Source organism: Manis pentadactyla, chromosome X, assembly GCF_030020395.1.
Source record: "Manis pentadactyla isolate mManPen7 chromosome X, mManPen7.hap1, whole genome shotgun sequence".
NCBI lineage: Eukaryota > Metazoa > Chordata > Mammalia > Pholidota > Manidae > Manis > Manis pentadactyla.
This window is the reverse complement of record NC_080038.1, coordinates 84,340,235-84,412,323: the sequence shown is the minus strand read 5'-3', so window position 1 is coordinate 84,412,323 and position 72,089 is coordinate 84,340,235.

The following is a 72,089-nucleotide window of genomic DNA, read 5'->3' as shown; positions in this document are numbered from 1 at the left end:
CTCCTTCAACTAGGGTTGTATGACCAGATCCTCACTGGCCACTATTGATACAGGGGAGGGAAGGAGCAGAGTGCTGAGTCATACCACTCTTCTGTCACAGACTTTGGGTGAATGCTGTGCTCCTTGCTGAGTACCAGAGGAGAGGAAGGGACAGGTAGAGTAGTACAAACTTCTAACTACTAAAGTAATCCAGCCTCCCATCACCTCATTTAGCTTCATTGATACCTTGCATGAGGGGAAGTTCAGCTAGACACAAAGTCCCACTGACACCATGAAGTGGAAACATATGTGGAATGTTAACTAGTCCCATCTTTCATTGCTTACTTCAGGCTTATTGATACCAGATGGAGGTAGAGGTTCAGCTGCACTCTGGCCTCTCTTGACTCTAGAATTTGGAGTAATCACTATGCTAATGAGCCTTGCCTCAAACTACCTCATTTTTTTTCATCATTGTCAGTTAAATATGAACTTTCAGCTTCTCTGTCCCCACTGACACCAGGGGTAAGGGGAAAAGTAGAAGGCTTACTAACCCAACTAACACATCCATACTCAAGCTCATTGCTCTGTCAGGTTGGAGACTCAGCAACCTAATGGACCAGGCTTTACCAGGGTGGGGAGGGAAGGCCAAAGTGGATTGATATGTAGCACTGCTTCATACTACCTCATTAAGTTTCATTGCTGCCAAGTAGCAACATAGACTCAGCCTGCCACTAGACCCTGTTCACACTATCAAGGAAGTGGAATCAAACATTTCCCACCTCCACTATGTGTAGGATGGAAATACAAACCCCCAACCGCCACCTTGGCCACCCATACCACCTAGAAGGATAATTAGAACCTCCTATTTCATTAAGCAGGAGATTGAAGATAGCTTCCCACTCAGCCCTACAAACACCACTGAACCAGTGAATTAGAGTGTTGTAGGCTGCTTTTTTGGAAGATGTAAGTGGGCTAGAAGATCAACTTCCTTCTAAGCCTTGCTGAATTCACAGGGTAAGGGTGTAGTTTTTCAATTTGTGTTTGGTTGGGTTGCCAAGAAAAGGTTTTCTGTTGTAAGGTCACCCTTTTCCTGGTACTTTAGCTTGGGAAGAATAGCTTTTCCTTGTATTTTTATGTTCTTTGGCTATTGGCAATGTCAAGATGGAGTCTTCTACAACCCCCTGTCCTATATATAGGTTGCAATAAAGAAAACTGGGAAATAACTACCTCATTTCCAGGCCCGTAGATAGTCTGCCTTCTTTTTATATTTCAGAGTCTTCATATGCTTGTTTGTTGTTACATCCAATATTTTCTGTTGTAAGATGAGGACCTGGAAGAAATAGGGCTAATTCATCTTGGCTGAAACCAGAAGTCTCCTCATAGCTCTTAATTTTTCTTAGGCTCTCATTTTCCCTACCCATCCACACATTTTCTGATACAGCTTGGGCTATGTGGAGACCATATATCAGCTTTTTATGTCTCTCTCATTTTCATGATTGCCTCATTAAATTTCTGGTTGTTCTGACTCATAACCATGACCAAAATCTTAGCCAATAAACCTGCAGAATTTTCCTGTTCATCCCTACCAAGTTTGCCACATTTAGTTGACAGAACAATGGATTCATTCACATCTTAAATCAATTTCCCTTCACCCTCCACCCCACTTGGAGCAACCAGAGACAAAATGGGAAGACTACCATGTTCATCTACTAGAAGACAAGGGCTGATGGCAGCACCTGGTATGAAGGACACAGAACTCTATTGCTCCTATCCAGTGCTTTAGGAGAGTTTTCATACCATTCAGCAAAGGAAATATAATTCTACAGTAAGGAATATTTACACAAACATTGAAAAATATAATTTTCTTGGTCATTAACTTTTAATTTCCGTCAGGAAAATATTGAAACAAAAATAGGTGCAGAAAGAAGTGCTCTCAACATTAACAGTTCATAAGTGTTAAAGAACATAAATTCAACTGAATGAATTTGAAGATCTAATTGGCTTTATTCAATGATTCATGAATCAAATAGCATCCCATCAAGCAAGTAGGGAGATGGTACAAGTAGTTGTACAAAAGTGGGAGGTTTTTATAGGAAAAGGGTAGGGCAAGGAAGTTATTAGCAAAATAAATAAATAAAAATGATTGGTTTTGGCAAAGTCCACTTCCCTTAGGGTTAAGAACAGGGGTCTTATCATACAATGCCTCACTAGTACTAATCAGAAAATTCCAGACTGGTTGGTTTAAAATCCCACTACAGGAAGAGGATGAAAAGGCAATTAGTTTAGGTATTAAGTCTTGATGGGACTTAACAGAAATGACTGCATTTTGGGCTTGTTTCTTTCTAACACAAGAAAAGGTATAGTTTGACAAGTGGAAGTGAAAAGAAGATGGCTGGAGAGAAGGGTAGCATCACTAACGGTCTCATTTTGGAATACAGAATGAAGAGACACAGCCTATATTTTATAGAAAAAAAGCAGTGGAAGAACTTAAAATAATGATGAAATTATATTGAGATAATGGGAAAAAAGGTAGAGTGCATATTTATTGTTATGAATCATTGTCTATATTACTAGGACACTAATAAATGTTGCCTACAGTTTATATTTTAAATAGAAATATAAGCATACTGTTTAGAGATTGTGGGGTTATAGAGGAAATATTTTTACACTTCTACACAGAACTTTCTGAACAAATTTTAATGTAATTTGATCCTTGGTCTAAAAGCAAGCCCTAGAAGACAATTTTTTACTGTATAGAGAGTGAGAACTCCAGAGAGATTAACCTAACTCCTGAAGTATGTGTTTACATTTCAAGGGGGGATTAAGCCAATACCTTTGGAGGCATCTCTGGGTTTTAAAAGCTGGAGACAAGGGACTTACCTGGCTGTTAAAGAGATTTATTTACATACTAAAGGCCTCAACTATGGATATTTCCTATTATGTCTCCAAGAGACACTTTCAGAGGGAGAGGGAAAACAGACTCTTTGCTTTTTATAAGCACACAAAATTCATTTTTTTCTGTTCCCTTGTCTTTGGAGTGAACTCATCATTGGTAATAGGAGAGTTCTCCATCTGGCTCTCATTGCAGTCACTTTGCAGGGCTGTTGCACATGAGGTTCTGATGCTATAATGTTACTCTGGCTATTGATCTTACTGTGAATATATAAGTAAATATAATAAGAAATATGTGGTCAAACAAACCTCATATATACATCCAGGACAACATCAATATAAAGATGAATATTAAACACTTAACAAAGATCCGGTAACAACTTTCCTGTTTACATTCAATTCTCATGCCAACAGTATTTTTAATAATTGTTTTTATTGAATATGTTTGAAATAGCGTATATTTGTTACATATAAAATAATTTTTATATAAATAAGGTGCATAACATGTAACTTTAATGTTTATATATTATAATATTATCATTGTATCCCTATTTATCAAATCACTTATAGTGCAATATTGTTGTCTAAGTGCATTAGATCTCCATGGCTTATTTACTGCTCATTGCAGGTTTATACCCTTAAACAACATCAGTCATATCTCCTCATTTCCCACCCCCAATACTTTTGATGACTCCTCAAGAAAATCTAAAAATAAAACTAGTGGAGAATGTTTTAAATATAAGCCCTCTTTCCTGTATCATTCCAAAGTCACATGCATATATTAGTTTGACAAAATAAATGTAAGTGAACTACATTATAGAGTGAAAATAATTAGATGAGTATGGCATTTAGCTTCAGAAGAGTGTTGGGAAGAAAACTTTTCTTCTACTAACCTAGGTCCCAGTGGTGGTGAGATGGGCGGTGTAGATTAATTTACAACAATTAACAGGGAAAAAATTTATTTTCACATGCATTAAGGAACAGGAAACACTCAAAGAGAGTGCCTCACCAAACTGTTGTGGATAAGGGTTTATACATATCAGTTTTAAAGGAAGAGGTGATAGTTTAGGGCTTCAAAGGATTAAAGGTTTCATGAGGCTTTTTACACACTTCTTTGGAATGTCCAGGTACATGGTCAGTGGCATCCCTACATATGGACTTCTCTGGAAGGGGGAGAGGGATTTCATTACATTATTTGTAGTAGTGAGCATTTGGAATCTGCCTAAAGATTTTATTGACCACAGTAGGCAAGGTGTTAAAATATATTCTGCACACAGATGATGGATATTATGTGTTCAATAAAGAATTGTTGTAGATAAATATTAAAACATGGAAATATATCCATAATATATTTTTCAAAGGAATATTCAGATTATAATGGTATGATCTAAATGAAGTTGAGTCCTATGAGCCCAAGTGATTGGATTCGAATGCAGCAGATAGAAAAGAGCTCTAAGGAGCTGCACAAAGCAAAAGACTTTTATAGGCTGATTAAAGTAGGAATAAGGAAGTAATACCGGGCAAGAGAGTGGATTGGCTATTTCAAGGTTACTTTCCTTTAGGGGATGGCAGGAATCTTTCAGGCAGATTATCTAACTAGTGTTAATCAGGCAATTCCTGATTGATTTAAGATTCCATTTCTGAGAGCCAAAAGCTACATTTAATGGTGATATGGGACTTAACATTAGGGACTCCACTTTTGGCATGTTGTCTTGTTTTGAACAATTACCCCTTTTAGTTAGACTGTCAGCCTACTGAGAGATGTGATAAAAGAAAAAAAAAGAAATTAGCACTACTCCCAGTTAATGCTCTGGAATTCTCACAGTTTTTGCTGAATCTCCATGTGGTATTGATTGCTGATGGTGTTGGGTTCATGTTCTTTAAGTTGGTCATTCCCTTTGTTCTTTTTCTGATGTTCTATTCATAGAAAGATCATTTGCTTGGGTCTTTAGGAGCTGTGGGCATGCATTTAAAGCTTTTGAGAGAATATAGTGCACCAAAAGGACTACTCTAATTATTATAAGTGAGATAATTCCCAATGTCTGGAGCATACCTTGGAGGCATGGTCCCTATGATGAAAATAAATCAGAATCAAATAAGTCAAAGACCACATTAAAGGAGTCACTTTTTTAAGCCAGCTGGCTTGTTCACTGACTTTACATAGCTGAATCTCAATCTCCCCAGAAGTGTCAATCCAAGTGTAACAGGAAGTATTGCTATGGCTCAAACACCTCCTTGCTCAGCTAAAAGATAATCAAGGGCTTTCCTATTATCAAGAACAATTTAAGTCAGAAAGTCTATGGATTTTGTTGTTGGGTAGCTAATTGCCTTAGTATTAGATTCTGCAATGTCTTCAAGAGTGGAGAGGTTCTGATCATAGCCTCATTTGCACTTACTCCTAGCCAGGGGAGTAGGAATCTGCCAAAGGAAGTCAATTTTGAATGATGAATGCCTCCTAGTAATTCCTGTTTGAGTCTGTGGCTCAGGAACAGAACGGTGATAGCCATGGGGGCCAGTACAATTTAAGTTTGTAGACTACACAGGTGGTTTTATTCTGGTTATCCTTGCCTTGTATCCCTTTCTTTGTACAGAGCCTTGATGCAAGGTGCCCCAGGTTTGGAGTTGTTAAACAGAGACAGGGAAATGGACCCCCAGGGCTAGGGAGTCTGACATGATAGGTAGCTGGGTTTGTTGCAAAGAAACTGAGACTGAAAATCAAGGATAAGTTTGTGATATGCCTAACTATAGGATCAACAGCAGTGTGGCAAATCCAATACTCATTTGTTGGTTGGATTATCCCTCCTTTGTAATGGCCTAAGATTTTTGAATAATAGCATTATTTTTCTAGGTCAAAGCAATGCAAAATATGGACAAAATAATTATAAATATTTTCTTGGTATTAGAATTAGGAAAAGAATGATCAGGAGAGAAAGGAATGAAAAAAACATTCTTTATTGGCATATTGGGAAGAAGCAGTCTAACTTGATGTCAATTATTTATCTTGCAAGTCAATTAGATATTGAGGTCTTGTGCTTTTGCACCTGGCCAGATGTTAGGTGAATCCTTTGTCAGCTGTGAAATATGCACCCAATTTTCAACATCTTATAATTTGGAGCAGTATCAGTTGTCATAATAAATTGGTAGGATCCTTCCTATGAATTGCTCTTTGCAAAAGCATCAGGGTAAAACAATGACTGTAGATGACAAAAGGCTTAAAAATTCCCAAAGCTGATGATCAGATGAGTGTTCATTGTAATGAAATTGACAGGGATATTTGGTTTATGTGACATACATTTTAAGAAAATAACATTATGCCTGATAATATACTAGGAAATATCAATTTCTAGAAATTTCTACAATTTCTAAAACACTTCTGTTAATAACATGCATCCGTACAACTATAGCCTAAGAAGATTTAGCACTACTTATTGGAAATGCTTCCCATGTAGTTTAACATATCAAATAAGCCTAATACTTTAGCATCTTACTAGATGAGAGACACATCCTTTGAGATTTTCCACAGACTCTCTGGGGAATCTCCAAGTTAATTTGAGGTCCATTTAAAATTTGATTTGAGGAAATGTCAAAAGCTTTGAACATTTGATCAAATAGAATCACAGATCATTATGAAGCAATACCTATCCATTTATGAAAAGAGACAATTAAAGACTTAGAAAGCAAATTCAGAAAGTTACATTATTGTGAACAAAACTCAGCTCTTTTATATTGAGAAGACTGAGTTTTCTTAAGCAGTCCAAGACCTGTTAAGGACAATGTGAAGCACAATGAATTCTTTCAGTAAGACTCAAAATCTTTGCTTTCTGTGTAGATTATTCAATGGGGAAAAAATCTTTCATGATCTCTTATCTAAGGCAGACCAATAGTCCAAGAAAACTTTGTCATTTTAGAAAAGAAAAATAAATTCTAATTTTGCACCAGTGTCCTTTTGAAATTAAAACTAATTATTTAAAATTTTAAATAAATACATTCCTGTCTTAGCTTGACCACACATAAAATTCCTTTCCCAAGATTTCTTCTCCACATACCTTCTACAGCTTTGTTATATCCACTCAGACTCTGTCCTGTGTTTTTCTCTTTCTCATAGTGGAACAACCTGTCATTCTAATTTTCTTACCTACTTTTCATAAACTTTTGTTTCCATTCATCCTTATTATTTCTAAGTAGTTTCAATTGCATATATTAGAATTTTTAACCTTATGATCCATAACTCTTGTGAAACCAAGAAGTAAGCAGTTGTGGACTGTTACACTAGCATTGTGTGGACTGATAAATTTACAAATACATTTTATAATTACTATAAGTATATTCTCCCTCAAAGTAAATGTTTCAATGTGGCACAAAACATAACTACTAAAAGACCCAAATGTCTTCAGTTCATAAAAAGAAGGCAAAGGACATAAACTTATGTTCTGTAATCAATCTTTCTGTATTTTATCTTATGTGGAAATAATGTAGATGTTCAGTGAATGTCTGTCGTTTAACTTAATTTAGTATAACTTTAAGGTTACAAGTTACCAAAAAGATTTAGGAAACTATTTTTAAATAGACATACCATTAAGCATAATTATTGTTGAAAAATTCACTTACAAACTTTTAACTTTTATCTATTTAATTTACTTATTCTTAACAATTATGTTAGAATTATTCATGAAAATTTCTTGAGACATGAAACAGCTATCCATCTTAAATTACCTTATGTGCTAACAAATTCTATAAGTGATAATACGAGCTTACTTGACTTTTAGTAAACCTAGGTAGAATAAAACTTTCATGTCTGCATTATATTTAATGCTGCTAACTCTAAGAATATGCCTATTTTGATTAAACCAACAGATTTAAACTAGTTTTTATTTACCAAAGATTATCCTAGATAACGTGAACTTGAAAAGCCTTTGGGTTAGTTACTGTTTCTTTTTTTTATTATTATGGTATCATTAATATACAATCACATGAGCAACATTGTGGTTACTAGATTCTCCCCATTATCAAGTCCCCACCACATACCTCATTACAGTCACTGCCCATCCATCAGCATAGTAAGATGCTATTAGTCACACTATGTGTGCTGAACATAATGCCCCTTAATCCCCTTCTCCCTCCCTTCCCACCCACCCTCCCCAGTCCCTTTCTTGGATTCTGTGAGTCAGATGCTGTTTTGTTCCTTCAATTTTTGCTTTGTTGTTATACTCCACAGATGAGTGAAATCATTTGGTACTTATCTTCCTCCACCTGGCTTATTTCACTGAACATAATACCCTCCAGCTCCATCCATGTTGCTGAAAATGGTAGGATTGTTTTCCTCTTATGGCTGAATAATATTCCATTCTGTATATGTACCACCTACATATATTTTTAAAATTTTTATTAAGGTATTATTGATATACACTTTTATGAAAGTTTCACATGAAAAAACAAATGTGGTTACTACATTTACCCATATTATCAACTCCCAACCCATACCCCAATGCAGTCACTGTCTATCAGGGTAGTAAGATGCCTCAGATTCACTGTTTGCCTTCTCTGCCCTACACTGTTTTCCCCATGACCACCCACACAATGTGTACTAAACATAATTCCCCTCAAATCCCATCTTCCTCCCTCCCTCCCAACCCACCCTCCCACACCCCTCCCCTTTGGTAACCACTAGACCCTCCTTGGAGTCTGTGAGTCTGCTGATATTTTGTTCCTTCAGTTTGGCTTCGTTGCTGTACTCCACAAATGAGGGAAATAATTTGGCACTTGTCATTCTCCACATGGGTTATTTCACTAAGCATAATATCCTCCACCTCCATCCATGTTGTTGCAAATGGTAGGATTTGTTTCTTTCTTATGGCTGAATAGTATTCCATTGTGTATATTTACCACCTCTTCTTTATCCATTCATCTACTGATGGACACTTAGGTTGCTTTCATTTCTTGGCTATTGTAAATAGTGTTGCAATAAACATAGGGGTGCATATGTCTTTTTGAGTCTGAGAGGTTCTATTCTTTGGGTAAATTCCAAGGAGTGGAATTCCCGGATCAAATGGTATTTCTACTTTTAGTTTTTTGAGGAAACTCCATATTGCTTTCCACAATGGTTGAACTAACTTACATTCCCACCAGCAGTGTAAGAGGGTTCCCCTTTCTTCACATCCTCACCAGCATTTGTTGTTCTTAGTCTTTTCGATGCTGGCCATCCTTACTGGTGTGAGGTCATATCTCATTGTGGTTTTGATATGCATTTTCCTGATGATTACTAATGTGGAGCATCTTTTCATGTGTCTGTTGGCCATCTGAATTTCTTCTTTGGACAATTGTCTCTTCATATCCACTGCCCATTTTTTAATCAACTTATTTGCTTTTTTGGGTGTTGAGGCATGTGATTTCTCTATATATTTTGGATGTTAACCCCTTGTTGGATATGTCATTTACAAATATATTCTCCCATACTGTAGGATGTATTTTTGTTATGTTGACGGTGTCCTTTGTCATACAGAAACTTTTTAGTTTGATGTAGTCCCATGTGTTCATTTTTGCTTTTGTTTCTCTTGCTCGAGGAAATGTGTTCAGGAAGAAGTTGCTCATACTTATATTCAGGGGATTTTTGCATATGTTGTCTTCTAATAGTTTTATGGTTTCATAACTTATATTAAGGTCTTTGATCCATTTAGAGTTTACTATTCTGTATAGGGTTAAACAATAATCCAGTTTCATTCTCTTGCATGTACGTGTCCAGTTTTGCCAACACCAGTTGCTGAAGAGGCTGACATTTCCTATTGTATGTCCACGGCTCCTTTATCATACATTAATTGACCATATATGGTTTGGATTATATCAGGGCTTTCCAGTCTGTTCCATTGGTCTATGGGTCTGTTCTTGTGCCAGTACCAAATTGTGTTGATTACTGTGGCTTTGTAGTAGAGCTTGAAGTTGGGGAGCATAATCCCCCTGGCTTGATTCTTCCTTCCCAGGATTGTTTTGGCTATATGGGGTCTTTTGTGGTCCCATATGAATTTAAAATCATTTGATTTAGTTAATTGAAGAATGCTGTTGGTATTTTGATAGGGATTGCATTGAATCTATAGGTTGCTTTAGGTAGGATGGCCATTTTGACAATATTAAATCTTCCTATCCGTGAGCATGGGATATGTTTCCATTTATTGGTATCTTCTTTAATTTCTCTCATGAGTGTCTTGTACTTTTCAGAGTATAGGTCTTTCATTTCCTTGGTTAGGTTTATTCTTAGGTCTTTTATTCTTTTTGATGCAACTCTGAATGAAATTGTTTTCCTGATTTCTCTTTGTGCTAGTTCACCTTTAGTGTATAGGAATGCAACAGATTTCTGTGTATTAATTTTTCTATCTTGCAACTTTGATGAACTCAGATATTAGATCTAGTAGTTTTGGAGTGGATTCTTAAGGGGTTTTTTAATGTACAATATCATGTCATCTGCAAACAGGGACAGTTTAACTTCTTCCTTGCCAATCTGGATGCCATTTATTTCTTTGTGTTGTTTGATTGCTGTGGCTATGTTGAATAGAAGTAGGGAGAGTGGGCATCTTTCTCTTGTTCCCAATCTTAAAGGAAAATCTTTCAGCTTCTCAATGTTAAGTATAATGTTGGCTGTGGGCTTGTCATATATGGCCTTTATTATATTGAGGTAAATTCCCTCTATACCCATTTTGTTGAGAATTTTTATCATGAATGGATGTTGAATTTTGTCAAATGTTTTTTCAGCATCTGTGGAGATGATCATGTGGTTTTTATCCTTTTTGTTGATGTGGTGGATGATGTTGATGGATTTTCGAATGTTGTACCATCCTTGCATCCCTGGAATAAATCCACCTTGATCATGACGATGATCCTCGTGATGTATTTTTGAATTGGGTTTGCTAATATTTTGTAGAGTATTTTTGCATCTATGTTCATCAGATATATTGATCTGTAATTTTCTTTTTTTGCAGTATCTTTGCCTGGTTTTGTATTAGAGTGATTCTGACCCCATACAATGAGTTTGGAAGTATTCCCTCTTCTTCTCTTTGGAAAACTTAAAGAAAGATGGATATTAGGTCTTTACTAAATGTCTGATAAAATCCAGCAGTGAAGCTATCTCGTCCATGGGTTTTGTTCTTAGGTAGTGTTTTGATTACAAATTCAATTTGCTTTTCTAGTAAATGGTCTGCCCAGATTTTCTGTTTCTTTCTAGTTCAACTTTGGAAAGTTGTATTTTTCTAGAAAGTTGTCCATTACTTCTAGGTTATCCAGTTTGTTAGCATATAATATTTCATAGTATTCTCTAATAATTCTTTGTATTTCTGTGGTGTCAGTCATGATTTTTCCTTTCTCATTTCTGTTTCTGTTTATGTGTGTAGACTTTCTTTTTTTCTTGATAAGTCTGGCTAGAGCTTTATCTATTTTGTTTATTTTCTCAAAGAAACAGCTCTTGCTTTCATTGATTTTATTTTATTCTTCTGGATTTTATTTATTTATGCTCTAATATTTATTATGTCCCTCCTTCTACAGACTCTGAGCCTCATTTGTTCTTCTTTTTCTAATTTTGTTAACTGTGAGTTTAGAGTGATCATATGGGATTCTTCTTCTTTCCTGAGATAGGCCTGTATTGCAATATACTTTCTTCTTAGCACAGCCTTCACTGCATCCCACAGATTTTACGTTGTTGAATTATTGTTTTAATTTGTGTCCATATATTGCTTGATCTCTGTTTTTATTTGGTCATTGATCCTTTGGTTATTTAGGAGTGTGTTGTGCAGCCTCCATGTGTTTGTGGGATTTTTCTATTTTTTTGCATAATCTATTTCTAGTTTCATACCTTCTTCATCTGAGAAACTGATTGGTACAATTTCAATCTTTCTGAATCCACCAAGGTTCTTTTGTGGCCTAGTATATGATCTGTTCTTGAAAATGTTCTATGTGCACTTGAGAAGAATGTGTATTCTGCTGCTTTTAGGTGTAGGTTTCTGTAGATGTCTGTTAAGTCCATCTGTTCTAATGTGTTGTTTCATGCCTCTGTGTCCTTACTTATTTTCTGTTTGGTTAATTGGTCCTTCAGAGTGAGTGGAGTGTTGAAGTCTCCTGGAATGAATTCATTGCATTCTATTTCTGGTTTTAATTATGTTAATATTTGTTTCACATATGTAGGTGCTCCTGTGTTGGGTGCATATATATTTATAACGGTTGTATCCTCTTGTTGTATTGAACACTTTATCATTATATAAAGCCCTTCTTTGTCTCTTGTGACTTTCTTTCCTTTGAAGACTATTTTGTCTGATACAAGTACTGCAACTGCTGCTTTTTTTTCTCCCTATTAGTTGCATGAAATATCTTTTTCTGTCCCTTCACTTTTAGTCTGTGTATGTCTTCCGGTTTAAAGTGAGTGTCTTTTGGGCAGCATATAGATGGGTATTGTTTTTTGTCCATTCAGAGACTCTATGTCTTTTGATTGGTGCATTCATTTTGTTTACATTTAGGGTGATTCTCAATAGGTATGGGCTTATTTATCGCCATTGCAGGCTTTAGATTCTGGTTACCAAAGGTTCAAGGTTAACTTCCTTACTATGTAAGGGTCTAACTTAACTCATTTAAGATGCTATTACAAACACAATCTAAAGGTTCTTTTTTTCTCCTCCTTTTTCTTCCTCCTCAACACTTTATATAATAGGTATCATATTATGTACTCTTTGTCTATCCCCTGATTGACTTTGTGGACAGTTGATTTAATTTTGCATTTGCTTAATAATTAGCTGTTCTACTTTCTTTACTGTGGTTTTATTACCTCTGGTGACAGCTATTAAACATTAGGAACACTTCCATCTATAGCAGTCCCTCCTAAGTAGACTGTAGAGATGGTTTGTGGGAGGTAAATTCTCTCAGCTTTTGCTTATCTGGAAATTGTTTAATCCCTCTTTCAAATTTAAATGATAATCTTGCCGGATAATGTAATCTTGGTTCCAGGCCCTTCTGCTTCATTGCTTTAAATACATCATGCCACTCCCTTCTGGCCTGTAAGGTTTCTGCTGAGAAGTCTGATGTTAGCCTGATGGGCTTTCCTTTGTGTGTGATCTTATTTCTCTCTCTGGCTACTTTTAACAGTCTGTCTTTATGCTTGATCTTTGCCAATGTTATTACTGTATGTCTTGGTGTTGTCCTCCTTGGGTCTCTTGTGTTAGGAGATCTGTGGATCTCCATGGCCTGAGAGACTCTCTCCTTCCCCAGATTGGGTAAATTTTCAGCAATTACATCCTCAAAGACACTTTCTATCCCTTTCTCTCTCTTCTTCTTCTTCTGGTATCCCTATATTGCAAATATTGTTCTGTTTAGATTGGTCTCACATTTCTCTCAATATTCTTTCATTCTTAGAGATCCTTTTTTTCTCTCTGTGCCTCAGCTTCTTTGTATTCATCTTCTCTAGTTTCTATTTCATTTATCATCTCCTCCACTGTATCCAACCTGCTGTTAATACCCTCCATTGTGCTCTTCAATGATTGGATCGCTGACCAGAATTCATTCGTGAGTTCTTGGATATCTTTCCATACCTCCATTAGCATATTGATGATTTTTATTTTGAACTCCCTGTCAGGGAGAGTCATAGGTCCATGTCATTTAAATCTTTCTTTAGAGTTATATTAATTTTACTCTGGACCAGGTTCCTTTGGCATTTCATATTTGTATATGGCGCCCTCTAGTGTCCAGAAGCTCTACTCTCTGGAGCTGCTCATCCCCTGAAGCAATGTTTGGGGTCACAGGGGAGTGTTATTAGTGCCTGGGGGAAGGGAAGAGCTGTTTCCTGCTTCCCGGCTGCTATGTCTGTCTGCACTGCCTGAACCAGTGGGCCAAGCAGGCAGGTATAAGCTTTTGTCCCAGAGCAGCCGGATATGTATCCCTGCTTTCCACAAGCAGCTGGAATCTCAGTCTCTCCAGGAATTCTGCCTGTATTAGTTTTCCAACCCCGTGATCACGTGAGTATCATGAAAGTACCATGAAATGTAGGTTTGTGCTCCCAGAGCAGATCTTCGGAGCTAGGTATTCAGCAGTCCCAGGCTTTCTACTTCCTCCCTGCTCTGTTTCTCTTCCTACAGCCTGTGAGCTGGGGTGGGGAAAGGGTTTGGGTCCTGCCAGGCTTTGGCACATTACCCTGTTCTGTAAGGTCTGCTCTTTTTTCCAGGTGTATGCAATCTGGAGCAGTCCTCTTTCCTGTTTCTCTCTCAGGATTAGTTGCACCAACTATATTTTCGAATTGTATGTGATTTTAGGAGGAAGCCTCTGTCTCACCTCTCACACCACCATCTTTAATCAATACATAGAGCCAGGTATAAGATTTTTAACTAACATGGAAATCAAAAGATTCTTATATTCTAGATTTAGAGCTTTTGTCTTTGGAATGTTTTTATTTCTCTCTTTGTATGGTTTCATTTAGCTTAGGGAGCAGGCCTAAAAGAGTTCATATCAGGCTCTGAGTATGAGCTTCCAATTTGGTTAACTCCTGACCATAGAACTAATTTTTAAAAATCATTTTAAATATCTTGTCAGGTTTCAGCTCAGGCAAACAGTAAATATTCCTGGAAGTTCTGAACAACCCTTTGAATGCAAGAGATATCTAGAGAAAAGATGAAAAAGATATTACCCTTCCAAGATTCAGAGCCACTCTAAAAGGTGACCAAAATAAAGACTTAAATAATTTCCCTGAGAGCTGGCCAACAGTGGCTAGAACCCTAGCTGCAAATGGGGTGCAACCTACATTTCTATTAGCCATATTTTTAGAGACCCCAACCTAACAGTTAAGCTGCCTATAGAAGCAGGAATCAATAACCTGTGCACCCCAGGCAGATAGAAAGCTAAGCCAAGTTCTCAGGACACAAAATGAGACAAATAATAAGGCAATAGCTATCCCTGGTAGAGAAAGGATCAATTCTCATGGGTTCTCCAAAACCAAATTCACAACAGCCTGAATTTGGAAAAGAAGGAATAACATCAAATGTTACCTTCCTCTCTAAACTGAGCACTATAGACAGAGATCCAGGAGAGCTGACTCTGGTACAAATTCTCACCCTTTGTTGGCTTCTGCCAGTTTTTCAATGATCACATCTGCTGGCTCCATAATGAGTGGTGTTTAAAATAAATAGTGTAGTCCAGTATCTACAAGAATTAGTAAGGTTATCCATTAATTTTAATTTTAGTTTTCCCTTGGGTATTTAGGGGAATAACTAGTAGAAGTTTACTAGAAATTCCTTGGAGTTCTGTCAACCCTGGAAGGGGCCTGTATGGGCCCTGGTTTAAGGATAAATATGGTAGTATTCTAATTGATGTGGAAGAATCTAACAAATCTTTGAGAACAATTTTTTTCCAGTGTCCCACTTGATTGCAAATGAAATAAATACCAAATCTGGACCTGTGTTTTTCTGATGGACCCCGAGAGGGTGCAAGAAGTGAGGCCTAAGAGTTGTTAGGTTTCTGGCCTTGGAACTGTTGTAACTGTGAGGCCATGGACTTGTCAGGCTTTTGTTTATCATCTTTCAGTCTCTTCGGAGAAGAAAAACAATTCAGATAGAAGATTAATTGACTGCGTACCCAGGTAAAGAAGTATAGAGTAGAGTAGTAGGAGTCATATCAGTTTTATAGTCTTGTTTTAGGTACCTCTTTTGTTTTTAATTTTTCATTAAATTTTTACAATGAACTTTTCAAGGAAGGTATTTGGGGATCGTGAAACATTTTGGCACAGGAGTCTTAAGAGTTAGGTGGTGAGGAGAGTAACATCGTTTAAGTGTTCAGCCTGAACCCACCAATTTTGTGGCTTTGACTTCTGTTATTACCATTAATAATAGATCTATTATTCCTTTACCTCATGTGTGCATTAACAGAAGCCAACAGTAACTAAGAAAATGGAATTATAGTCACCAGCAGTAACCAAAGAAACACAGTAGCAGACAGACCAAGAAAAGGCCTTAGGTGTGCACCAACAAAAGCAGCAGTTCCCCCAAATGGAACTGTGGACTAAACCAGCAGAACCCATCAGGACTGAGACTAACCAAAGGCTAAGGACTCAAGTTCTTGGTGGAAATATCTGCCAGCTCAAGCTGACCCAGTAAAGGCCTGGAGTGGCACCATGGATTGATCCAGGGCTAAGGTCTAGTGCTCTATTAGTTGCCTGTCAATCTAGACTGACCCATAAATCCTGAACTGGAAAGTCAGTAGAATTGGGAGCTCAACACAAAGAGAATAGAGCTTGGATCTGAGAAGAGCTAACCATAACCTTCAGAAATGGCAAGAAAAATCTCAAATGGTTCAGTAGGAACCAATCCCTGTGTTCTTGTCCCCGAAGCCATCAGAAGTCCTCTTTTAATCCCATAACTTCCACAAAACATGTTAAAAAACAAAATTTAACTGAGTGAATTTTAAACACCTTACTGTGTTTATTCAACAACTCATGAATAGGGCAGCATCCAATCTAGCAGATTATGAAAAGCTCCAAGGAGCTGTATAAAATGAAAGACTTTTATAGGCAGAAGGAAACAGACACAATGAAACCAAAGAAGTGGTTGGCCATTGAAAGGTTATGGACTATTTAGGAAAGGAAGGAGTCTATCAGGTAGATTACCTAACTAGTGCTGATCAGGCAATTCCTGATTGACTGTTTTAAGATTCCGTTTCTAAAAGACCTGAAACTAATTAAATTGTTTCAGTTTGGAGACATAGGGCTTAGCATGGGTGACTCTATTTTGGGCCAGTTGTTTTTAACAATATAATTAATTAAAAGATATAAAGCATGTGAAATCAGTAAATTCAGAGAGACATTGGAAATACAGACCATAAAATTTGATGGAAAATATAGAGTAATTATTGTGGCTCACATAATAAGGTAAGCCAAGAATAGTTTGGATTTTATCCTAATGAAATGTCACTGAAATCACTGAAGAAAACAAGCATCAAGATAACATGTATTGTTTTACATTCTAGGAAGGTAACCATGGCTACAAGGGGAGGAGAACTGAGGAAAAGGGAAGACAGGAGGCAGGTAGCCCAGGAGAGATTGGAGAAAGGGAATGGAGAAGAGTTCTGTCGCAAGTTATTTCACAGGATTAGGTGAGTAATTTTCTGTGGAAGGAGAGGGAATGACAGAACAGGACTCCTGCCCATGCTCCTGCCATAGCAACTAAGTTAGGTTATCAATGTCCAAAGAAACATGCAGTAAAAGAACAACAGGTCTGGCCTGGGGTCAGAGGAGGAAACAGAGATAGTGAATTGAATTTGGGACATTAAGTTTGAAGAACTTGTCTGGTAGCCAAGAAGAGAGGTTCAAGAAGAAGCAAGTTATGTGAGCAAATCTGGAGCTTGGAAGATTTGGAGGGACTGGAGGTTTCGAGGGGAATGGAAGCTTTGTAGAGAGAAGAGGTTGCCCAGGACAGAGAGCACAGTGAGGACCGTAAAGTGTCCACAGTAGCTGCTGATGGGGCTCTATCATTTGAGGGATGTTCAGGAAAGGAAGGGCCATGAACATGAGGAGAAAGGGCCAGGATAGGAAGAGGATTTTCTAAAGAATAAGACAGTATTTCTAGGATTGTAAAATAGTTTCAGATGTTGCCAAGAGGTTGCCCTGATAAAACTGAGGGGTTCCATTAGATTTACAGTAAGAGAGTCACTGGTGACCTTCAGGAAAGTGATTCCAGTGGAAAGGGCCAGCCAAGAAAAATATTAATTGAAGATGTAAATGAGAATTAAGGGAATTTTATTTTCATAAGGAAAGATTGTTGAGCATATTTACACATCAGTGGGCAATACAGTATTAATACAGAGAGGACCCTGTGCTCTGGACACAGAGGCTTAGATGAGTTGCCCAGCTGGCAATACTTCATGCACAACAGCTGGGGAAGTGAAATGCCCCACCTGCACAAGAGGACAGAGGAGCTCAGCATTTGGTACTTCTCCAGATGCGGCCCTATGGGATTCTTCTGTGGGTGCATCTTTATCCCTATTTATTTCCCTGTAGTAAGACTTAACCATGAGTATAACAGCTCTCAGTGAATTCCTTGAGTCCTTCTAGCGACTTATTGAAACTCAGGGTGTCTTAGAAACTCCTTGAACTTGAAGTTGGGGTCAGGAGTGACAATGGTCCTGTGTGGACTGTGTTCTTTCAAACTGAACAGTTGGCTGAAACTCCTGCAGCATCATTGGGCTCAGGAAAATAGAGAAGATGAGAAGTAGATACTGTCAAGGATTTGAGCACGAGCTGAGCAGAGGAGGAAGGGCTTACGGGGCAACCCAGGGCCTGGGCTGAGGAGTGAGGGGCAGAGGCAGTGCGGTGGCATGCGCCCTGCGGCATCAGAGTGCACACTGCTGCTTTTGTTACTCAGCTTTTCTGGATTCCTGCTATACACACTCTGATGTTTCCCAAACCTGTTTCCAGTCTCCTTTGCATGACCTGAATCCTTTACATCCTGTCAGTTGGTCCCTATTTTGTTTAAGAGAGCCATAACCCAGCATTGATTTCTGTGACCGGCAAAGAAGAACCCTAAAATTATTTCTTGTTTCATCTATGACATAGTATTACATTTCACAAAGCTTTAAAGTTTAAAACATAACATTTCCACGTTCATTTCAGTCTAGGCATGCAAGCCTTTATCACACATTTTAACTGAAACCCTCCATGCTAAGTCTCAATAGGAAATTATATTGATATTTAGCAGTTTGGATTTAGGCATGCTGACTTTCCTCATTCCTTGAAAGTGTACACAGACACACTTTTATTTCCCCTCATGCTTTGTTATAGAACATCTGTGTCTTACTACTCCACCCCCAGCCCTGGTATTATTCATTTCAAAAGTATTACCTTTGCAACAAGTAGGGACACACTATTTTAAATTTTAGGGTACTAAGAAGATAATATTCCTTATTTTTGGGTTATAACTTCCAAACCATATTTAGATTGTTGTTTTTCCTTAGTTATATGCAGAAGTAATTGATCCTTAAATTTAAGAAGACTCGGGACTCGAGTCAGAAGCAAAGGAACAGACAGTAGGTATTGTTGGCTTGAAAAAAGCATTTACTGGAATGCGTTCTTCAACATGCAAATGTGCAGAACCACTGTGGATGGACAGCTGTGCTTTGAAACATTTGTGACAAAAGAACTCAGATGAAAATGTATTTGTTAAAGGAGAAAAAGTCATCAACATACCTTCATCATTGGGTATGATAATGCAAGCTCATAATACAGGTCTGAGCAAAAGAGAACCAGCTTGTAAAAAATGGTGTTTTTTTTTCTCCATTATCTGCTTTCTGCAGTTGTCAGCATAGCTTCCTCTTTGCCTTATAATTTTACCAGCAGCACAACTTATAAATGATGAATACTCAGAAGACTTTATAGCCAATTTAGGGTTAGTGTCCCAGGACTGAACCTTACTTTGGGATTTAACACTATGTACTAAAGCAGTAAGGGAGCTGTGAGGGCAAAACAAAAGTGAAGTTTAGCAACAGTGAAAAGCCAATAAAAAGAAACAACCACGACATTGTCTCAAATGACTTGATACTTTTTTAAATACAATAATCTCTTTTTAAAAATTATGAGACTGAGTTGCAATTTATTTAGCATTTGTGTAATAAATATATATGTGAATATAAACACAGATGGGATATCATGAAGCAGAGACAGTATATGACAGTGTTATGATTTTAAAGCTAGAAAACATCCATTCTTGATGTCAAGAAATTAAATGAAATTAGAAATAGTGGTTTTCCTTAAAATTGAAGAAAAAAAGAAACTGTAAAAGACAATCTCTTTCTTTTGTCTGGAATGCCTACTACTTCATCTTTTCCTATTGAATTATTACATGAAATTAAGTTCCCGTTCAAATGCTATTGCTTTGATAAAGTCTTGTTTACAGTGTAGTTGCTATTATGACCAATATACATTCTCCTAAAACTATCTGTAGGTTGGTTACTTCTTAAAAGTAGGCCATGTCTTACTTGTCATCTTATTATCTGTAAGCTTAGATTTGCCATCATAAAGATACTCCTAGATATATGGGAAATGTTAAATACTGAATGGAAAAATTACAATCTAATAGTTCAATCTGTCATTTCAAGACTAAGCCAAGCAAAAAAAACAAATGTAGAAGCACCTATATTAAGTGTAAAAACTAACACCAAATGGGTTAAGTGTTTAAGTGTAAAAATAAACCATAAACACTGAAAAATATATGAATGTTGATATAACAGTTATATGCTTAGGACTTCTTAAACATGCTATGAAGGTGAATCTATAAATGAAAACTCATTTGATTATATAAAAATTTTTAAGTTTTAGGATGTAAAAATAAATTAGGCAAAAAGTAAATATGTAGGATGCATTCTTGCTCACACACAAAAAGATATAAGGAAGGTTTGCTATCCTTGAAATATAAAAAGTAATTTCAAATCCATAAGAATAATACTAAGCATAGCCAAAGCAATCCTGAGAAGGAAGAATAAAGCTGAGTGGATTATGCTCCCCAACTTCAAGTTCTACTACAAAGCCACAGTAATCAAGACAATTTGGTACTGGCACAAGAACAGACCCATAGAACAATGGAACAGATTGGAGAGTCCAGATATAAACCCAAGCATATATGGTCAATTAATATATGATAAAGGAGCCATTGATATTCAATGGGAAAATGACAGCCTCTTCAACAGCTGGTGTTGGCAAAACTGGACAGCTACATGTAAGAGAATGAAACTGGATTATTGTCTAACCCCATACACAAAAGTAAACTCAAAATGGATCAAACACCTAAATGTAAGTCATGAAATGATAAAACTATTAGAAGAAAGCATAGGCAAAAATCTCTTGACTATAAACATGAGCAACTTTTTCATGAACACATCTCCTTGGGCAAGGGAAACAAAATAAAAAATGAACAAATGGGAATACATCATGCTAAAAAGCTATGTACAGCAAAGGACACCATCAGCAGAACAAAAAGGCATCCTGAAGTATGGGATAATATATTTGTAAATGACATTTCTGACAAGGGGTTCACATCCAAAATATGCAAAGAATTCATATACCTCAACAACCAAAAAAACAAATAACCCTATTAAAAAAATGGGTGGAGGATATGAACAGACAATTTTCCAAAGAAGAAATTCAGATGACTAACAGGCACATGAAAAGATGCTCCACATTGCTAATTTTCAGGGAAATGCAAATTAAAAACTCAGTGAGATATCATTCTACACCAGTTAGGATGGCCAACATAGAAAAGAATAGGAACAACAAATGCTGGCAAGGATGTGGAAAAAGGGGAACCCTCCTACACTGCTGGTGGGAATGTAAACTAGTTCAACCATTGTGGAAATCAGTATGGAGGTTCATCAAAAAACTAAAAATAGAAATACCATTTGACCCAGGAATTCCACTCCTAGGAAGTTACACAAAGAATGCAGCTTCCCAGTCTCAAAAAGACATATGCCCCCCTATGTTTATTGCAGCACTATTTACAATAGCCAAGAAATGGAACAACCTAAGTGTCCATCAGTAGATGAATGGATAAAGAAGAGGTGGTACATATACACAATGGAATATTATTCAGCCATAAGAAGAGAACAAAGCTTACCATTTGCAACAACATGGATGGAACTAGAGGGTATTATGCTCAGTGAAATAAGCCAGGCAGAGAAAGAGAAGTATCAAATGATTTCACTCATCAGTGAAGCATAAGAACAGAGCAAAAACTGGAAGAACAAAACAGCAGCAGACACACAGAACCCAAGAATGGACTAACAGTTGCCAAAGGGAAAGGGACTTGGGGTAATGGGTGGGAAGGGAGGGATAAGGGGAATAAGGGGCATTATGATTAGCACACATCATGTAGCGGGGGGCCACGGGGAAGGCAGTATAGCACAGAGAAGACAAGTAGTTGTTCTATAGCATCTTACTATGCTGATGGACAGGGACTGTAATGGGATATGTGGTGGGTACTTAATAGTGGGGAAAATCTAGTAACCACAGTCATAAGCAAGGTCCAGGGTTTCCCTATCCCTAACACTGTGACAGTATTACAAGAGTTTTTGGGTCTTTTGGGCTACTGTAGAGTGTTTATTTCACACTTGGTACAAATTTTGAGGTCCTTATCCTAATTGGTAGGAAAGGCCATCAGATAGGACTGGGATGAAGCATGTGCATCTACCTTTACCACTGCAAAGTGAGCAGTCAAGGCCATGCAGGCCTTGAGTGTAATGGACTCATCAAGACCATGTGAGCTAGATGTTCATGTAACTGAATGTGGTTATGCATGTGGCCTCTGGCAGCAGCTTAGATGGACTCACCAACCTATTGGATTCTGTTCACAACTATGGAAAGGAGTAGATGTCCAGTACAACTTGATAGAGAAGCAGCTGGCTGCTGTGTATAACACCTTGCTGGCTACAGAGCCCATCACCAGAACAGCTCCGATGAAGGTAACAACCACCTAGCCTATGACAGGTGGGTGTGAGACTGGACCCAAAGCCCAAAGGCCATAGAGTGGCATGGCACAGATGCTTACACCATGCAAATGGGGTGCATATTTACAATAGTGTAGCACACTCTCCACTACTCACTTAAGTGTAGAACTCCAAAGCTTATTGGTGCCAGTGACTTACACCAGTGGAAAGCAGGAAGAACTTACTGTGGAGCCATTAGTAACAGGGAGCCCTATCAGAAGGGAAGAGCCGCTATACCTGAAGATGCTTGGTATACAGATGGATCCACTTGTGGGCAGCCCCTGAAGTGGAGGGCTGTGGCTTTCCATCCTAAACTGAGACAATATGGATGGAGGATGGGGAGGGGAAGAACCATCAGTGGGCAGAGTTACAGGCAGTATAGCTTGTGATCATCCTGGAGCCATCCCCTATAGGTGTCTGCACAGACAGATGGGCCATCTGTTGGGGTTTGACCCTGTGGTGACCAACATGGTACCATGCCATCGGGATGGTTGGTCACTAGCCCTTTTGGGGGCAAGAGGTGTGGCAAGCTGGTCAAACTAAGTTACCATATATCATGTGACTGACCATTTGCCTTTGGTATACCCAAAAATGATGAAGCAGACACTTTGGCCCAGGTGTGTTACTTAGAACGAAAGCCTCCCACTGATATTTCCCAATGGTTACATCAGCATTTGTTGTGTGCGGGGCAAAAGACAGTGAGGGTTATAGCCAGTAGGTGGGGCTTGCCATTGACCTTTGAAGAAGTCAGCAAAGCCAAGAAGGAGTGCCTTGTGTGCTCTAAGAGGGACTTACACTGAGTCCCACAGCAACATGGGACAATAGGAAAGGGTCTGATACCCTTTGTCATGTGGCAGGTAGACTATATTAGGCCTCTGCCCATATCAGATGGCTATTGGTATGCCATGACTTGTGTGGACACAGCTCCTGGACTGCTGCTTGCTTTTCCTGCACATAGGTCAGATCAGAAAACTACCAAAAGGGGCCTAAAGTGTCCCCTTGCAGCCTGTGGCTGGCCTCAGGTGATTGAGAGTGATCAAGGCACCCATTTTACTGAACATGCATTACAAGAATGGGTGCGACAATTATGGATAAGGTGGAAGTTTCACATACCACATAATCCTACTAGGGCAGGTTTGATAGAGAGGTACAATGGTTTGTTAAAATCTGAACTGATGTTAGACACCAGTAGTCCATCTGGCTGGTCAGTCTGCTTATGGACAGTGCTATGGCATTTGAATGAGAAGGCTGAGAAGGGGGCATTGAGCCCTGTGGACATGCTATCACCTATTGCTGCCTATCCTCTACAACTGCATGTGCAAACCAAGGAGGAATTATGAATCTGAGATTTGGCCAGCAGAGCAACATCCTGATGCCAGCTAAACCCAAGAGACTCCACTGAGTGGACATGGCCCTGGAAATTTCCACACATGGACCAGTGATGGCTGGCCCTTCTGGCACCTTGGGGAAAAGTCCTAGAAGCTGGCCTGTGTTTTCCTGGAGTAACAGCAGAGTGGTTTCCAAAGACCATGATAGTGTACCCAAAATAGCCAGAAGGTAGGAGCATCTTATGAGGGAGTTCTGTTTCCTCATTATGACCAGTACATGTGCCTCTCCCATAACCCTACATATCAACCCATCCATAATTCCCACAGGGAGATGGGTGTAGTTCTGGTATACTAGACCAGGGTGGGACCCCATTCCTACCACAGTCCTATCACAGGAACAGTTTCTTGCTTGCATTCTACCTAATGGACAGGATTTGCCTATGTTGGTGATATTAAAACATGTATATTTTTGCTCTTAAGGTTATTTTCTTCTACAGTCTTTGCAGATTGGGACCACCTCCTAGCCACAGCTTCTGCTTGCTGAGTACGCCTGCAACCTCCTGCCAGTTCAGCGGCTGGCCTCCGATTGAACATGTGAGCTATGGATTTAATCTGAATTGGACTTTGAACTCTGGTTACAGTGTTCCAGCTTTCTCACACAGGGGCTATTATGGAAGATTGGGGCACATAGATTGTAAGGTGAGAATTCTGGAGGATTGAATTGTGGGGTAAATGAAAGTTTGCAACCAGAATTTCCTGCCTTCTTTGCATATAAAAAGGCCACAGCAGCCATTCTCTCTTCCTCTCCATTCCCGGTATGTAATTGGTCTGGTACTTGCCAGTCATCAAGGACCTGCCCATGGAGTTCCTCCTGGAAGGAATGGATGGGAGAGGAAATTATGTGCCACAGCCATACTGGACAGGCAGAGCAAGGACTGGCTAGTGAACCTGAGCAAGCTGTGAGAAATAAACCCCTTTCTTCCAACCAACCTGCCATTTCTCTTGTCTTACTTTGGTTTAAACAGATTCACAGAGAACTGGCCCTGGGCAGTAAACTGCCTTACTCCTGGAGACACATAAATGCAATCCTTGGCATAATAGTTGCCTCCCAGTGATCACTCAACTCTGTGGAAAAGGAGTACAAATCTCTGTTGCACACCGTATTGTCTTTCTTGATAATGGTATCACCACAGCTTGTGATTTTATCTTGATTTTCCCAATTTGCATCTCTATACTTGAAAATTTTTCTAGGGTGACAATTTATTGTCTTGATTCAGGTTTAAGAAAATGGTATAAAAAAGTTCGATATGTGAATCTCTTAAATTAACTCCCTTTAGTAGCATCAACTTTTTTCCAAGAAAATTTTAGTGAAGTTTTAAAAGCGATAGTGCATGTGAATTTCTTTAAATATAAAGTGTAACATAAATATATGAGTAGCATTCTCAAACATTTCAAACATAACATTCATAACGTAAAATTTGAAGGGCTTAAATTTTATCTTATGCAATCCTTTTTTACATACTATGAAAACTTAAGATCCTAATTACTAAAGTAACTTGTTCAAGGTCATATAAAAAATACTGATGAATTTAATTTTGACCCATTTTTGTTAAGTATATTTTACTGCCCCATTGATTGAGACATCAGCTATTAAATCACTGATTTTTGGTATAATTCAAGCCTGTAAAATTTAGTACTACTTTGAGGAATTGACATAAGCTATTCCAACTACCAGGGAGAGAATTAATTTTGCATGTTTTCAAATCTCCTTTGTTCAAATATGTTGAGAAGTTTTGTAGATGTTAATGTGCTGACATCATTATACATGCATTTTCTTGTAATGGAAGAAAAAGGTGACCTTATGGCATTTCAAAACAGTCATTTCCTTCTTTCCTTCGATTGAGTGGTAGAAAGGAAGTCTCAGCAGTATCTGATTTTAGGCTCTATAAACATCTGTCAAGTCATTTTGATTCAACTATCAAATAGTACTTATTCATATCTAAGGCTGTTTAACCATCTCTACTTTTCATTTGATGCACTTTGGAGAAATAAAATGGAAAAGATAAATTTTTCTATTTTATTTATTTTTCCAAATTAATTATAATTCCAAATTAATTGAGACTGTAGTGAAGGACAATGAGCAAAACATTTTCTTTCATACATGAAAAGCCAAAGAAGGGGGAAAATAAGTCAAGGAATACGAGCCTAAATTAAAGTGAAACTACATAAAACTTTTGCACATATTATTTTTTCCATAACAATATAAAAGTTGGCAAAGTATAGGAAAAATTAAGCTATGATAGTGACTCATAAGACTTAAAAGTTTACTCCATAAATTGGTACCAAATTACATCCTGGATATGCCAGCAATTTAGCCCTCGCACACTGATTATTACCACTCACTACATCTGCTTAAGAGAGAATCATATCAGTAGAAAAGGCCAAGAGCCATAGAAAAGGAGGAAGTTATTCTTAAAAAAGAAAGCAAATTTTGTGACACCTTAGATGTGGATTTCATTTTACTGATTCTTATCTGCCACTGTTAAAAGCTAGTGATGTCAAAGTATATAAATTATATGTAATTTGAAATATGTACTTTTATACAAAATAGTTTATTAAGGTATCAACCTCACTTCATGCATAGTACTTACTATCTGGAAAAATGGAAAAAAGTTTGAGAAAGGCTGCTGAAGTAAGTATTTGGAAACCCATTTTTGAATTATAGCAATGAAACTAACACTGTTGGTTGGGATCAAATGTCAATGCAAGTCTTTAATTATAAAATTCTATTCTGGGTTCTACAATCCTCAGCCTGAATGATATTGACAAATGACAAAAATAATACAATTTAGTAATGAGTTTTACATCCTTTATGCAAGGGAAAACAATCCATGGGTTGGGAAAGTACAATGACTCACAAGCAGTGGAGCATTGTCCCTGATGGATTTGTGGCAAGACCAAGTTTTATAGAGCTTTAGAAGAGGCAATGAGGAAACAGCATGATAGGTTAGGAGGTCAGGGATTTCCTTATAAGGCTAGCAGGTCCTGTTTTCTCGGGTAAAGTAAGCTAGCTACAGCTGAGTTGGAGAATTGTGTTTGCTGTATATTAGATTTCCTTGATAGGTGTTTCCCCTAAGTGCAGGATGACTTAGGTTTAGACATGTAATACTGGTCAGGCCACCAGTATGGCTTCCACTTGTGCATCCTGATATATAAATTAACATTATCAATCAATTATATCTTGTAACTTGAAAATTGTGAGGAAACCATATCAATCAATCTTAAAAATAATTAACTGACAAAAGGAACTAGTGGGTCTGGAAAGGCAAACTTTTCTCTGGATGGGCAAAGTCGGATGGGAGCAGGTTCACTTAAAGATTTGTGCTGAAATGAGCCTTACCAAACATTTATAGATCTAGGGTGGGAGTAGAAGTTCTACAGCCTCCAGGTAATGAAAATAAAAGCTAATAGAGATAAATTATAGAGAGTTCCCCCCCACACACCTCACTGAGCTGTGCAATCTAAGGGTAAAAGAGCAGCAGACCAGTAGAAAGAATTAACAGTAAGTAATTCTCATGTATCATTTCTTTCTACCATTTCATGGCAGTAGCTGACACCCAAACATAGCCCTTTTCAGTCTACATTTTCTTACAGATTTTTAAATATTTGTAGGAACTGCTGTGAAGTTATAAAGCTGGTACTCGTGACTTAGTCTAGGTAACTAAAATAGAACTGAGCGCTAATTTTTAAAGAAACTTACTTTGTCCTAAACATATTTTGTTGCTACTCTAAATGTGCCTAATGCTTATTTCACTATAAACATAAATGACTGTCCATTAAAAATATTACTACATCTATATATCTATATATTTTTTAGTTTCAATTAATTTTAGTTAACTCACTTTTTTTTCATAGTGACAGGTGCATTTTTTAAATTGAAGTATCATTGGCATAAAATTTTATATTGGTTTCAAAGTTACAATACAGTAAGTAGTTCAACAGTTACCCGTATTATTAAATCCCCACATCCTCAAGTATAGTTACTATCTATCAGTGTGGAAAGATGTTACAGAAACTTTGACTATATTCTCCATGCTGTACTACCATCTCTGTGATCAATTTGTATTGTAAGTGCAAATTATTGTGCCCCATTATCTTCCCCTCCCTCTCCCCATTGGTAACCACTAGTCACTTCTCAGTGTGTATAGTCTACTGATGTTTTGTTCATTCTGTTTTGCTTTGTTTTTATATGCACAAATAAGTGAAATCATATGGCATTTGTCTTTCTCCACCTGGCTTATTTCAGTGAGAATAATACCCTCGAGATACATCCATCTTGTTGCAAGTGGCAGGATTTCTTTTCATTTTTTGTTGAATGATATCCATTGCATATATGTACCACATTTTCTTTATCCATGTATTGATGGACACTTAGGTTGCTTCCATATCTTGGCTATTGCAAATAGTGCAGCAATAAACATAGGGTGTATATATCTTTTTGAATCAGTGATTTTGTTTTCTTTGGGTATATTCCTAGGAGTGGAATTACTATATCAAATGGTATTTCTATTTTAGTTTTTTGAGGAAGCTCCATACTGCTCTTCACAGCAGTTACATCAATTCACATTCCCATTGAAAGTGTAGGAGGGTTCCCATTTCTCAACATATTTGCCAACATTTGTTAATCGACTTTTGGGTAGTGGACATTCTAACTGGTGTGAGGTCATACCTTGTTGAGGTTTTGAATTGCATTTCCATGATGATTAGCCATGTGGAGAATCTTTTTACATTCCTGTTGGCCATTTCTATTTCTTCTTTGGAGAAATCTCTGTTCATGTTCTCTGCCCATTTCTTAATTGAGTTATTTGTTTTTGGCTATGAAGCATATAAGTTCTTTATATATTTAGATGTTAACCCCTTATCATATGAGTCATTTATGAATATATTCTCCAATAATGTAGGGTGGCTTTTTGTTCTGATCATGTCCTTTGCTGTACAGAAGCTTTTTAGTTTGATTTAGTCCCATTTGTCCTTTTTTATTTTGCTTGCTTTACCTGAGGAATTGTGTCCAGGAAAAAATTGCTCATACTTATATTCAAGAGATTTTTGCCTATGTTTTCTCCTAAGAGTTTTATGGTTTCATGTCCTACATCCAGATCTTTGATACATTTCAACTTCACTTTTACGTATGGAGTTAGACAATAATCTAGTTTCATTCTCTTATATGTAGCTGTCTAGTTTTTCCAAAATAAGTTGTGGAAGAGGCTTTTTCCCTATGTGTATTCATGGCTCTTCTATCATATATTAATTGACCATATATGTGTGGGTCTATATCTGGGCTCTCTATTCTCTTCCATTAATCTATGGGTTTGTTCTTGTGCCAGAACAAAATGTTTTGACTGCTTTAGCTTTGTAGTAGAGCTTGAAATCAGAGAGCATAATTTCCCCAGCTTTATTATTCTTTCTTGGGACTTCTGTGCCTTTTCAGGGTCTTTTGTGGTTCCATATGAATTTTAGCACTATTTATTCTATTTAATTGAAAAATGCAGTTGGTATTTTGATAGGAATTGTATTGAATCTGAAAATTTCTTTGGGCATGATGGTCATTATGACAATATTAATTTTTCCTATCCATGAGCATGGGATAGATTTCCATTTTTAGATATCTTCTTTCATTTCTCTCATGAGTATCTTATGGTTTTTATGGTTTTTAGAGTACAGGTCTTTCACCTCCTTGGTTAGGTTTATTCCTACATATTTTATTCTTCTTGATGCAACTGAGGAGTTGTTTTCCTGATTTTTCTTTCTGCTAGTTTGTTGTTAGTATATAAGAATGCAACAGATTTCTGTGTATTAATTTTGCATCTTACAACTTTGCTGAATTCAGTTATTAGTTCTAAGAGTTTTTGGTGGGTTATTTAGGATTTTCTATATAATATAACATCATCTGCAAATAGTGAGTTTACCTTCTTCCTTAACAATTTGGATGCCTTTTATCTCTTTGCTTTGTTTGAATGCTGTGACTATGATCTCCAGTAATATGTTGACTTAAAGAGGTGAAAGTGGGCATCTTTGTCTTATTCCTGATCTTAGAGTCAAAGCTGTCAGCTTTTTTCTGTTAAGTATGATGTTGCCTGTGGGTTTGTCATATATGGCCTTTATTATGTTGAGGTACTTACCACCCATACCCATTTTGTTGAGAGTTTTTATCATGAATGGATGTTGAATTTTGTCAAATGCTTTTTTAGCATCTATTGAGATGATCATGTGGTTTTTATCCTTTTTGTTAATGTGGTTTATTACATGATTGATTTATAAATATTGTACCATCCTTGCATCCCTGGAATAAATCACACTTGGTCATGATAGGTGATCTTTCTTATGAATTTGTTAATTTGGCTTGCCAATATTTTGTTGAGGGGTTTTGCATCTCTGTTCATCAGGGATATTGGTCTATAATGTTTTTGTTCTGTCTTTGTCTGGTTTTGGTATGCTGGCCTTATAGAATGAATTTGGAAGTACTCCCTCCTCTTCTACTTTTTGGAATATTTTAAGAAGGATGGATATTAGCTCTTTAAATGTTTGGTAGAATTCAGCTGTGGATTTGGACTTTTGTTTTGGGGAACTTTTTTGATTACCAATTTTAATTCAGTGCTGGTAATTGGTCTGTTCAGATTTTCTATTTCTTCCGGAATCAGTGTTAGAAGCTTGTATTTTTCTAGAAGGTTGTCCATTTCCTCTAGGTTGTCTAATTTATTGGTATATAATTTTTCATAGTATTCTCTAGTAAATCTTTGTATTTCTGTTGTATCCATTGTGATTATTCCTTCCTCATTTCTGATTTTGTTTATGTGTTTACTTGCTCTCATTTTCTTGGTATATCTGGCTAGGGATTTATCTATTTTGTTTATTTTCTCAAAGAATCAGCTCCTGGTTTCATTGACTTTTTTCTATTGTTTTATTCTTCTCAATTTTATTTATTTCTTCTCTGATCTTTATTATGACCCTTGTTCTACTAAGTTTGGATTTCATTTGTTCTTCTTTTTCTAATTTCTTTAATTGTGTGTTTAGACTGTTTATTTGGGATTGTTTCTTGAGGTAGGCTTGTATTTCTATGTACTTACTGCTTAGAATTGCCATTGCAGCATACTACATATATTGGGCTATTGAATTTTTGTTTTCATTTGTCTCCAAGTATTGATTTTGGTTTTAATTTGTTCATTTATCCATTTATTATTTAGAAGCATGTTGTTTAACCTCCACCTGTGTAAGGTTTTTGTTTTCTTTGTGAAACTGATTTCTAGTTTCATAAGATTGTGGTCTGAGAAGATGCTTGATACAATGCTGACTTTTTAAATTTATTGAGAGACTTTTTGTAGCCTAGCATGTGATCTGTTCTGGAGAATGTTCCATGTGCACTTGAGAAAAATGTGTACCTACCCCTTTTTAAATGTCTGTTAAGTCCATCTGATCTAATGTATTGTTCTGTGCCTCCATTTCCTTATTTGTTTTCTGTCTGGTTGATCTGTCTATTGCTGTGAGTGGTTGTTAATGTCTCCCATAATGAATATGTTGAAATCTATTTCCTTGTTTAATTCTGTTAATATTTGTTTTACATATGTAGGTGCTCCTCTGTTGGGTGCACAGATACTTATAATGGTTATATCCTCTTGTTAGACTGACCACTTTATCATTATGTAATGTCTTTCTTTGTCTCATTACTTTATTTGTTTTGAAATCTATTTTATCTGATATAAGTACTGTGACTCCTGCTTTTTTCTCCCTATTGTTTGCATCCCTCCACTTTTAATCTGTGTATGTCCTTGGATATGAAATGAGTATCCTTTAGGCAGCACATATATGGGTCTTGCTTTTTTATCCATTCTGCCACTCCATCTGTTTTGATTGGTGCTTTCAGTCCATTTACATTTAAGGTAATTATTGATAGGTATGGACTTATTGCCGTTTTATTAATTGTTTTCTGGATATTTTTACAGCTCCTCTTTGTTCCTTTCTTCCTACCTTATATGCTTCTCTTGTTATTTGATGGTTTTCTTTAGCATTGTGAGTAGGTATCTGTTTTTAATTTTTTTGTGTATTTTATGCTTGAGTGTTGTTATTACCAAAGGTTCAAGGAGAGCTTCCTTACTATATAGCAGTCTATATTAAGTTACTGATTATTACAAACACAGTCCCAAGGTCCTTTTTTCTTATTCTTCCCCCTCCACATTTTATGTATTTGTTATCATAATCTGCACCTTTTATGTATCCCTTGACTGTTTTTGCTACAGTTGATTTTGTTACTTTTGTTTTCTTTTAATTTTATATTTGCATTGTAAATAATTGGTCTACTACCTTTACTGTGGGTTTGTTTTCTCTGGTGGCAGCTATTTAGACTTAGGAACATTTCTGTCTACATTATTCTTTTTAACATATCCTGTAAGGCTGGCTTAGTGGTGGTTAATTCTTTCCATTTTTGTTTATCTGGAAAGTGCTTAATTCTTGCTTCAATTTTAAATCACTGTCTTCCTGGGTAAAGGATTCCTTGTTGGTCCTTCTCTTTCAGTGTGTTAAATATTTCATGCCACTCACTTATGGCATGTAAAGTTTCTGCTGAGATATCTGCTGGTAGCCTTATGGGGTTTCCTTTATAAGTATCTCTTTTTTGCTCTCTGGCTGCATTCAGTACTCTCTCTTTATCCTTGATGTTTGCCATTTCAATTATTATAAGTCTTGGTGCTGTTTTTCTGAGGTTCCTTTTGATAGGGGCTCCCTGCACTTCCATTACCTGAGTGTCTATTTCCTTTCCCAGATCAGGGAAGTTTTCAACAATTATTCCCTAAAAGAGACTTTCTATCTTTTTGTATCTCTCTTCTCCTTCTGGTACCCCTATTATGCAAATATTGTTTCCTTTGGATTGGTCACATAGCTCTGTTATCATTTTTCATTCCTAGAGATACATTTCTCTCCTGGCCCTTCAGCTTTGTTGTGTTTCTGTTCTCTAATTTCCATCTCATTGAGTGTCTCCTCTACTGCCACCAATCTATGTTTAATTTAATTTACTGTGTTCTTCTTCTCTCAGTGGCTGTTTTTCAGCTCTTCTATCTCTTTGATGAAGTCGTCCTAGAGATCTTCAGTATTTTTCTGTTAATTAGGTAGCATGTTTATGACTTATTTTGAACTCTTTATCAAGAGTATTGGTCCCACAGACAACATTATACTGAACAGCTAGAAGCTGAAATCTTTTCCTCTGAGATAAGGAACTAGACAGGGATGCCCACTCTCCCCACTGCTATTTAACATAGTACTGGAGGTCCTAGCCATGGCAATCAGACAACACAAACAAATACAAGGAATCCAGATTGGTAAAGAAGAAGTTAAACTGTCACTATTTGCAGATGACATGATATTGTACATAAAAAACCCTAAAGACTCCACCCCAAAATTACTAGAACTGATATCGGAATACAGCAAAGTTGCAGGATACAAAATTAACACACAGAAATCCGTAGCTTGCCTATACACTACAATGAACCAATAGAAAGAGAAATCAGGAAACAATTCCATTCACAATTGCATCAAAAAGAATAAAATACCTAGGAATACATCTAACCAAAGAAGTGAATGACCTGTACTCTGAAAACTACAAGTCACTCTTAAGAGAAATTAAAGGGGACACTAACAGATGGAAACTCATCCCATGCTCATGGCTAGGAAGAATTAATATCGTCAAAATGGCCATCCTGCCCAAAGCAATATACAGATTTGATGCAATCCCAATCAAATTACCAGCAACATTCTTCAATGAACTGGAACAAATAACTCAAAAATTCATATGGAAACACCAAAGACCCAGAATAGCCAAAGCAATCCTGTGAAAGAAGAATAAAGTGGCGGGGGTCTCACTCCCCAATTTCAAGCTCTACTATAAAGCCATAGTAATCAAGACAATTTGGTACTGGCACAAGAACAGAGCCACAGACCAATGGAACAGACTAGAGAATCCAGACATTAACCCAGACATATATGGTCAATTAATATTTGATAAAGGAGCCATGGACATACAATGGTGAAATGACAGTCTCTTCAACAGACGGTGCTGGCAAAACTGGACAGCTACATGTAGGAGAATGAAACTGGACCATTGTCTAACCCCATATACAAAAGTAAACTCAAAATGGATCAAAGACCTGAATGTAAGTCATGAAATCATTAAACTCTTGGAAGAAAACATAGGCAAAACACTCTTAGACATAAACATGAGTGACCTCTTCTTGAACAAATCTCCCGGGCAAGGAAAACAACAGCAAAAATGAACAAGTGGGACTATATTACACTGAAAAGCTTCTGTATGGCAAAACACACCATCAATAGAACAAAAAGGAACCCTACAGTATGGGTGAATATATTTGAAAATGACAGATCCAATAAAGGCTTGTCGACCAGAATATATAAAGAGCTCACATGCCTCAACAAACAAAAAACAAATAACCCAATTAAAAAATGGGCAGAGGAACTGAACAGACAGTTCTCCAAAAAAGAAATACAGATGGCCAACAGACACATGAAAAGATGCTCCACATCACTAATTATCAGAGAAATGCAAATTAAAACTACAATGCGGTATCACCTCACACCAGTAAGGATGGCTGCCATCCAAAAGACAAACAACAACAAATGTTGGCGAGGCTGTGGAGAAAGGGGAACCCTCCTACACTGCTGGTGGGAATGTAAATTAGTTCAACCATTGTGGAAAGCAGTATGGAGGTTCATCAAAATGCTCAAAACAGACTTACCATTTGACCCAGGAATTCAACTCCTAGGAATTTACCCAAAGAACACAGCAATCAAGTTTGAGAAAGACAGATGCACCCCTATGTTTATCGCAGCACTATTTACAATAGCCAAGAATTGGAAGCAACCTAAATGTCCATCGGTAGATGAATGGATAAAGAAGTGGTACATATACACAATGGAATACTACTCAGCCATAAGAAGAGGGCAAATCCTAACATTTGCAGCAACATGGATGGAGCTGGAGGGTATTATGCTCAGTGAAATAAGCCAAGTGGAGAAAGAGAAATACCAAATAATTTCACTCATCTGTGGAGTATAAGAACAAAGGAAAAACTGAAGGAACAAAACAGCAGCGGAATCACAGAACCCAAGAATGGACTAACAGGTACCAAAGGGAAAGGGACTGGGGAGGAAGTGTGGGTAGGGAGGAATAGGGGGGGAAGAAGAAGGGGGGTATTAAGATTAGCATGCATGGGGAGGTGGGAGAAAGGGGAGGGCTGAAAAACACAGAGAAGACTAGTAGTGATTCTTCAACATTTTGCTATGCTGATGGCAGTGACTGTAAAGGGGTTTATAGGGGGGACCTGGTATAGGGGAGAGCCTAGTAAACATAATATTCTTCATGTAAGTGTAGATTTAAGATAACAGAAAAAAAAGAAAGAAAGAAAAGGGGGATTACTCCCTCATAGGATAAAACTAAATGTAAATCAACGATAATTGGAAGCTTTAAATAGCCTTAATTTTGATCACTTAAAGGGTATCAGATGATCGGCTATGGAGGTACACTTTTCTGATAATATTCCTTTCTCTTAAAAAAAAAAAGCAGTTCCTGTGTGGTGACCTCCAATTAGTTCTACACAATGGTATAAAGGGCAGATCAAAGTGTGGGCAAAGGGTCTATTTGTGTTTAGACAGAGGATCAAAGCCTAATTTGGCTACCCACAAAATGAACTAAGATACAATATGTAGAAGAACTTCCAACACCAGCACTCTCTGGGAGACTCATGCCAGAAGATGATCATCAAAAAACCCCAACAAAGATCCATGCACTGCTACAGCTGTAGATGCACTCATCCCACCAGTTTCTGGACTTGCCATGGGAATGAAGAAGGAGATATCTAAGCTGGCCTGTGCATACAGTAAAACAACAACTTTGGCTGGATCTATACTGTTGGAACTCAACCAAGAATTAGGAGAAGTGCAAATTGTAGCGCTCCAAAATCTTACAACTACAATCTATTTACTGTTAAATAAACATATGGGATGTGAACATTCCCCAGGAATGGGTTGTTTTAATTTGTCTGATTTCTCTCAGACTGTTCAAGTTCAGTTGGACAATATCCACCATATCATAGATAAGTTTTCACAAATGCCTAAGGTGCCTAACTGGTTTTCTTGGTTTCACTGGAGATGGTTGGTAATTACAGGTATGCTTTGGTTACATAACTATACTCCTATTATGTTAATGTGTGTGCGCAATTTAATTAGTAGTTTAAAACCTATACATGCTGAAGTTACTCTACAAGAAGATATGTCAAAGAAATAATCAATCCTCCCATGTTTTCTTCCGCCTGCTACTTCTATAGCTTTTCTTCTTCCTTCCTAATTACAACCCTTAAATAGAATTCATGCCTCATATCAAATTTACCGAGTATCATAATTTTTCCAAGTGGTAAAGATACCTCCAGACAAATTCTGGGCATAGAAGCCACAGAGCATAAATATGCAAATAATTAAAAAGCTAATCATTTCAAACAATAAGGCTTCTCTCTCACTTACCAACTTTACATTTCCCTGTGTGGCCCCGGAAGATGACTGGTTAGCCAGAAACGGGTAAGATTCCTCAAGGGAGGAATAACCTAAGACAGGCACAGTTGCAGGGGGGTCATCAGGTGAGAAATAGGGGATCAACAGAGGTGAGGCTTAGAACTTCACCCCCCCTGTTCTGAGAGAAATCTTCTGCATCCGTGGATGTTTTATTGCCCTTGTCTAGCTTGGATTAACACATAGTCTACAGGCACACACCTGATCATCTTCATTTGCTCTCTTACAACACTAAAGTATATTTTCTACCTTTATCTTGTATCTACCTACCACTTCAGCATTTTATTAAAAATAATAATAATAAAGAGAGAAATGTGGTATCCACATATAAATCAAGTATAAAAATCAAATGAGTATTCATATTTGAATTGACTATTTATAGTTCATAATGCATGAGCAAAACCAAAAGTTTCTGTGATGACTGCCCTTGTACTGTTTACCATGTAACTTATTCACTATGTAATAATTTGTTCTCCATGTAAGAACTTGTTCGTTATGCTTCAGAAGATTGGAGACTGACGAAAATTAGGCTTGGGGTGGATTAATGATTGTGCATTGAGCATTGAGTCCCCTATACAGAATTTTATTGTTGTTAACAACCATTTGATCAATAAAGATGAGAGATGCCCTCACAAACAAAAAGTAAATAAATAAGTAAATAAAATAAAATAAAATAAAAAATGTTCATATTCCGAGTAAAAAAAAAGGAAAATACTGGTTTCTCTCATTTTAATTCTCCCTTTGACTGATATTGATTTTAAAGGTATTTTGCCCCAAGATTTCCCAACCAGATTTACACAATGTTTCTCAAAATTTACTCAAGACATCATGTATAATTCAGGATTAATTGTTTTATATCCTTCAGCGATAGTGACAGTCTCAATTAAAGCCCAAAAGCAAGCTAATTAATGTCCTTCAAATGGAATTTCTCTTGTCCAAAGCCTTAGTAGTCATCACTTGGAGGTAATCTTAGGTTTTTGCCATAAGCTCCACTATAAGTGCCACACAATGCTTTCATACAGGGAATTTATTCTTGCCAACAATCCAGCTTGTATACTACATTGTGTGGACTCAGGCAATATTGTTGGTTTCCATATAACATGTCAAAATAATATTGCTTGGAAGACAAATTTACATGTGTTCTGTTTTATGCTAGGTAGGTTAAACGTTCCCCATTCAGACTGAGTACCCATCTCCATAATACATTCAAGTAAAATTCACTACCATTTCACATAAAGCCTGCGTGAACACCAGTTCTCCAAATGTTCACCTTAATCCCATTAACGTTTACATCCTGTATTTAGCCTCTTTTAAATTTTCCTCTATTGGTTATCACTTTGCAGTATCTATTCCCATAAAATATTCTGATAAAGGAGACAATTGCTTTACAAAAATCTTGTTTTTAAACATTCCACTTTAAGAATCTGTAAATCTGGGAGAAAGGTATTTTCCCAGCCCAGGGCAAAATAACTTTGAAACTGAAATCAGTCAATGGGAGAAATAAAGTGGGAGAAACCCCTTAATTTTTTTCAAGCACTCATCAACTTTGGTTCACCTGTGTCTCTCATGACCCAGCTGCCAAAATGGGACCCACCAAACCTCTCCAGTCCATATATGTCATAACTCCCCCTTGTAATTACCCATTGGAGTACTTCTCTCCATCCCTTGGAAAACCTATTGATATTGAGATGCACTAAGGCCATGTGAGGGTTTCTGGAAATATAGCAATTTTGACCACAGCCCACCCCTCCAGAAATGTGCCTCACAATCTACTTGCTCCCCATCTTCTGCAATGGCTCCTGTGTGAGAAACCAGAGCAATGCAACCAGCCTAATAACATACAGTAACAACAGCAATAAAATCATGATAATACTCAGTCCATGGATTTTGGGTCCAGTCTTGCATCACCCCATGATGTGATAGATGGTTATTACCTTGTTTGGAGCTGTTCCAGTAATGGGCTCCATAGCTAGCAAGGAGTAGTAAAAAGCATTCAGTTACTTCTCTATCAAGGTGTACTGTATCTCTGCTACTTTCCATAGCTGTGGCCAAAATCCAATAAATTGGCATGTCCATTCAAGCTGCTACCAAAGGTCCCATCCATAACTGTCTGCAGTTACATGAACATCTAGTTCACAGGGCCTTGATGAGTTGATTACACCCAAGACCTGTATGGCTCTAACTGCTCATTTCACAGCAGGAAAAGAAGCTGCACATGTTTCATCCCAGTCCCACCTTATTTGTTTTCATACCACCTGGTATAACGACTTCAGTATTTTTGTCAAATGTGGAATAAACACTCTACAGGAGACCAAATGACCCAGAATCTCTTGTGATACTGCCATAGTGGTAGGGGTAGGGAAAGCCTGGACCTTGTCTATGACTGCTTCTGGGATAACTTCAGTTTTGTCCGACCAGACAAACCCCAATAATGTTACAGACAAAATAAGTCCCTGAACTTTTGTCCTATTCACACACAATTCTTTCTCCTGTAGATGTTGCAGCATTCTAGGAACTGCCCATTCTAAATCTGCAAGAGAATAAGATGTGAGCATATTATCAATGTAGTGATATAGCCACACCATTTGCAGTATCTTCCATGTGGCCAAATCCTTGGATCAAAGTCCATGACAAATGGTGGCACTGTGGAGGTATCCCTGTGGAAGGACAGTGAATGTCCACTGCCAGCCTTCCCATATGAAGGCAAACTATTCCTGACTTTCCCATGCTATGTCATTAAAGAAGAAAGTGTTAGCAAGTTCCTCAACATAATGATGCATCCCTAGTTCATGAGTGAGAGTGTCCATAGGGTATAGAGTATAGAGGGGACAGCATCATGCAAAAGGGGTGTGACTTTATTCAATTCCCTGTAATCCACGTCATATACCAGGAGTTGGCTGGCTTTTCACTGGCCACACTGGGGAATTAAAAGTCTTTATGATGCCCATCATTTCCACCTCCTGGAGAGTTTCTCCAACATCTTTGTGCCCTCTAGGCAATTTATACTGCTTAGTATTTGTCACCCACTGAGGTACAGGCAGTGCTACAGGTGGCGGCTTAGCATGTCCCCTATGTACTGCCTTTGCCACATGTACCCTCAGTCTGAATTCACCTGCAGTAGTCTCTAACCATAGTCTCTGCAGGATATTTACCCCCAAAATATATTCATGGATGGGAGAAATGCACTGAGTATACTACTTTGGGGGTAAATGCCATAGCTACAGTGGGACTTGGGCTTTATTTACTCTAATTGCCCTATCCCCACAGACATCTATCATAACAGGGGTCTAAGGAAAATGCTGAGGATTGCTGTAAATCAGAGAACATTCAGTTCCTGTGTCCACCAGCACCAGGACATGTACATTCACAGGGCACCAATGAATTGCTAATTCTACATGTGGCCTCCATTTCCCCACCACGTTCACTGAGGTAGGGACCTTGACTCCCCGCTCAGTCAAACCACACTGCCCAATCATCCTCTTGTTGGGATAAGGGCCCATGCAGAGCCTGAGTACTGTCCCTCAGGAAGTCTGGCAGGGACACATGCTGGACATGCGGCTTTTTCTCTGGCTTCTGTGTCCTGGACCTCAGTGGCTGGAACTGCTGATCTAGCTTTAATTGGTGGCACAGTTCTAACAAGAACCTACTGGGCTGCCCATCAAGTTCTTTTTTTCCACTGCCATGGTCTTTATCAAATTAACCCACATCTGTGTCCTCAAGACCTTCACAGGGCCCTTTTCACCTCTCCATTCAGCCATATCCTATATTTCCTTCTGTGTTCTTACTGTTTCAACCTCCCCCAGATATGCTAAAGTGTGAGTAGCCTCACTTATGGGTTGCCTATGTGGGGGGCAAGAATAGTCACTAGAGACCCAAAGAGTGATGGGGGAGCTATGGAACACCAGATTCTCAGTCCTATGGAGAACAACTCCTCATCATGGCCCTGGGCATCCATACTTTAGATGATATTTTTCATGCCCTGCTCCTGTAACCCCTGCTGTAGCTCTGCATGTTTTCCAGCTAGTGTGTAAGTATGGTAATTCACCCTGATTAAGCCAAACTGCCCTGATGGCTGCTATCAGTCAATCCCAAAGTACCTGATTCCCTGAAGTATGATGAGCACTTTACAACCACTCCTGGAGGGAAGGGTGAGTTTTCAGGGAAGCCAGTCTACTCATTTCAGAACCAAAAATAACAATTTTTTCCACTCCCATATCCTAGAAACTAAAAGCCATGTAGGCAGAGGTTCTGATGACTTCTGCAAATACCAGATGCTCATGTTCACCTGCTCATCCTGGGTATAGTGGTGGAGCATGGAGTGCTCCACAACCTGGGGATGGGGTGGCACCTTCCCCTGAGGTTCCTGCAGTTGTTGCATTTTCATTTTCTTAATTTCAACCAGGCAGACTTCTAAAAGAGGAGAGGCTAGTGCCTCATGTGGTTGCCTCAGCAACAGATCGGCTCTTGGCTTCACCCCCTCATCGTCTCCAGACTTGTCTTCTATAATCTCTGGGGCTGAAGGCACTGCTCTTTCCTCCCCCTCTTCCATGGCCTCCTGCGGAGTGGATTCTCCTGATGTTTCCTCCCTCACTGCTGCTAATGTATCTTCCATGAACATGATCTGTCTCCTCAGTAACTGTCTATCTTCTTAAGGGCATCCCATAGGTCATTGTCCAGCTTCTTCAACTGACGCTTAAGTGTGTCTTTCTCTGCAAAACCTCTCTCTCCCCTTGATAACCCTTTCCACTATCTAGAGAAACAGACAACCCAATTCCTGACTGCAACACAGCCACTCTGGACCTCTAAGCAGTCTTCTATCTCATGGAGGGCTAATTCCACAACTTCCCATGTCTCCATCCTTCCATTTCTGGGAAGGCCCCATCCTTCTAGGAGGTGCTTTACCCTAGACCAGTTCTCTACCTGGGATTCCCCAACTGGAAGCCCCACAGATAGGGTGCTCCTGGTTGAAGCTGCACCCTCTACCTCTGTAACTACTGGGGTTTCTCCACCATTCACAGGAAGTGTCTGGACATCTCATCATCATTTCTAGGGCAGCATTATCAGTGGTTGCTTCCATGTAGACAGATTTCAGGTTCAGAGGTCCTGCCAACTACTGCCATATATAACTCTGGGGGGAGTATATTCTCCCAGCCTGGAGCAAAATACCTTTGAAATGGAAATCAGCCAAATGGAGAAATAAAGTGAGAGAAGCCCATTTATTTCTTACAAGCATTTGTCCACTTCTCCTCTCCCATATCTCTCATGACCCAGCTGCGGTAGAAGAAGATCCACCCAACCTCTCTGGTCACATATACCATCACTTGCCCTTGTAATTACCTAATGATATGGCGATGGACTAATTCTCTCCACCCCTTGGAAACACCTGCTGACATGGAGATTCACTGAAGATTCTACAAATATTGCAATTTTACCCACAGAATGCTATTAACTCTTACATTTCTCTATTCTCAATCTATATTCTACATTCAGTCAATCTAATTTTTCCCACAATATAATGTTATCAATGGAATTTAGTACCATAGTCATGAGACTCCTATATCAAGGAACCCCAGAATTCTCTCTTCTCCACCACCCAAACATTTTACTCTCTTATGTATATATGGTTTGGGTCCCCAGTGGGAGTTGAGTCAAGAAGCCCTGGCTCTTTCTTCAATAATTTTTCCCTAGTTCTATTGAGAAATACCTGACATATATCATTGCATAAGTTTAAGGTATTCAGTATGATGATTTGGTTTACTTACATTATGAAATGATTACCATAATAGGCTCAACTAACATCCATCTTCTCAAATAGCAAATAGTTGCAATAAAAAGAAAATAAAGAGAAAACAGAAGAAAAAGGTAAAAATTCCTTGTGATGGAAACTCAGGATTACTCTCTTAATGAATTTCCTATATATTTTTGTCAGTCTTTATCTTTGTTACCTGCCTATTTTCCCAAGAGATTGCAGGTCATGTTTATCACTATAATCTTTTCCTTCTGGATTTTTAAATTTCTCTAAGCTGGGGTATATAGAATGGATTTATTGAGGTTACTTAATGTTGGGGAACCAACAGGGGCTCCTTTTGGCCTGCCCAACCTTTGGTAGTGCTGAATTATGATCTTTGTTTCAACCCCCTCAAATGCCTGTGTTATTTGTCTCATTTCTTTCTATCTAAAGATATACACCCTGCTGGAATGAATCTCTTCTTTATTTTTCCCCCTTTGTTTCTCCCCATCAATGTTTTCTTTATTCACCTCATTTCTTAATAACCATTTAAAAATTACCAATTTGCTGGAAATAGTCCCTTGAGCCTCCTCTATGCCTCTCTCCATTCTCCTGTTAATTAACCTATTGTTTTTTATTAACATCTCTAAAACTCATGAGGGAAAGCTCAGACAGAAATTTCAATAAGGCTTCCAGGACTATGGCTTAATTTTCCAACACTAAATCTATGATAGGTTTTAGGACATGCTACCACAAAATATGGCACCTTGGAATATTGAATATCTTAAACTAAGACATTTGAGACAAAGGCAGAATCAGGAAGTCACTTTGACCTCCTCAGTTTGACTTCCTTTTCTGAAAGGAGGAGATAATCTTCCATGTGAAAAGTACCCTCCCTGTACCTGGAGGAAGTGATATATGATTATTATCAGATATAGGAAATTTAGGGCCAACAGGATGTATAAACACACTCGTTACTTCACCATTTACTTCCTATAGCTCAAACCACTTTGCCTTATCAATTTTTCCTATATTTATTATTTCCTTCTATAAAAGGTATAAGAGCCTCCTGTGCTAGTCATTTCTTAGTGTCTTCATTCTCATGTATAAGTTTTCCTGTACATGTAAAAAATTAATAAAATGTGTGTGCTTTTCACTTGTTAATTGGTCTCATGTGAGTTTCTCAGATCCAGCCAGAGTCCAAGAGATGGTAGAGGATTTTTCCTCCCCTAAAGTTCTATGGGGTGCCCATGCAAAAGGGGCCCCTTAAGACAGAATTTTTTTCAGTTTTATTGAGATATAATTATTGTACAGCTTTGTGTAAATTTAAGGTATTACACATAATGACCTTATATACATACATTACAATAATTACCACAGTAAGTTTAGTTTAACATCAATCTCCTCATAGTTACAAATATTTCTTTTCCTTTGTGATTGTGGTGTTAACATTTAGGACTTAATCTCTTAGCAACTTTCAAATATACCACATACCAGTGTGAACTATGGTCATCATGTTGTACACTAAATAAACAGTAACTAATTTTTCTTATAAATGGAAGTTTATATATTTTGACCACCTTTATCCAATCCCCCTGTTTCAGGGTGTAGCTCTGGGAGTGGAGCTCCAGAGGGAAGGGGATTCCCCTTCTGGGGCAAGTTCCCAATTAATCTTGTGAAACTGAAGTAAGACAAGGGAATGGGCAGGTTGGGTTAAAGGGGTTTATTTCTCACAGTTTGCTTGTGTTCACTAGCCAGGCCCTGCATTGCCTGTCCCCTCTGGCCTTGGCATGTGTGCCCTTACCCCACCTGCTATTTCCAGGAGGAACTCCATGGATGGGTCCTTGGTGACTGGCAAACACCAAGCCAGTCATACAAGGAATGGAGAGGATGACAAAATGGCCATTTTCTCTCCTCTTCTTGCCTAGGATCAACCAGAGGCCCTGCTGTGGTAAACATAATGCATTAAGGCCATGTGAGAAATTCTGTAACTTCTGAGTAAAATCTTCCATTTACCCCACAAAGGGTTAAGTTTGTTCTCTTCTGTTCTTGTCCTTTTTGCAACAAAGAACTGAAGGGCAGAGAAACCATAGTGAAGCAGAACAAAAGATTTTTTGAACACACTCTTAGGGAGGAATGGGCCAGAGTCAAGGTAGACAAAGGCAGGTTTACTTGAAAAGCAGAGAGAAAGAATCTCATTGATTAGAACTTGCAAGCTCAAATTGGATCTCTCAGTAGCCCCTCCCTATTTATAAGTAGGAGAGAGAGAGGGAAAATTTGTGCTTAAAGTCTGGAATATAGAATGAAATAGCAAAGTGATAAAGATACCAGTGGATAAGCACAGGGAGAAAACATAGTAAGTTGAGCAATAAGAAGTCTTTTAAAAATATACACTCAAAGAAAGGAGAGTACAGCCAGTCTCAGAGAGGAGCATGCTTAAAGGTTTAGCATCTGGAGTTTTATAGTGCTTTGGGTAAGAGCACAAGGTTATTTTAAATTCCTTTAAAGTTTTGTCTTAAGAATAGAGTCATTTAGGTAACTTGTGGTGGTTCAGACCTCAGCATTCTTTATCCACATATGCTATTTACACTTTGGATGTCTTTCTCCTACCATAGTTACAAAGTTACTTCATCAAGGGGCTGAAAGAGGAGGAAGAAAAACATATAGTTTAAGTAAAAGAATAAGTTGCGGTTTTTTGGAGGCCAAATAGATTTTATAGTGGCATGACCCTTACCTTATTTCCCTGCTCTACTGAGATAGGGAAGCAGCAAGGAATAATTTCTGCCTAGTTAGAGTGCAGGCCCCTGGAAAAGGACAAAGCCTTACTAAGGCTTCAGAAATATGAAGAAAAAACAGTGTGATGGAGGTTGAAACAATGTAACAATGTATCAAGAAGTACCCCTGCCCCCAGGACCCAGTGATATGGAACAGCTTGCTGACCATAGTCATGTAGGCACATTAGTTTAAAATAGGGTAACCTCTTATGAAGTTGGTTAAAACATAACTAGCATTCTGGCTGAACCTATAGAAAACAGCTCCCAGTGCAACAAGCATAAAACCCTAGATACCAAGACTCCACACGGCAGCCATGCCCCTCCCTGCACCTGTGGAGAGTTCCATACTTTCTCTTATCCTGAATAAAACTTTCTCTGTAAACTTCCTACCTTGTTCATTCATGAAGTTTGTTCTTCAACTCTGCAAGCAATGACCCTGGCATCACTACCTCATGGGGTAGTGCAGAGAAGTACTTGACTGACTTTTCTCTCTCTGGGGATTATTCAGACATTCAAGTCACTTCTGGCCTTTGAAAGTTTAATTTATTAAATCATTAACTCTGTGAGTCTTTTCTGGCTCTCTGGTTTTATCTGGTTAACTCTTTGAGTCCCTTTTATTGGGCTTTACTGGCCTTATTCTCTCTCCACCCTATTTTTCTGCCTAACAGATGGAATTGAGGGCATTTTGCTAAGTGAAATAAGTCAGAAAGAGAAAGTACAGTATGGTCTCAATTATATGTGGAAACTAAAAAAAAAAAGAAGAAAAAACCCAAAAGCAAAACACCAAACTCACAGAAAAAGAGATTATATTTGTGGTTACCAGAGGTGGGGGCAAAGGGGTGGCGGTGTTAGGCAGAAAAATAGACATGAGAGGGATGAAAGAGGTTGGAGCTCACCAAGAACTCATGGAGTTAATCAGACAAAGCCAGAGAGCCAGAACAGACAGACTCACAGAGTTAACACTCTTTGCAAAGTGAGTTCATTCCACATGCTCTGAATCTGGGCTGACCTTGAGACTTGATCTAGCTAATGCAGTTGAGATAGAGTAGAGACATGGCACAAGCATCATGTTTAAGTTTTCCTGCCTATGATGAAAAATGCCAAGATATAAGTACTATAAGAACAGGAGGGACTCCCTCTTAAGGCTAAGATTTTATTTTAAAGACAAGGGAGTTAGGAGGTAAGATTCCTAACATATTGTTTGGTAATAAGACAATAGCCCACCGTATCTTAAGGCAGGGCAAGCAGTCTTCACTGATATGTTCCCAGTGCTTGAGGAAAACCACTATCTTGGAGAACAGGAAGCTTACCCTACAGAATTATCTAGAGGACTATGAATAGTGATATAAAGTCTCTCACCAGAAAGAGACATCGTAAGACCACAGACAATCCTATGTCCAACACCTCCCACCCCTGCCGTTTGCCCCATTCTTGAAAGCCTTAAAAAATGGAATCCTAAGCCCTTAAGTGTGCCTCCCCTCTGAGGTTTCCCACACTCCCCTTTCTTTGAGTGCTTATTTTTTAGAAACTTCTTACTGCTCAATTTACTATGTTTTGTCTCTGTGCTCTTACAGTGGTGTCTTTGTCACTTCACTGTTTCATTTTATATTCCAGATTTTAAGCACAAATCTTCACTCTCTCTGCTCTACTTTTGATAAGCAGGGAGGTTTACTGAGAGCTCTGATTTGAGGTTGCAAGTTCCCATCAATGAGCTTCCCCTTTCTCTCTGCTTTATTCAAGTAAACCTGCTTATGTCTACTTTGACTCTGACCTGATCCTCCCTTGGAGTGTATTCAAATAAAACTTTTGCTCTGCTTCACTACTGTGTCTTTGCCCTTCAATTCTTTGTTGTGGTGGGGACAAGAACCTAGGAGAACAAACTCAACCCCCAGCACATCCATGTTGTCACAAATAGCAGGATTTCCTTCTTTTTATAGTTGAATAATATACCACTAGATATATCATATTTCCTTTATACATTCATCTATTGATGGACACTTAGATTGTCTCTATGTCTTAGCTATTGCAAATAATGCTGCAATGACCATGGAGGTAGACATATCATTTCAACATAATTATTTTATTTCTATTGGATATAAACCTAGAAGTGGAGTTGCTAAATAATATACTGGTACTATTTTTAGTTTTTATAAGAAACTATCACAGTGTTTTCCATAGTGGCTTGTTAAAAAATAAAATTCATGTAAATTTTAAAGATCTTATTGATTTCACTCAATGATTCATGATTCAGGAAGCATTCAAACTATCAGATAGAAAGGAGCTCTGAAGAGCTGTACAAAATGAAAATACTTTATAGGCAGAAGGGAATGGGAACAAGGAAGCAAAGAGTGGATTAGTTATTGCAAAGCCACTTTCCTTTAGGGGGTGGTTGGAGTCTGTCAGGAACATTATCTAACTAGTGCTTATCAGGTAATTCTTGACAGTCCAGTTTAAAATTCTATGTTTAGGAGAGGCTGTGCAAGTTGTGAACTCATCTGAGTAGAACTGGTTTGACTATAGTTGTAATGACCACATGGTGGCATTTGATCTCCTCAGGCTTGAGGATTATTATAATTTTTGTTACTTGTATCATACTTTTTGTTATTTGTATGTTGTTATCTTCTGTTGCTGTTGTGGAATCTGGTTACATTGCTCCAGCTTTCCTGCACAGGGACCATCACAGAAGATTGAGGGCATGTAGATCATGAGGCAAGAATCCTGGAGGGGTGGAGTGTGGGGAAAATGAAAGTTCCTATGGCCAGTTTCCTTATCTGACCCTAAACTATTTGATGATGTAATTGGCCTACTGCCAGGCTAATGCTCCCACACCACTGGCAATGAGCTATTATTCATTGAGTCACTATATAAAGATGCTCTGGGCAGAGGCAGAGGTGGAGGTGCATTACAGACCTTCAGAGTGCTAGATGCAGATATCATTCTAGTGCTCAACCTATCGCCATGAAAATAAAGCTGGGTATAAATACTTTTACCCCAAGAATGTTCCATTGTCACTTCTTGGTTTCACTGAATCCATAGTGAACTTGCCCAGGAAATAAAACCTCAGGCAAGACAATATCTAAGAAACATGAATTTATTTTCTATTGTTCTATGACATCACACATTACTTTAAACTCATACTAATTTGGGGTTATGATTAGGCATAAGAAATTAATCTCAGCTGAAAACCTTATTTATCTTCTTCAATCTTCATTTTAAGAGATTAATTCCTCACTGAATTTTGAGAAAATGTTCTTTTCCTTTATTTTGATGTGTTAAAATATTTTTTGATATTTGTTTCAATAAACATAAAAGTTAAAATCACTTTGGATTAAAAGATTTTTGCCAAGTTAGAAACAAATAATTGTGTCTCATTTTCCCTTGTATTATCAGTCTAAATTGTCTGTTTTTTATGGGCTGTTGTCTGGAAGTTAGAAAAGGTAATGTGAGCATATGGGATCTTAATGTAATTAAAAATCTACTCTTGAAACCATCACTTGACCTTAACATTTTAACCAAATTCAATTGGCAGTTTATCAGGACTTACAGTCAAATAATGTTCCAATCGAGATTACCTGTATATTTAAGATCCCAAAGATCAAGGTAACTGGGAAAGTAACTTCTGCCAGTTTAGAATTTCAAAACATGTCTGTTTTCATTTGGTAAACTAAAATCTAACTTGAGGAATAACAAAGTAGCCACCTAATCCTGATGATAGAATGTTTCTGCTCTCCAAATATGAAAGAACTACAGAACATGAATTATATTTCAAGAAGTAAGACTACTTGGACTACATTATGAAGTAAATACAAGTTCTATTTGATATCTCCAAACCCTGATTGGATATTCCAAATCACCTAATGCCCAGTATATCCATAATAACAACCTAGTCTTGTCATTTCCCCTCTTACCAGAGACATTAAGCCTTTCTATTTTATTTTTTCTGTCCCATCTTCTATTTCTTACTTCTATTTCCCATTACCTGAGAATCATTCCTTCTTATATTAGCTATACTTACATTTGATTCTAAAAGTATTCTAAATAAAATGAAGTGTAAATATAATAACGGTATATAATAACCTTCACAGATACTATAGACAGCAGATGTTTGCAGTGTCTTAAATCAGATGCGTTTGCAGTGTCTTAAATCAGATGAGTAAATTGGAACATAAAGAAGTTAATTGAGCTGTATCTGGGCCAATTGTATCTTAACTTCCTAGAAGAGCATTGCATAGGAAACTAGCTTTTCTGTGCATCTGAAATACTGAAATTGATGTAGATTTAAAATGTCTTTAGGAAAATAATAAAACAAGTCTCATATATTTTATAATTAGATAAAAGTATCAGTCATAAACTTTTTGAGAGTATTTATCTCTTTTGAATTACCATGTTTCAATGGATAAATCTAGACAGAACCATCACATAATTATCTGGAGCACCTAGTTTCCAAGGAAATAGTAAGTCATTATTTGTTCTAAGACATTGCAATTTTATTTTTTGATAGCCCAGAAATAGCCATCTTGTCATATTTAAAATTCATTACAACTGCGTATGCTTCCTTGAATAAAACTCTGCAGAGAACACAAAACTGCAGAAAGTCAGCAAAGTGCAGCTTGATTGAATAATCAAGTAATATCTTATCTCCATGCTAAGGAGTTTACATAAACTAACTAATACCACCAGCGTTGCATGGTTCTGAGTCATAGCCCTGTGTACTACTAACCTTGTTGCAAGTTATCACTCATTCCATTAAAGTGAGTGTAGTTTTTCAGAGTACTAATTGACTTCTATAAGGTTGTCACAAGAAATTCTATATTAAAATACTCTTATAACTACATTTGAAAATATTGGCTAGTAAGAATAAAAGAGACTAGAAGAATGAATTCTGTCTTCTTCAGTGTAACAGAGATTCTGCAATCTTTTTTACCAAGAACTATCCAATCCAGTGATGGACTTGTGCAAGGTATACATTTGTGTTTTGAAAGCCTAAGGAGAGTGTAACCAAATTCCTTCCTGAACCTTCAGACTGTAGGCTACCAAGTCATGCAATCAGAACTCAGTTTCAGGAGTACAGAGGGACTTGGCCAGAAATATACCTGAACTGGTATCAGTGAATTATGGACCAGAATTACATGCCCTACAAAATACATTACACCCAATTCCCTTCAGATTTAGGTTTATATGATGAAACTGAAGTTTTCAAGTCTTGTCTGTGTTCTTTACCTTTGGAATTCAATTCTTAGCTACAAGGCTCATACCATTTTTTTAGTGAATCACTTCATGTCTCTATTCAAATAAATTTCTTTGTAGGAATGCCATGTCAATTTCCTCACAAAGGATGGTAAAGTCCCTGAATGTACCCTAGTAATGAATTTTATGACTCTGCTATGAAAAAATTACTACTTTCATTTGAATTCTGTCACAAAGCTTCAAGCACTGATTTAATCAACTTCTTGGTAAGGTAGACAACATTCACTTTAGCAATATTTGTTGCCCATTTTCAAAGTTAAAAAAATTTTTAATGCACTACCTAAGATATTCTAAAATACTCTCATCAATGAGGTGTTCTTGTCCCCTATTTTTAACAAAGACTTAAAACAGTTTTGCTCTTTTGAGTGAAAAGAGAATATATTGATTACTTTTGTTGTTGTTGTTATTTTGTTTTGTTTCTGTTTGGTATCATTAATCTACAATTACATGAGGAACATCATGTTTACTAGTCTCCCCCTTTCACCAAGTCACCCCAACAAACCCCATTACAATCACTGTCCATCAGCATAGTAGGATACCGTAGAGTTACTACTTGTCTTCTCTGAGATGCACAGCCCTCCCCGTGCCTCCCTCTGGTTTATACATGCTAATTGTCATGCCCCCTTTCTTTTCCCCCCACTTATCCCACCCTTCCCACCCATCCTCCCCAGTCCCTTTCCCTTTGGTTACTGTTAGTCCATTCTTGGATTCTGTGATTCTGCTGCTGTTTTTTTTCCTTCAGTTTTTTCATTGTTCTTATACTCCACACATGAGTGAAATCATTTGGTACTTGTCTTTCTCCGCCTGGCTTATTTCACTGAGCATAATACCCTCTAGCTTCATCCATGTTGTTGTAAATGGCAGAATTTGTTTTCTTCTTATGGCTGAATAGTATTCCATTGTGTATATGTACCACCTCTTCTTTATCCATTCATCTACTGATGGCAACTTAGGTTGCTTCCATTTCTTGGCTATAGTAAATATTGCTGGGATAAACATAGGGGTGTATCTGTCTTTTTCAAACTGGGCTGCAGTATTCTTAGGGTAAATGCCTAGAAGTGGAATTCCTGGATCAAAAGGTATTTCTATTTTGAGCTTTTTGAGGAACCTCCATATTGCTTTCCACAATGGTTGAACTAATTTACATTCCCACCAGCAGTGTAGGAGGGTTCCCCTTTCTCCACAACTTCGCCAACATTTGTTGTTGTTTGTCTTTTGGATGCTGGCAATCCTTACTGGTTTGAGGTGATATCTCATTGTGGTTTTAATTTACATTTCTCTGATGACTAGCGATGTGGAGCATCTTTTCATGTGTCTGTTGGCCATTTGAATTTCTTCTTTAGAGAACTGTCTGTTCAGCTCCTCTGCCCATATTTAATTGGATTATTTGCTTTTTGTTTGTTGAGGTGTGTGAGCTCTTTATACATTTTGGATGCCAATCCTTTATTGGATCTGTTATTTATGAATACATTCTCACATACTGTAGGCTACCTTTTTGTTCTATTGATGGTGTTCTTTGCCGTACAGAAGCTTTTCAGCTTGATATAGTCCCACATGTTCACTTTTGCTTTTGTTTCCCTTGCCTGGAGAGATATGTTTGTGACAAAGTTGCTCATATTTATGTCCAAGAGGTTTTTGCCTATGTTTTTTTCTAAGAGATTTATGGTTTCATGACTTACATTCTGGTCTTTGATCCATTTCAAATTTACTTTTATGTATGGGGTTAGACAATGATCCAGTTTCATTCTCTTACATAGAGCTGTGCAGTTTCACCAACGATTTCATTTCCCCATTGTATGTCCATGGATCTTTTATCATATATTACTTGACCATATACGTTTGGGTTAATATCTGGAGTCTCTATTCTGTTCCACTGGTGTGTGGCTCTGTTCTTATGCCAGTACCAAATTGTCTTTATTAATGTGGCTTTGTAGTAGAGTTTGATGTTGGGGAGCACGATTCCTCCCCACTTTATTTTTCCTTTTCAGGATTGCCTTGTCTATTTGGGGTCTTTTCTGGTTCCATATGAATTTTTGAACTATTTGTTCCAGTTAGTTGAAGCAAGTTGTTGGTAATGTGATAGGGGTTACATTGAATCTGTAGATTGCTCTGGGCAGGATGGCCATTTTGACAATATTAATTCTTCCTAGCCAAGAGCAGGGGATGAGTTTCCATTTGTTAGTGCCCTCTTTAATTTCTCTTAAGAGTGTCTTATAGTTTTCAGGGTATAGGTCTTCCACTTCCTTGGTAAGGTTTATTCCTAGGTATTTAATTCTTTTTGATGCCATAGTGAATGGAATTGTTTTCCTGCTTTCTCTTTCTATTAGTTCATTGTTAGTGTATAGGAAAGCCATATATTTCTATTAATTTTGTGTCCTGCAACTTTGCTGAATTCTGATATTAATTCTAGTAGTTTTGGAGTGGAGTCTTTCGGGTTTTTCATGTACAGTATCATGTCATCTGCAAATACTGACAGTTCAAATTCCTCTTTACCAATCTGGATTCCTTGTATTTCCTTGTTTTGTCTAATTACCATGGCTAGGATCTCCAGTACTATGTTGAATAACAGTGGGGAGAGTTGGCATCCCTGTCTTGTTCCCGATCTCAGAGGAAAACCCTTCAGCTTCTCGCTGTTCAGTATGATGTTGGCTGTGTGTTTATCATATATGGCCTTTATTATGTTGAGGAACTTGCACTCTATATCAATTTTGTTGAGAGATTTTATCATGAATGGATGTTGAATTTTGTTGAATGCTTTTTCAGCATCTATGGAGATGATCATGTGGTTTTTGTCCTTCTTTTTGTTGATGTGGTGGATGATGCTGATGGATTTTCGAATGTTGTACCATCCTTGCATCCCTGAGATAAATCCCACTTTGTCATGGTGTATGATCCTATTGATGTATTTTTGAATTCACTTTGCTAATATTTTGTGGAGTATTTTTGCATGTATGTTCATCAGGGATATTGGTCTGTAATTTTATTTTTTGTTGGGATCTTTGCCTGGTTTTGGTGTTAGGGTGGTGCTGGCTTCATAGAATAAGTTTGGGAGTATTCCCTTGTCTTCTATTTTTTGGAAAACTTTAGGGAGAATGGGTATTACATCTTCTTTGTATGTCTGATACAATTCCGTGGTAAATACGTCTGGTCCGGGGGTTTTGCTCTTGGGTAGTTTTTTGATTACCACTTCATTTTCATTGCTGGTAATTGGTCTGTTTAGATTTTCTGTTTATTCCTTGGTCAGTCTTAGAAGGTTGTAGTTGTCTAGGAAGTTGTCCATTTCTTCTATGTTCCAGCTTTTTAGCATATAGATTTTCATAGTATTCTCTACTAATTCATTGTATTTTTGTGGGGTCTGTTGTGATTTTTCCTTTCTCGTTTCTTATTCTGTTGATGTGTGTTGATTCTCTTTTTCTATTAATAAGTCTGGCTGGAGGCTTGTCTATTTTGTTTATTTTCTAAAAGTACCAGCTTTTGTTTTCATTGATTTTTTTATTGTTTTATTCTTCTGTATTTTATTTCTTTCTACTCTGATCTTTATTATGTCCCTCCTTCTGCTGACTTTAGGTCTCATTTGTTCTTCTTTTTCCAATTTCTATAATTGTGACTTTAGACCATTCATTTGGTATTGTTCTTCATTCTTTAATTATGCCTGAGTTGCTGTATACTTTCCTTTTAAAACTGCTTTCACTGCGTTCCACAGAAGTTGGGGCTTTGTGTAGTTGTTGTCACTTGTTTCCACATGTTGGTTGATCTCTATTTGAATTTACTCATTTATCCATTGATTATTTAGGTGCATATTGTTAAGTCTCCATGTGTTTGTGAGCCTTTTTGCTTTCTTTGTACAATTTATTTCTAGTTTTATACCTTTGTGTTCTGAGAAGTTGGTAGGTAAAATTTCAATCTTTTTGAATTTACTGAGGCTCTTTTTGTGGCCTAGTATATGGTCTATTCTGGAGAATGTTCCACGTGCACTTAAGAAGAATGTGTATCTTGCTACTTTTGAATGTACAGTTCTACAGATGTCTGTTAGGTCCATCTGTTCTAGTGTGTTGTTCAGTGCCTCTGTGTCCTTACTTATTTTCTGTCTGGTGGATCTGTCCTTTAGAGTGAGTGGTGTGTTGAAGTCTCCTAGAACAAATGCATTGCATTCTATTTCCTCCTTTAATTCTGTTAGTATTTGTTTCACATATGTTGGTGCTCTTGTATTAGGTGCATGTATATTTATAATGGTTAAATCCTCTTGTTGGACAGACACCTTTATCATTATGTAATGTCCTTCTTTATCTCTTATTACTTTCTTTGTTTTGAAGTCTGTTTTGTTTGATAAAATTACTGCAACACCTGCTTTTTACTTCCTGTTGTTTGCATGAAATATCATTTTCCATCCTTTGACTTTTAGTCTGTGTATGTCTTTGGGTTTGTGGTGAGTCTCTTGTAAGCAGCATTTAGATGGGTTTTGCTTTTCATTCATTCTATTATTCTGTGTCTTTTGATTGGTGTATTCAGTCCATTTACATTTAGGTTGATTACTGAAAGATATGTACTTATTGCCATTGTAAGCTTTAGATTCGTGATTTCCAAAGGTTCAAGGTTAGCTCCTTTACTATCTTACCATCTGACTTAACTCGCTTATTGAACTATTATAAACACAGTCTGATGATTCTTTATTTCTCTCCCTTCTTATTCCTTCTCCTCCATTCTTTATATGTTAGGTGTTTTATTTTGTGCTCTTTTCTGTTTCCTTTGACTGCTTTTGTGGGTAGTTGATTTTATTTTTTGCCTTTAGTTAGTATTTGTTTGGTCTGCTTTCTTTGCTGTGATTTTATTTTCTCTGGTGACATCTATTTAGCCTTAGAAGTGCTTCCATCTAGAGCAGTCCCTCTAGAATACCCTGTAGAGGTGGTTTGTGGGAGGCAAATTCCCTCAGCTTTTGCTTGTCTGTGAATTGTTTAATCCCTCCTTCATATTTGAATGATAATAGTGCTGGATTCCATATTCTTGGTTCAAGGCCCTTCTGTTTCATTGCTTTAAATATATCATGCCATTCTCATCTGGCCTGTAAGGTTTCTGTTGAGAAGTCTGATTATAGCCTGATGGATTTTCCTTTTCACTCTCTCTGGCTGCCTTTAATACTCTGTCTTTGTCCTTGATCTTTGCCATTTTAATTATTATGTGTCTTGGTGTTGTCCTCCTTGGGTCCCTTCTGTTGAGAGTTCTGTGTCCTTCTGTGGTTTGAGCAACTATTTCCTCCCCCAGTTTGGGGAAGGGTTCAGCAATTATTTCTTCAAATACACTTTCTATCCCTTTTTCTCTCTCTTCTTCTTCTGGTACCCCTATAATGTGGATATTGCTTTGTTTGGATTGGTTACACATTTCTCTTAATATTCTTTCATTCCTGGAGATCATTTTATCTCTCTCTGCATCAGCTTCTCTGTGTTCCTGTTCTCTGATTTCTATTCCATTAATGGTGTCTTGCACCTCATCCATTCTGCTTTAAAGTCCTTCCAGAGATTGTTTTATTTCTGTATTCTCCCTCCCAACTGTATCCATTAGCTCTTGCATTTTTCTCTGCAATTCCATCAGCATGGTTATGACCTTTATTTTGAATTCTCTTTCGGGAAGATTGGTTAAATCTACCTCCCCAGGTTCCCTCTCAGGGGATGTCTGGGATATTCTTGTCTGTATTAAATTCTTCTGTCTTTTCATGGCAATAGAGGTTGTCATAGGCAGTTGGCGCATGTGTCAGCTGGGAGAACAAAGTCCCTTCTTGCTTTCCTGTCACCTTCCCTTCCTGTGAGAATGGCGACCCCTAGTGACTTGAGCTGGGTAGCTGCGTGCTGGCAAGGCCTCTTATTCTGGCCCGGGTGATGCAGAGGTGGGTCTGTGTGGCTGCTGTGGGCGTGGCTAGTCTCAGGGCGCTGCTATGCTATGGCGGGGCCTCTCCAGAGGGGAACAGCCAGGTGGCTGTTTATAGCCATGAGGCACCTCGGAGCTGTGCTCCTCCCAAGGTGATAGGGCGCTCGGAGTTCCCCGGAATTCCCAGTTGCTGGGCTGAGTGTGCCAGGATGCTCCTGTCCAGCCATGAGGCTCCTGTCCCTTTAAGACTTTCAAAAAGCACTTGCTTTTCTTTTGTCCCAGAGGCACCAGCTGCAGGGACCCACTTGCAAGTTTTACTGTTCCATTTCCCTAGTATCCATCACACCATGCACTGTGTGCCTGCACTCCCTGTGCAGATGTGTAGGGCTGGTATTTAGCAGTCCTGGGCTCCCTCTCCCTCCCTGCTCTGACTCCTCTCCTCCCACCCAAGAGCTGGGGTGGGGGGCATAATCAGGTCCCACCAGGCTGCGGCTTGTATCTTACCCCCTTCGTGAGGCACTGTGTTCTGGCTGTTGTGCTGTATCTTCTGGTCTCTCTTTTTGGAATAGTTGTATTTGTTGTAATTTCAAAAATATATATGGTTTTGGGAGGAGATTTCTGCTGCCCTATTCATGCCACCATCTTGACTCCTCCTTCTATTGATTACTTTTATGTGATATGTTCTAAACATTTTAATCATCTATAATACATTTTCCAGGCTCTAGCTATATGGAACAAGCAATTTCAAATGTATTGTCATACCTCAGAGGTATTGTAGGTTTGGTTCCAGACCACTGCAATAAACTAAATATTACAATGAAACAAGTCAAATGAATTGTCTGGTTTCCAGTGTGTGTACAAGTTATGTTTACCTTATGCCATTGTCTGTTAAGTGTGCAATAGCATTATATCTAAAAAACAATGTATATACTTTAATTGAAAACACTTTATTGCTAAAATATGTGATCAATCATTTGAGCCTTCAGCAAACTGTAATCATGGATCACAGATCACCATAGAAAATATAAGAATAATGAAAAAAATTTGAAATATTACAAGAATCACCAAAATGTGAGAGATATGAAGCGACTAAACACTGTAGGAAAAATGGTGCCAATAAAATGGCTCAACAAAAGATTACCACAAACTTTTGATTTGTAAAAAACCCAATATCTGCAAAGCACAACTAATTGAGATATGCCTGCAGTATTTCTCAGTGCTGAAGTTGCTGTTTAAATGGTTCATAAAAATAATGTCAAATAATATTAGCAGTGATGTTTCTCCTTTTCAAACTTAATAAGTTAAACCATAACCTATAACATTTTGGCTAACATCTCACAGACATAGGTACTTTTATTGACAAACTTGGTTCTTTATTGCCAAATTGACAATGGATTTTTTTATTGCTAAAATGCTTTCAAGGTTCTTTCTATAATTTTATCCAGAAATAATATTTTCAGGTTATATTTTAAGTGGAATACCTCAAGAAAGAGAAACAAAACTTTAAAAGGGGAAGAATAAATAGAATATATAAGATTGACATAAACAGATGATAAATTGAATCAATTCTAGAGTTACATTTATAAAAATGTAAACCATGGTAGATTTTATCCATGTCGTTTACTTAGAAACCTGTCTTGAAATGATACAGGGAATAAATAATGACAAAATGGGATTTTTATTAGTGATTATATGTTATCTTTTAAATTAAAAATGGAATAAAGGGAATTACTTGACAAAAAAGCATTCTGCAAACTTACAAGAAAATCTTACTTTTCCTCCAAACTATATTGGCTATTCACAGATATCCTGTTTTATTCAAGTTATTGATAGATAATTTGCCTTATTTTGTGTGAGAAAAATATTTTTTTCTATATCAATGATAATTAAGGTTTTGCTTCCAAATTTTAATGGATATGTTTACTTTTCTGAATTTATAATCTGGTAAGCACTAAAGAATCATCTTAGATTCATGTCCTAGAAATTTCTGTAATGTTGGTGAGTCAAAGCTCTCAAATGTGTGTTAGTTATAAAACAATGTAACTTCAGCTCTAGAAACATCTTAAAGCTGTGGTAATCCAGGTCCCTCTTGCTTTTGACCATCAGTAGTAAGATTTTGTATGTAAAAATATCATTGGAGCAATTTATAATAGAGGATTTCTTTTAGGATCTGTCACACCTTAAAGAGAGGTTGAATTATTTTTGTAAATTTTTCATAACATTGAGTTCTATAGTTTTGAAAATAGCAGAAGGAAAGATCCCATGATATTAAAGAAGTATGTGAAATTTTAACACCAGCAAATCTGTCAAACAACAGGCAGAGCAACATGCAGATTCCACCAAGAGCCTCAAAAGGAATAGAGTTGCAAATTTTGTGAAGCAGGATTACTCTGAGCAATGGTAGGTCAGGTTTAAAAATGTGAAGCAGGGTTGGTTAAACATGTCCCTGCTATTTGAATTTGTATGATTCTTTATGTGGGTGGACAGAGCTGTTTAGCTGGAATTATTTCATGGTTATTGATTATTCATGTAAAACAAACTATTTTTGGCATGTCTGCCTTTGCTCATGGGTATCATTTTATTAGTTATGCTGGCCATGTTTTTTATGTGTGTAACATTAATATTCACCATAGTGAGTAGGACATTGAATTAAATAGGAATAAATGCTCTGAGGTAGCCTTTACTTAATTTGAAGTTAGCTCTGTAATATTGCATTAATTCTGACACTCAACCATTCATCTAGGAGACCTGACCTCCTAGCCCTGCATTTCTGAAGCTAGTCTTAATGTTGTCTTTTATTTAGTTTGCAATTAGGGCAAGGCAAGAAGGATAACACACTTGGTAGTTACACATAATGTGTTAGAAGTTACATTTCTTAACTTTAAATATGGAGCTTCTTTTTGCTATGATGTTTTTTTCCTCACCTTTGAATTTATCTTTTTTTTTATGATTTTGATTTGGGAAGCAAAGCTTTCCTTATTCTGGGCTTATTTTGTCCCCTTTCCCTTTCATATTTCCCCAACCCTTGAAAAGTCTATAATTATACTTACTATTTAAAACTTGCCTTCAATTGCCAAGACACCATTAAACCCTACTTTTATTTAAACTTGCATTAAATTTAACTCCAGGCTCATATTTCACAAAGAATATGCATTGTTGCAAAACACAGTCAACTGCATTGTATTAATGGTGTGGCACTCATGCAATTAAGCTGACACTAGTTTATGGGGACATACATAAAAGGAATCATTTGTGACTGTTTGTGAGCTTTACTATAGGATGGGCTAAGGTTGATCCATCCAGTCATTTTTGTTTTATGTGCCCTTGATGGCATTTCTATAGGAGAAAGTTGATAGAATTAGGTACTGTTGTAACTACATGGACTGTGACCATGTGCCACTTAATCTAGTCAATATAAACATCTATAATCAGTTGGCAGCATTCTGATAAAGAGATGGAATGATAAGGCTAAAATCAATTTTTGTCAGTCCTTCTGAGAAGATTTGCAGTGTTCACAAAAGAACATGGAATACAATCAAACCTTTAGAAGGCAAACTATCTAAACAGTTAAAAGCAAGAGATACTGGTACATTTAGGAGTATTTCTTAACCATGGTGATTTGAAATTTCTTGGAAGTGTAAAACATACTATTTAGATTGTCTCTGTCTCCTCATACTTTGTGGTCTACTGAAAAGTAAAAGAAAATAATTGTAACAATCATGATGGTGCTCTGTTGGCCCCTCTATGGTAACCAACTGGCAGATATCTCTAAGTGACCCTCCACCCCCAGCACTTACACACACACACACACACACACACACACACACACACACACACACACACAGTGTAGGAAAAAAGAAGAAATTTGATTGATGGGAACAGTAGCTCAAAAAGCCAATATTTCAATTGATTCTTTTTTCCATCCTAAATAGCACTTTATTCTCTATTGTTGTGTGTTGTCCACCCAGGGATTTGCAATCCTAGCATCTTAATGAGTACATGATTTTTGTGTTATCAAACTTGGTTTAAAAATACACAAATCAACTCATAATCCTTTACTTCTTCTTATGTGTTCACTGAAAGATTTTCATAGTACCTGACTGTGCATAAAACATGAAATTCAGTAGATATATTACTAAAGAGTAACATGTTTTTCACTCTGCTTTTCTTTTGTATCATCATATATATTACTAACCTATTTATATTGCCCCAATCTTCTGCTATTCTACAGGTAATAAGAAATATATCACCACCAAAATCTTTTTAGTCTACATATGTTACACTGTGATTTTAATGAGTTGGTACCTCTAATTCTGAAATAACTAAGTTAGAACAGATAAAACAGGAATGATATGCTAAATTGTTTAAATTTTATGCATTTCACAAGGCTCTTGGAAATACCAGATGTTGTTAATTAGTGCCAGTAATCATAAAGGAGCAAATGTTTAAGCAAAATCAGTTATTTCTGAATAATTTAATAGTGAAAGTAGTATTATATATTTTATTTTTATATACAGTTTAGAAAGTAACATGAATATATTTTAATCTCAAGGCATGAATTCAGTTTGTGAAAATAATCTAAAGGCTTTTTTAAAAAATGTTTCAGAGTGGGTAGATTTTTGTGATGAATTATACTCAAATTTTAGTAAAGATTCATAAGTTGTACAACATTGATTATGATATACTAACTACAATAGCAACAGAAATTGATATCACGTTGGAGAGTTACATAAACAATTGTACCACAATACCCTCAAATAAAGTAAATAAGAACAGAAATACAATTTGGAAAGAAGACACCAGGAAAATCATGGGTTCATGATATAAGTGAAAATACCATTTTTCCTTAATCCTTGTTATCAGTTGCAGTGCACATTTTTTAACTGCCCAGTATCCATTAATTTTTCATGTTAATATTCCCTCAGATTAGCTTTGGGACAAATAACCTCTCTCCCATTCTTTTTCAGTGTGTGCTTTGTGTTATGCATTATTATATCTTCTGCTGAAGGGTTTGACATATGTCTTAAACATGGCCAATAACCCCATTATATCCCAATTAGCAAAGGGATATTCATGCATTCCAACCATAGTGAACGTGAAATACTTTGGGAGGATGAGTGCATGCTCTTATAAGGAAAACAGTATCTGTTCTTAATTTGATGTATGATGGTTATAATACTAACATTGCTGGTAGCCAGTGTCACCTGGAAGAGAAGAGCCTAAGAGTGAAATCAACATAAAGAAAATAAGAAACCATAGTTGGAGGTAGATCAGATCTTATAAACATCATTTGAGTCCTTAAAACTTGCTTAATCCCCAGATTAGACTATTCAAAAAAAATTCTTCATTTGTACTTAGAGTGATATGAATTAAGCTTTCCTACACTTGCACCTAAAACAACATAAACTGATACACAATATAGCAGCAAGATATATTTTTGTTCATTTGTTTATTGATTTGTTTTCACTTTTTTTTTTAACTTTCCTTGATGTCTAATAATGTTCAACCCCACTTCTCATTATTATACTGTCAGCATTTTAAAACACTCTGCAATCTGCAACTTTCCAGGAACCCTCACTTTATTCCCACTGATTATTATATAAAAGTAATGGTAAAAGGAAAAATCACAGTTTAAAACTCACATTAGAGAGAATATTCCAAGTGAGTAGTGACCCTTATTACCACAATATTACCTAAATCAGGGGATTCCCTGTTTCAACCCCAATATGAAAAAAGCTTGTAAGTTTTCACTCCTGTACTTTTAATAAGAAAAATTAGAAAAACTGAAATAATATTTTTGAGCCCATCGGAGACTGAGGTTGCAGGAAAACCAGCATTCTAAAATATGAGAGATAGATGCCTCCAGAGTAACACAGAAACTGAGACCTGTTTATCTAGAGCAGAAGCCACTGAAGCCATAAATTGCTAGAAACTGAAATAATAATTTTGATGAATTGATGGAGGCTGAGTATGGACTAGCATGAGTGAAAAATTCCTGAGGTCTTCAGCCCCACACTTTTCCCTCCAGTTAACCCAACAGTTTCTAAAGATATGGAAACAAGAAAGATACACTTCCTAAAATGAAGAAAACACAAATAACTGTTTTGAAAGATGTCCAGAGACAACTCCATAACAAAGGCCTATTCTCTAGGAGAAAGGACTTCTCTAAAGGGTGATTCTAGACCTTATTCCTATATGGGGCAACGGAATTCCTTCCCACTATATAACTTTTAGCCTTCCAGTCTTACCTAAGGGAGAAAATATTTAACAGGACAGGACTTCAAGTAAACACATTGCGAAGAGAGTAAAATTTAGGTGGAAAATAGTTAAACCACTAGAAGATAAAGAAACATGGAAAGGCCATAACCCCAAGACACAAGCATGTTAATAGAAACTTAATCAGAATATTATAGACTATTCCTCTTTCCCCATGCTATAACACTACAACAGCAGGGCATTATAATAGTAAATTTTAGCTAAAAATACTGCAAGACATAGCTTTGCCCTGAGTAGCAGCAAAAAGGGAAGCCATAGAGCCAAGAAAATAGACAAAAAAGGACAATACATAAATTTGAAACCTCTAGAAACTGTAGCTACAATAGACATTAAATACAAAGCTATCTCTAGCTAGATTATCACAAATCCTTATAATTTATGTGATTATCATAATAATCTCATGATAATCACAATTAATAGATTATCATAAATCCTATTTATCTGACTACCTATTACCTAACATATGTCCAGGTTTCAAAAAAAATTATAAGGAATTCAAAAATGCAGGAAAATATACAATCCAATTTTCTGAGGACTCAGATATGATACAGAGATTGTAATTATAAAATGACTAGTATTAATATGTTAATAGCTCTAATGGAAAAAGTGAACAACATGCAAGACCACATGTGAAATGTAAGATGAACTAAGGAAACTTTAAAAAATAATTTAGTAACAGAAAAAATGCAGTAAGAAGAATTAAGAACACCTTCAATGAGTTTATAAGTAAACTCAGCATGACTAAAGAAAGAATCAATGAAATTGAAGATAGACCAATAGAAAGTCCCAAACTAAAAACCAAACAGAGAGTAAAAGAACAGAACATTCAAGAACTTTGGGCACATGTAACATGTGTATAATCTTGTAACATGTGTATAATCATAACATTGAAAGGAGAAGAAAGAGAACCAGGCAAAAGAAATGTTTACTCTAGTAATGACTGCAAACTTCCCAAAATTAATTATAAACAACAAACCACAAATGGAAAAATCTCAGAAAGCACCAAGCAGCATAACTATCAAAAAACTTACATGTGTACATACTATATTCAAATTTCAGGAAACCAAAGACAAATATAAATATTTTGAAGGAAACCAGAGGCAGGGAGCAAAAATGCCTTACCTATATAAGAATGAGAAAAGTTGAAGTGGACTCCTCATTAGAACCCATGAATGCAATAAAGGACTAAAGAAACATTTAGTGTTAAGAGGAAGTATTTTAGCAACTTAGAATTCTATATCCCATAAAATAATTATCCTTCAAAAATAAAGAAAAAAATAAAGACTTTATCTCACAAAGTAAATCAGGGTATCCATCATAGGTAGACCTGCCTATAAGAAATGTTAAAACAAATGTGTTTTCAGGGAGAAGGAAAATAGTACAGGTCATTAAGTAAGTATACCTAAAAAAAAAAAAAAGCGAACATCAGACAAGGAATAAGTGAAAACAAAATATTTTATATCTTTATTCTTTATTGATCTACAGGATAACTTTCATTAAAGCAATAATTATAGCAATATGCTGGGTTACTGTGGCATATGGATAAGAAGTACTCTATTAATTGTGCGTACTCGGTGTAAGTTACCTACAGTGTATGTCAACAGGGAGAGGAACACAAGAAATACATTATGATTAGTTACAAGTATATATTGGAAACTCTTGGAAAATTATGTATTTCTTAAAAAATAAGTATAAGATAAGAAAAGGGCAAATCCTACCATTTGCAGCAACATGGATGGAGCTGGAGGGTATTATGCTCAGTGAAACAAGCGAAGCGGAGAAAGAGAAATATCAAATGATTTCATTCATCTGTGGAATATAAGAACAAAGGAAAAACTGAAGGAACAAAACAGCACCAGAATCACAGAACTCAAGAATGGACTAACAGGTACCAAAGGGAAAGGGACTGGGGAGGATGGGGGGTAGGGAGGGATAAGGGGGGGAGGAGTAGGGGGGTATTAAGTTTAGCATGCATGAGTGGGTGGGAGAAAGGGGAAGGCTGTGCAACACAGAGAAGGCAAGTAGGGATTCTACAACATTTTGCTGTGCTGATGGACAGTGACTGTAAAGGGGTTGATAGGGGGGACCTGGTATAGGGGAGAGCCTAGTAAACATAATATTCGTCATGTAAGTGTAGATTAGTGATACCAAAAAAAAAAAAGGCAGTTCCTGTGTGGTAACCTCCAATGAGTTCTACACAAGGGTATAAAGGCATATAAAAGTGTAGGCAAAGGGTCTCTTTGTGTTTAGACAGAGGATCAAAGCCTAATTGGGCTACCCCGAAAATGAACTAAGATACGATATGAAAAAGAACTTCCAACATCAGCACTCTCTGGAAGACTCATGCCAGAAGATGATCATCAAAAAACCCCAACAAAGATCCATGCACTGCTACAGCTGTAGATGCATTCATCCCACCAGTTCCTGGACTTGCCATGGGAATGAAGAAGGAGATATCTAAGCTGGCCTGTGCATACAGTAAAACAACAAATTTGACTGGATCTATACTGTTGGAACTCAACCAAGAATTAGGAGAAGTGCAAATTGTAGTGCTCCAAAATCTTACAACTACAGACTATTTACTGTTAAAAGAACATATGGGATGTGAACAGTCCCCAGGAATGGGTTGTTTTAATTTGTCTGATTTCTCTCAGACTGTTCAAGTTCAGTTGGACAATATCCACCATATCATAGATAAGTTGTCACAAATGCCTAAGGTGCCTAACTGGTTTTCTTGGTTTCACTGGAGATGGCTGGTAATTACAGGTATGCTTTGGTTATGTAACTGTACTCCTATTATGTTAATGTGTGTGCGCAATTTAAGTAGTAGTTTAAAACCTATACATGCTGAAGTTACTCTACAAGAAGATATGTCAAAGAAATAATCATTCTTCCCATGTTTTCTTCCGCCTGCTACTTCTATAGCTTTTCTTCTTCCTTCCTAATTACAACCCTTAAATAGAATTCGTGCCATATATCGAATTTACTGAGTATCATAATTCTTCCAAGGGGTAAAGACACCTCAAGACAAATACTGGGCATAGAAGCCACAGGGCATAAATATGCAAAGAAGTAAAAAGCTAACATTTTCAAACAATAAGGCTTCTCTCTCACTTACCAACTTTACATTTCCCTGTATGGCCCCAGAAGATGACTGGTTAGCCAGAGACGGGTAAGATTCCTCAAGGGAGGAACAACCTAAGACAGGCACAGTCGCAGGGGAGCCATCAGGTGAGAAAATGGGGATCAACAGAGGTGAGGCTTAGAACTTCACCCCCCCCCCCGTTCTGAGAGAAATCTGCATACGTGGATGTTTTATTGCCTGTGTCTAGCTTGGATTAACACATAGTCTACAGGCACACACCTGATCATCTACGTTTGCTCTCTTACAACACTAAACTATGTTTTCTACCTTTATCTTGTATCTACCTACCACTTCAGCATTTTATTAAAAATAATAATAATAAAGGGAGAAATGTGGTATCTACCTATAAATCAAGTATAAAAATCAAATGAGTATTCATATTTGAACTGACTGTTTATAGTTCATAATGCATGAGCAAAACCCAAAGTTTCTGTGATGACTGCCCTTGTACTGTTCACCATGTAACTTATTCATTATGTAAGAATTTGTTCTCCATGTAAGAACTTGTTTGTTATGCTTCAGAAGATTGGAGACTGACGGAAATTAGGCTTGGGGTGGAGTAATGATTGTGCATTGAGCACTGAGTCCCCTATACAGAATTTTATTGTTGTTAACAACCATTTGATCAATAAATATGTGAGATGCCCTCACAAAAAAAAAAAAAAGTACACACTTCCAATTGTAAAATAAATAAGTAACCAGGATGTAATGTATAGCATAAGGAATATAGTCAAAATATTGTAATAACTTGGTATGGTGACAGCTGGTACCTAGAATATCATGCATATAAATGTTGAATCACTGTGTTGTACACCTGAAACTAATGTAATACTGTGTGTCAACTACCCTTCAATAAAAAATAATTATCTAAAAAAAGAAAAAAGAAAAAAATAAGTATGAGAACAGATAAAATGGAAAAGCATAAAATTGGCAATGATAACTAGAAAAATCAGAAAACCATGGAGAAAAAAATGAAACAGCAAATGCAATGAATAGAAAATATTTACAATGATAGTGTATATTAATCCAACTATACCAATAAGTACTTAAATGTGAATGATCTAAATCCACCAAGAAAAAAAGAATATATAATGTCAGAGTAGATAAAACAATGACAAGAACCAACTAAATGTTGTCTGAAAGAAACTCTTTGGTAAATTAGATGAAAAGGAATTGAGAAATGTAAGCCATAATAACACAAATCAAAAGAAATTTGAAGTATTTCTACTCACTTCAGACAAAGCAGAATTCAGAACAGTGAAGATTATCAGAGATAAAGAGGGTATTACAAAAGCATAAAAGAGTCTGTTCTCCACAAAGACATAACAATATTACATGTGTATGGGCCAGAGAATCAAAATATATGAAGAACTGATGGAACTGTAAGGAGAAATAGGTAAATCTACTGTTGTAACTGGATACTGTATGAGTAACTGACAGATTCAGAACGTAGAACTTCAGTAAGAATAAAATAGTAAGAGCACTGACCATTAACATGACCTCATTGATATTTATAGAAATTTCCATCCTGCAACAACAGAATACATATTCTTCTCAAACTCAATTGCAACATTCGCCAAGGCAGACCACAGTTTGAGCCATAAAATACACCTTAAGGAATTTAAAAGAAGAGAAATCATAAAAAGTATTTTGTTCTGAGGGAAAAAAGTAGTTAAATTAGAATTCAATCATAGAAAGGTAGATGCAAAATCCCACAATATTTGAAGATTAAACAACACACTTCTAAAGAACAGATGGGCTACATATGTCTCAAGAGAAAACGTATTTCAAACTAAATGAAAATGAAAATCAACTTGTCAAAATTTGTGGGATTATTTCTACTTCCAGCATGGCAATATAAGGAGATCCACAGACTTTCCAGCAAAACTAGAGAAAATTATTTAAATAAATCAAATAATCTCTGAAAAGGGACTTAAGTGCATAGCTAAGATGGAGAATATTTTTTTCCAGGAAAATCCATTCAATCTCAACAAGAACAATGAGTCTGGCATTTGAACCACCAAAGCTCCCACCCTCCCTCACTCTCAGTGATACAGACAAGTTTTTGTGAGGACATATTTTTTCATTCTAGTGGATAAATATCTAGGAGTGAAATTGCTGGGTCAAATGATAATTCTATATTTAATGTTTTGAAGAACTGCAAGACTTGTTTTGAAGTAGTAACAACATTTTGTATTTCCACCATCAGTGTTTGAGGATTCCAGTTTCTCTACATGTTCATCAAAACTTGGCAATTTTCTTTTTGTTGTAGTAATTTTAGGGAATGTAAATTGATATCTTCTTGTTGTTTTGATTTGCATTTCCCTGATGACTAATGATGTTGAGTATCTTTTTATGTGTTTATGGGCCATATGAATATCTTCCTTAAAGAAATGCTTATGTGTATCATTTTCCTAGTTTCAAATTAGGTTATTATTTTTTTATTAAATTATAAATATACTTTATATAATCCAGATAAAAGCCCTTTATTGAATATATGATATGCAAAATTGTCTCTGATTCTGTGACTTTTTTCACTTTCTTGATAGCATGATTTAAAAGACAAAGTTTGTAGTTTTGATGAGGTTGAATTTTTCTTTTGTTGATTGTAGTTTTGGTGTAATATCTAAGAATCTATTGGACAATCCATGGCCAAGAAGACAGACCCTTATGTTTCTCCGAAGAGATTTTTACACACACACACACACACACACACACACACACACACATACTTTTTTGTGTCTGTGTGGGTCTGTTTTGTGTCTATGTGAGTCTCAGCCTATTGATAGTGACCCTATCAGCTGAGAATGCCTGGGGCACTCAACTTATGCTAATGTAAAGGATATTGTGTTTTTAATTTTGAATCCTAGTTGTTTATTTAACACAATGTGGGTAAAATTGCAATATTTCCAGAGTCTCTTGTCTGGCCTTAGTGCTTCTCCATATCTACTTCCAAGGGGTGGAGAGAAATAGTCCATCTCCATATCAATAGGTTATTACAGAGGGTATATCTGGACCAGAGAGGTTTGGTGGGGCCCCTCTTTGCAGCCAGGTCATGAGAGACACAGTTGAACAGAAATGGGCAACTCCTTGTAAGCAAGAAATGGGTTTCTCCTGCTTTATTTCAACCTTTGACTGATTTCAGCTTCAAAGGTAATTTGCCTGGGGCTGGGAACATATTTTCCCCCAGAGTTACACATATTTAATATCATGTTTTCAGACTCTGGCATTACAAACTAAGAAAAAATTCAACCCACTAAAACTTTCTTATAGCTTGCTGTATTCTTTTCCTGTGCTTTTTCATACTTTAAGGTAAAACTATTCTCTTTTTACTTGAAAACAAAAGCATAAACATAGTTATAGTGCTGTCAATTGAAACTGATATAGTATTAAACACTCATATTTATTTCAACATTGTTTCATAGATAAAAGTGGGAAGTAAATAAGAACTGTGTGCTATATACAAGCATTTGATTAAAGAAACAATACTTATAAATACATATAACACAATTATTTATAGCCATTGATGTCATTTTAAAACCTTCACTGAAAATTAGTCAAAGATATAAGCTACTCTATAACATTTAGAAATAAAAAGCAAAATATGTAAATTTAATACTATGTTTAGTAAGCAGTTTCATTATTTATTCTTACTAAGTATGTAGGTATCCAGTGATCATTAATTAGTCAATTTAATATTATTGCAACACATTATGCAACACTGTTGATTTTAAGAAGTGGTCAGAATAAATAATTTAATGAAACAATTTATATTTTTCATAATCTTAAGCACTATCTAGAAGTAATACTAGCCTATTGATCATTAAAATTTTAGCAAAAAAGTAGCCTCAGATTAGTCTCATAGAAAAAAATCAGAAAATTTTATGAAAATTACAATATATGCTTGTATTATTCACCACACTGATGCACTCAATGAAAAGAAATATAGATTATTCATAACTCAATAATTTTGAATCAAAATTATTAAACCAATATAACTTTTCAAATGATTGACCTTAATTATGTGAACTTGGAAGCTTACATTAAGATGTTTCTGATAGCAGTTTCTGTATGAAGGATTACTTTTTATAGCCTCACTTTAAAAACCACAAGTTATTTTCCTTATTTTCTGTGAATTTGGGAAATATTACATTTTGTAAGTATTTATATTTATTATCTGCTAATTAGAATGGAGCTTCTTCACTGTCAAAAATGTAATAATCTAATTTATAAATACCCTCTGGAAATAGGGAAATATTTCAAACTCATGCAATGAAAGGTAATGTTTCTGAATTATACATGCACTGACAGGCAGATCTTTAGCTAACTTAAAAATGTAAGGCTACAGTTCAAAAGTAAACTAGAAACATAAAAGCATATTGCTATATTTAATCAAACAAAGAACAAAATGACTAACAAACTGAATTCTCAGATACTTCTCAGCCAGAGAGAGTAAATTTCCATTATTCATTCAAAAGAGGTCACAAAATGGAGAAATCATAAAACCAAATTCTCATTCATTGCAGCAAACAATGAGGAAGAATACATTGGCCATATGCCCATCAGAAACAAAAACAAAAAAGCAATAGGAATAGAAACAGTCAGCTATATTAAAGTTCTAATGCAATTTGGGATAAACTTCAAGAACCAACAAAAGACATGCTTAGGCTTAGACTACTAGGTGTACATATTCAGCAATACGGTTTAGTTGATGCCATCAGTTCCATCTATTTGGGCGTCTTAAACTCCAAAGCTGTTCAAATATAATTTTTAAAAGATTAAAACACATGATTCCTATGCAAAGATGAAGTGAACATGTATGAATTATCTTATTTAATTTATTAATGAGGAACCAGTAAGATTTGAAAACTTCCTCAAATTTCATGGGAGAAGCTAGCTTATTTATAAGCAATTTAATAAATTACTGTTAGAATATGATTAAAGAGTCTAACATAAATATGGTTAATGTCTATATGGCCATAGTCTGTAGCATATGGGATACATTTTCACTAAACAAAAGTATATCTCTACCATACAGTAATCTATAAGTGAATATGTAACCTTGCTATGTCTGTGATCTTTAATAGTAAATATTGATTAAAACAAAATACATTGCCCTAGATAGTCTTTGGCTGGCCTTCATTACCATGTGTGATTGAAAGAAACTATTACCTTCTTTGTATGCCTTGTTTCCAAATATTTGATACATTTTCATTAGAGTTAGTAAAATCAAAGTCCATTAGAGAGCTCTGCAAATTTCCTTGAGATGTATTTGTAGTCTAAGGGTTCAAAAAAAAGATAAACCACATTTTATCTTGTATGTTGAATACTTCATTTCCTTCCAGGAAATCTGAGTATTCCCATGGACTTCAAGTTTGGCATAGCAAATCCTTAAGTCAAAGTTATAGTTACTAACCCAGTCATGATACTGAATACATTGAAAAGCAGAAGAGAACCAAAGGTTGGTTGTATGATTAGTGCCTGCCTCTTCTGAATATATTTCCATCTAGGAACCTCACTATTTCTACTCCTAAACTGTAGTGAATGGGGAGGGGAAAAGCATCAATTTCATTTCAAAATTTTGTCAAGGAGAAAGCATAATTTGATCATTAAAATATTTTGGATTATTTTGCTTTAATATACAAATAAACAAATCAGGGAATTTTTAAGAATGATAAAGCATGTTAATAGTAATTATAACAGATTAATAGTCATAAACTAGGACTATATTAGACAGATCAGGATACATGCTTACCCTGTAAGCATCAGGATGCATGCTTGCCTTGTAAGAAAAATTGAAATTGCTTACAAAATACTAAAAACTGGATCTGTCATTGCAGTAAAAGAACATATTTTTATATTCTATTATGCTCATATTTTATCTAATCAGTGAATATTTCAATTTGTTAAAAGGTATTTAATCTTATTAATTGCATTTAATTGTGTGTTGGTTTGATATGATTTCAAATCCACCTGTTTATGACAAAAACAAAGAATATTTTTATAAGTAAATTTGTTTTGATATAAGAATGAAGTAGGTTGTGTCAGGATGTCATCATCTTATCTGTTCTCACTGATAAGAACCCAGAAGCTCAGCTGCTGAAAGGCCCCAATGGTGGCTTATCAATAAAAACATATACAGAAGCAACTTGGCAAGGGGACATTTAGACTACAAATACTGAGAGTTTGTGAGGACAACCCAAGAGTGTTCTGTCTGGGCAAGGCTATGCTTTGCTGATCTAAACAGCTCTCTGAAGATCTTGGGGCATTAACTCCTGCTACAGTAAAGTAAAAGGTTTTACTGGCAGTAGTGAAAACCTTGTGCTAGTCCCATGAAGGGGATCTCTTTGCCCATCAGCATCAGCATTGTCATTCTCCAGCAAAATGCTGTAGCAATAGGAAACTTACTTTTGTTCTGGTAGCTGAATGTCTGCTCTCGGTTAAGCCATGTCTCCCAAGAACCAAGTCCTGTTAAAGTACAAAACTAAATTTGGAATTAATTCTTTTCAAATCCTCTTGCCTGGACCAATATTGTGATTAATCTAGCACTGATTTAGAGTATGTTATTTCTTTATTGGCTTACTAGGAGAGATTGTTCTGCATGCTATTGGCTTGTGAAATTCCAACAGTGAACCTGTGTTAGATAAATTGCTAGCAACTCAGTCTTTGAACATTAATTTGCTCCCAAAACAAAGCAAATGGAAAACATCATAGAAGTGGGTTAAGATAAATCATGAGTAACTGTCTTTGATGTTAGAAAGAAA